Source organism: Phalacrocorax aristotelis, chromosome Z (assembly GCF_949628215.1).
Source record: "Phalacrocorax aristotelis chromosome Z, bGulAri2.1, whole genome shotgun sequence".
NCBI classification, from domain to species: domain Eukaryota; kingdom Metazoa; phylum Chordata; class Aves; order Suliformes; family Phalacrocoracidae; genus Phalacrocorax; species Phalacrocorax aristotelis.
The window spans coordinates 43,183,453-43,255,541 of record NC_134311.1 but is presented as its reverse complement, the minus strand read 5'-3'; positions in this window follow the sequence as shown (position 1 = coordinate 43,255,541).

Here is a 72,089-nt window from a genome sequence, read left to right as displayed (position 1 = left end):
ATTTTATTAAGATTCCTCTAACTTTAATTTACACATGTACTAGTTGTCTTTTCTGTCTTGTCTTCCTTTAAAGCACTTTGCACCTCCTCCATTTGACAGTTCATCCTACATTAAGATAGGTATTTACATTAATTGCATAGTCAGCTGAGGTGGGTTATAGAGAGAGTTTAATGAGCTTAGATTTAGATAAATAACTTCGTTGTGCTTAAATTTAATGTGAATATTACACCCTCTGTAACACTGTGGAACTTTAAACTCAGCCTGTTACTGAAAAGATATGTGTTTGCTCAATGCTGTCAATTCAGCCCCTAAATTATCCCAACTTTTTTTTTCCCCCCAAAGACCCTTTAATCTGTTGTTTTTTTTTTTTTTTTAAACTGCAAGAGGACTGGGTACCTTACCCTAATACTTTTCAGGGTGGAAAGGCCTTCAGAAAGTTAGCACCCTGAAATATTTACGGAAGTGAGGAGAGGAAATGTTCCCATCTTCCAACCACTTTGCCTCCTTTTGCCTTCTGTGAGAAACAAATGTCGGCACTGTCTCGTTGAAACTCCTGATTATGGTCTGAGGTATAAAGGAACCAGAAATATGTCAAAGGCCCCTCCATTACTCTTAAATGAGTGGGTTCTGTCCTTGTCCTAGAAGGACTGTAAGAGAAAAGTGGATTAGTTTACTTAGTGGTTACAGTCTATTATAACACACTATGGATTAGTGGTCAGGGCAAGTGCCATTTTTGAGGATGAAACCCTTCACAATGCAGTTGACATTTACCTTGAATTCACAGAATTTAAAGACAAAAGTGAGAGAGAGAGCAAGACAAAAGCTCCATTAGCTTAACCAACTCATATCCTGCACATGAATTGTGCTTCTTACAAACATATTTTCTAGTATATTGTGCAGCCTGGCTTAAACTGTGCCAAAGTGCTGGAGCTTCCATCACTCCTCTGGTATCCGTTAGTGCTGCTAATTGGCTTACATGAGCTGATACTGTGGAACTAAAAACCTGAAGGGCAAAGTTTAATTTCTGACCTTTAATTTTATTTCTGTAATTCAAACTGACTTCACTGCAGTAAGACTTGGTGAAATTTTTCAGCTTTCATTCAGTCTAACCTGATTCGCACCAACTTCTACCTAGGTATTTTGTAGCAAAAGTCTGTAGGCCTGCAAATATAAACTTCTATTTCTGAAAATTTTTGCAAGTACTTTAAAAATACTGTATTTATTTTTTAACTTTTTTTTTTTAAACTTTATTTTTTAACTTTAAAAATTGATTACCAAAAATATGGAATATTCTATCACTGGAAAAGCAGTCAAAAGAAGAAATAAATGCATGAGGAATGGGAATACATGAGGAATCTTCTTTACACTTCTCCAAAAATCCCTTAAATCTCTCACTGGATTTAGTTTACCAATACTACATTCACACAGAATACATTTCTTTAAGAAAGCATCCAGCATCACTGGAGAAGTGCCTTGAGCTTTCAGCAATGCAAATTATCTTGCATGAAGTTAGAAAATTTTTTGTAATGCAACTTCTTCAGCACCATATTTTGGAATGACACAATAGTTGCAGTCATAAGTTTATCAAGTAAGCAGTGGAAATTTTAATCAGAAAGGGCAGCCAGCTCAGACCTGCCTTGGGATCTGTGGGAAGATCAGGTCAGTTATCTACCAATTAGAGTAAGACTCCGTCTTCCACACCATGGGCAAGTCATCTTCTGTTACCAAATTACTAATCTTTTATTCAAAAGCATACATTAAAGTAAACAGAGCAACCCTCCCAGTAAGTCTATATGGAGCAGTGGAGTTCCATGAAAACATACCAGCTTGAGATGAGTAACTCCCTGAGCACAGTTATGCAATACTAAAAAACCCTGTGCATTCTGATGCATTGCTATACCTTTTTTTCTCATTTAAAACCAAACCAAAACAAAAACAAAAAAAACCCAAACAAAAAACCAACAACAACCAAACCAAACCAAACCCGCTGACAAATCCTTAAAGTAGTCTTGTTATACTGCTAGGGTTAAATGCAAGCATTATTTCTGTAGGTGTGGGTTTTCTTTTTTCCCTCCAAACCCTGCATATTTTAGAGGATTGGAAAACCATTTCTTGTTCTATCCATAACATGAAACTTTCTTATCAGCCTCCTTCACTTATTATTGCTTTGTTTCTTGGATCTCTGTCAGTGGAAATGAGCTGAACCAAAGCCAGACTCTACACAGAGTAAAATATAGCTTTCTTCTGAAGACAGAAATGTTGACCACCCATTTCTTACCTTCTTGCCTAGGGACAATCAGGATCGCTAATGCTGTATTTAAATCATAAGATTTTTGGGCTGTATCCTTCCAAACAGCTAAGACAGTTGTTTGAGGTGTCTGAACAGATGGACTTGTTGGGCCCAACTTGTCTAGGAAATGCCCTTCAGGCAAATGTCTGACATTCTTAGTTATTCTTGTTTGTAGAGTAGACCACTATCATATTTTCCTCTAGTGGTATCAGTGGTAAAAGGAAGTTCACTTGAGAATGTTAGGATGGAAATATTCCCTCCAAAACCAAATGTTTCTATTTTCCTATATCTCAATTAATCAGCTTTTCTGAAGGCAGTCATCTGGGTTTGGATGATACCCACTACTTTGGCTTCTGTCTCCTGACAACCCAGCCCCAGGTAAATCTTTTTCCATCCTAGCAGAAGAGATAACATGTTGATAATTTAAGAGTGTAAAACATGTTTAAGGAAACCTGCTGAGGAAGGCTCCATACACACAGGTCCCATGGGAAAAGTTTCCTGTTCCCATGGGTCAGTGTGTCTAGTACAGCAAGACATCTAGAAACTTCTCATCTGTTAAACAGTTGAATCTGGTACACAGATGCTCAGATTGCACTTACATTCACAAATCTACATAAATGTCCAAAAGGAATTTACCCATTACTCACTAAAAAGAGTCGAATACTTGTTAAGAAGCTGTTTTGAAAGAAATTCTTAGGAAAAAAAAAAACCAAGCACATTTAAAGGAAAATAGCAAAGTGCTCACTGATGCTAGGGCCTGTTTTTGCAAATTCAATCCCTGTTTAGGGCATGAAGGCCTTTGAGTGAATAATTACTTTGGGAGAAGTTGTGCATAGTCAGCTTTGGATTTTAGAATGAAAGTAAGAGGGAATTTGCATGATTTGCTGCACAAATCATTCCCTTTTTCTAATACCCTATTCTGGATGTTCTAGATTTTCAAAACCCTTATTAAAATTTATTGCTGACTGATATTGAAACATTGCTGGAAAATCATTTCGTATTACCCTAATATCAGCTAATTAACATAAATTTGGTAATATTTGTTTATAAGGAAAGACAATATAAACATTTCTAATAAGTTCTACCCTAAAAATATCACAGGCAAATTGGTGGGAATAGTTACTTAGGACTCAAGAAAAGGAGACAATCCAGAAAGTGAAAAGAAACAGAAACTGGGAACATTTTTAAAAAATTATTATGGTGATCATTTTGTGTTAGTACAGTAACAAGCCAATTAGTAAAAGAAGGCACGGACAGCAACAGCATGCCTATCTTTCTGTTTTCTCACCCATCAAAGAGTGTTTCTCATTGCGTATGTGTATGGGCGTGCTCATGTGCATATCTTCATCTTTTGAACTAACCCTGCAGTGATTTAAAATACCACAACTGCAGTAGAGTGTTAACAATGCAGCTAATCCCTCAGCCATATTTCAGATAGTAAATACATGTTGAAAGCACGACTGTGCATGAGGCAGAACCGTGCAATACCATATTAGGAAACAGGTCCCCAGAAGATGGAGAAAAATATTAGTTGAATTCTGTGTACCTTTAGTTCCAGTCAGTGTTAAAAAATACTATTTGCTAAGAACAGAGACTATATATACACTATTCCCACCTGAAATTCAGCATTTATACAGGCACACAGCATCAGGTATGTGCTTCCAAGGTCTGTGGAACTATAAAAACATAGCCTCTCTGTTTATCTGAAAACACCCCCTAAACTTAGAAAGCACTGGAAAAGCTTTGAGCATTGTAGCTTGATCTTGGTCCTAGATCTATTCCTATAATGGACTGGAGTATGACTACTCCTGCTGTATATGTGGATCCAACCATGATACCATGATTCATGATTGAAGGTACGACACTGATATTTATTCACTCAGTTTACCACTTTCTGGCACTTTGGGGTCACAGTAACAATTCATTACTTTCACAGAGAAGAGTGCATCAAAAGAATGAATATGCCAAAGCTGTTTCTAACCTTTGTTAAACTGTCTACTCTTTTACAAACTCCTACAGCATCAACATTATTGAACCAGTTTCTAAGGTCTTTGACAAACAGATGTATACAAACCATGTGTCTCTAGTTCATTGGTGCACAAAGAATTTCTTAGTGACTTGTTTCCCTTTGAGAATTATATTAACAAGCTGCTTCTTCTTACTTGATCCCTGACCTTGTAGCAGATTTGGGCTTCTTGCTTTCCTTTCCCCTTGTGTGGTTTAGTTAGTTACCAGGTTAAAAAGACAGGTGTAGAGGGGTATAGATTTGATTGCCTGTTACAGAGAATGCCAGAAAACTAGCACAGAGTACTAAGAGAAGGTAATACCTCAGCCCCACAAAGCTAGCAATTGATTTCATTATTAGGGAAGCATTTGGATTTTCCAGAGGTTGTAAGCTACATGCTGTTGGACATTTGCACAAAAGTCTCTTTGTCTCTAGGTGATTGACCAGATGTCTAACCCTAAACCAATATTTCATTACAACAAATTATTTTCATTGTCTTAAAGATTTTAAAATTTAAAAAAATGTTTTAAAAAGGTCATATAAAGACATTTCTGACAATGGTGTATCCACACAAGCTAGAAAGAGAGGAAAGAAGTCCCTGACTGCATCTTTGGGATTAATAGACCTTGAGCTGATATCGTGCTCTTGCTTAGACAACGGAGCATCTATTGGTGTGTTTATGTGACAATAATGATTAGAATCTATGAACTCTAGTATAAGTAATGCCAGGCATTGGTCAGTCAGGCTTATACCTCTTAGTAAATGTGCAAGGTACCAATCAATATTAATATATGCTCTCATAACACAAAAGTCATATTTATCCTGGAGCTTAGCCGGTTTTGACCCCACTGACATATTATCATTAATAATTTTTCAGTGGGTGTTTCAGAAATGGTGTAGATAAGTGGCAGCACTATGGGTGAATGTCTGTATTTATATATGCAATTCTCTTTGAATATCATGCTAAATGGGAACTACATGGACACAGAAGAATATAAAGTGTAACCTCAACATGTACCCTCTGTAGTAATTCTTAGTGTAGTAATTCTGCATAGCATATTGCTGTTTAGAAAGACACAAGCTAAGTACAGTTTTATTCTCAGTGAAATACAAATTTAGACTGACTTTCCTCACACATACTGAAGTGTCATCTTTGACATCAATATTCAGCAATCATCACTCTCAATTAAATGCTTAGTTTCTTCCCACCAGGGAGTTATAGCATTGAGTGTCAGTGGTCACCTGGCAGGACTTCAATTAAGGCAAAGTGAAATCCCTTTCCACCAACTTATATTGTGCCTACATGTTCACCTCTCTTCAAGAGATGATTTCTGTGAGAGTGCAAAAAAATTTAGGAGGTGTTGAACAACCATCAACAGTGGGACCTCCATGGGTGTTTGCAGAATGAAGTCTTGTGGTATTAAAAAGAAAATAGGGAGCAAAGTTATTGGCTGTAAGCATCAGAGTGGTTGTGTTTGTTTACCCCAGTAGGGTGTCATACACAGCTGCCCATTGTTCCTGGAGTCATAACAGGAAGAAATAATGAGCAGAGTTAAATGAAATAACATTTTATTCTCCAGCAGGACTTGTGGTCACATTGTGGTCATCCAATATCTATTGCTGATGTGGGTTATGTAAGCATCAAATAGGAAGACTAAGGAATCCTTTTTGTGAAAATGCAGCCCTTTGATTTTAGCTTTCTGATTATCCCAAAGGAAACTTGGTGAAGATGGGAACAGAGTGGGAAAAACAAATGACTCTCTATCATTAGGATGAGCTGGCTGACATATCAGAGAAGACAAAACATCATAGGTAGTAATTCAGATTCAAGTTCTACCTCAGACTTTCTACATTCTTCAAATCAGGCTGCTAACTTGAGGTTCTCTTTCAGCCCTGTCTGTCCTCAGTGGGAAAAGGAAATACAATATAAAGTTAGTCATTACCGTAAGACTCTCCCTATTTCCCTCTCCTATAAAAAGAAATTATTTTTGTGCTATTTCTGACTCATGGGATCTCTGCCTCTGAGGAGAGAACAATGATCCCATAGGGAATTTTTCTGTCCCACAGCTGTGGTCTTAGGCAATATTCACCAGGATGCCAGAGGCAAAACTGCTGCAGTTCTGCTTCTTTTATAGTTCATTTACCAGTGTCTTATTTTACTGTCCCTTTTCATTATTATTACTCCTAAACATTTTTACTCAAGTTGATAATTTGTTATTGCCAACTTAGGATCTGTGCAAAAAGCAGCAGGCAGAGGATAACTCTTCTAATTTTAACATGATATCCAAGATAATACTGAGTTCTGTACCATGCAACAGCAGGTACCAGTAAACAGATATGTTGACTCTTCATCAGAATTGCGTTTAAGAATCTTCACATTTAACAGCATTAAAGTCACCTTCAGGTTAAATGTGACTCAAAATTTATGTTTTGGGACCAGACCAAATAAGAAAAAAGAAAAAAGAAAAAGTTAAAAACACTTTAAAAGTCTGAGAAAAAACTTATTTAAAGCCTTTGCATTTAACATATTGTATCAAGTTGGTATATAAAAACAGTGCTGTAAAATAAAAGTATCAAGTTTAATGGTATTAAAAATACTAATAAACCATCATAATAGGGTGGCATTTAAAATATTTTCAATTTTTTAAAGGTTCTACTTATCATTCTAATTCAAATATTCAGTATTAAGGATCAGGATTGTTGCAGAAATACTTTAAAGTTTTTCTGTTAGTTAAAACTTTGAGAAAGAGGAATTGTCCATTTTACATGAAGTATTACTGCACAAGAGTTAGAAAAAAATCTTTTCTAAAACATACCTAAAACCCAAAGATTTGAAAAATAAAACACTAATGGAGGGCAAATTTTCAGAGATTAAGACAAGGAGTTGTTCAGACAGCCTTCTTCTAACTCTGCTATCCAAACAGAAATATACCACACAGTCTGTGCAAAGAAAGGAAAGAAGGCAATCTTAACAATAAAGACAAACATCCCATGTGTAATTATTTGTCATAAATGTCATAATGTCTCTGAACAATTTCCAGCATTCTTTGGTGTTTTTGAATCTGTGCTGATTAATTTTTGTAACCTTTTTCCTATTTCACATGCAGTATTAATTTATATGAGAGCTAGTGAAAGGACCCGTAATCTTGCACATTTTTTTATCATTCAGAAAAATCACAACTTGATTTTAGGACAGTGAGGTAGAGAAATACACTCCACAAAGCCCTATGGGTTCATGAGGTTCATTCTCCTTATTTTTTTCTCAATTTACCGACCTGAACAGTCAGATCTCAGCTGCCCTTGACCTGAGTGGAAGGTTATACAAAATGACCCCCAGACAACCCTTCCAACTTAACTCTTTGTGGCTATTTGCTTCTGGCAAACAATTAGAAGTATTTGAATTTAGCTTCATCATTCTGGGATGATACAAACCCCCTTACTTCCACAGGCATTTTGCCATCATATTCTCCAAGCCACCACAACTATTAAGCTCTGTGAGGGTACATGAACTTTAGGGCTCTGGGTTTGGAGTTTCCCAGAAAAACAACAAATCTCACAGTCAGATTTGATGTTGCCTTTGGAATTCATTTGCTTTGATAAGTTGCTCAAAGGTCAAAGGCAATTTAAACATTGCACAGGCTCAGGCAGATTGAAACACCAAGATACATATAGGGGATTCAAGAGTGTAATGAAAAGTCAGAAAACTATAAAAAATATAAATTGCTTTAACCCTCAAGAGTCAGAACCCATCTTTAGATAGATTAAACTGATGATTTTTATAGCAGCAGATAGAGTTTACAGTGCTTAATGTCACTACTAGCTCAGTTTGTAACCCTTAAACCTAAACTGGTTCCCCTTAAAGTTGCACTCAAAATAAGTATATCAGGTCTGCAGGTAACCCTCTATATAATAGCAGTATTGGATAGTGACTAAAAGCACAAAACCAGATTCATTACATGGGTCTATCTTCTAGTGGATAAGTATATGCAGCTATTGCTCTAGGCCCTGTGATCAGTTCAACAACATTTTAGTTCTTTAGAATTATTCTTGCCTAAGTCTCTTAGAATCATAGAATCATAGAATTGCTTAGGTTGGAAAAGACCTTTAAGATCATCAAGTCCAACTGTTAACCTAGCACCGTCAAGTCCACCACTAAACCATGTCCCTAACTGCCACATCTACAAGTCTTTTAAATGCCTCCAGGAATGGTGACTCAACCACTTCCCTGGGCAGCTTGTTCCAATGCTTGATAACCATTTTGTTGAAGAAATTTTTCCTAATACTCAATCTAAACCTCCCCTGGTGCAACTTGAGGCCATTTCCTCTTGTCCTGTCACTTGCTACTTGGGAGAGGAGACCGACATACACCTCAATACAACCTCCTTTCAGGTAGTAGTCTACAATGAAAAGGTTTCCCCTGAGCCTCTTTTTCTCCAGATGAAACAATTCCAGTCACTCAGCCACTCCTCATAAGACTTGTGCTCTAGATCCTTCACCAGTTTTGTTGCCCTTCTCTGGATGCACTTTAGGACCTTGATAGCCTTCTTGTACTGAGGGGCCCAAAACTGAACACAGCATTTGAGGTGCAGCCTCACCAGTGCCAATTACATGGGCACTATCACTTCCCTGCTTCTGCTGAACACACTATTTTTGATACAAACCAGGATGCTATTGACTTTCTTGGCCACCTGGGCACACTGCTGGCTCACATTCAGCCATCTCTCAACCAGCACCCCCAGGTCCTTCTCCACTGGGCAGCTTTCTATCCATTCTTCCCCAAACCTCTAGCACTGCATGAGGTTGTTGTGACCCACATGTGAGACTTGGCACTTAGCCGTATTGAATCTTATACATTTGGACTCACCCCATCAATCCAGTCTGTACAGATCCCTCTGTAGAGTCTTCCTACCCTCAAGCAGATCAACACTCCCACACAACTTTGTGTCTTTTGCAAACTTACTTAGGGTGCACTCAATCCCCTTGTTCAGATCACTGATAAAGATATTAAACAGAACTGGCTGCCCCAATACTGAGCTCAGGGTAAAACGACTTCTAACTGGCCACCAACTAGATTCAGCGCTATTCACCAGAACTGTTTGGGCCCAGCCATCCAGCCATGTTTTTACCCAGTGAAGTGTATGCCCCACCAAGCCATGAGCAGCCAGTTTCTCCAGGAGAATGCTGTGGGAAATGGTGTTGAGGGCTTTACTAAAGTCCAGGTAGACAACATCCACAGCTTTTCCCTCGTCCACTAAGCAGGTGACCTTGTCATAGAAGGAGATCAGTTTAGTCAAGCAGGATGTGCCTTTCATGAAACCATGCTGACTGGGCCTGATCCCCTGGTTGTCCTGTACATACCATGTGATAGCACTCAAGATGATCTTCTCCATAATGTTCCCCAGCACCAAGGTCAGGCTGACTGGCCTGTAGTTCCTGGGATCCTCCTTCTGGCCTTCCTTGTGGATGGGTGTCACATTTGTTAACCTCCGGTCAACAAGGACCACCCTGGTTAGCCAGAACTGCTGATAAATTGTCATAACTGGCTTGGTGAGCACTTCTGCCAGCTCCCTTAGTACCCCTGGGTGGATCCCCTCCAGCCCCATAGGTTTGTGTGTGTGTAAGTGGTATAGCAGGTTGCTAACCATTTTTCCTTGGATTATGGGGGCTTCACTCTGCTCTCTGCCCTGTCTTCCAGCACAGGGGGCTGGGTACCCAGAGGACAATTGGTCTGGCTATTAAAAGACTGAGGCAAAGAAGGCATTAAATACCTCAGCATTTTCCTCATCCTTTGTTGGCGTATTTCCCCCTGCATCCAATAAAGGATGGAGATTCTCCTTACCTCTCCTTTTGTTCTCTTTTTTTTCCCTGAGTTCCTGCCAAAGCTCTGTATTCAGCCAGGCTGGTCTTCCTCCCCACGGGGTTGTCATACAGCATATGGGTACAGCCTGCTCCTGTGCCTTTAAGATTTTCTTCTTCAAGAATATCCCACCTTCCTGGCCCACTTTGCCCTTCAGGACTGCCTCCCAAGGGACTCTGTCAATCAGTCTCCTAAACAGGCCAAAGTTTGCCCTCCAGAAGTCCAAGGTAGCAGTTCTGCTGACCCTCTGCCTCTACTTCCCCAGAATTGAAAACTCTGACATTTTGAGATTGCTATGCCCAAGATGGTCTCCAGCCATCACATCACACACAAGTCCTCCTCTGTTCACAAAAAACAGGTCCAGGGGGGTGCCTTCCTTACTTGGCTCCTTCATCAGCCGTGTCAGGAAGTTATCTTCCACACACTCCAGGAATGACCTAGGCTGTTTTCTCTTTGCTGCATTGTATTTCCAGCAGACATCTGGTATAAGTTGAAGTCCCCCATGAGAACAAGGGCTAGCGACTGTGAGCCTTCTCCCATCTGCTTACAGAATATTTCTGCTGCCTCTTCATCCTGGTTGGGTGGCCCATAACAGACTCCAACCATGATCTCTGCCTTGATAGTGAACCCTACTGTCACCATAATTAAGCTGTAGACAATCAAAACACTCCTTAACATACAGAGCTACTCCCCCTCCCCTCCTTCCTTGCCTAGCCCTTCTGAAGAGTTTATAGACATCCATTGAAGGACTCCAGTTGTGTGAGTCATCCCACCATGTTTTCATGATGGCAACTGTCATAGTTTTTCTGCTGCACAATGGCTTCCAGCTCCTCCTGTTTGCTGCCTGTGCTGTGCGCATTGGTGTAGGTGCACTTCAGCTGGGCTATTGATCCTACCACCTTTTGGGGGGAAGAAACCCTAAGACCTATGTGACCATTCTCAGGCACATCCATGGTTCTTTTGAAAGTTACAGGCAAATGATTTGAGATGTGTCTGAAGCTAGTGCTATCCTGCCTCTGAGCTGGCTATATTAGCTAGAATTAACAGGCTAAATCATTAAAAGGAGAAAAACTGAAAAATTAGAATCATTGTCTATTATCTGGTTTAGCTCTGAAGTGCCCAAGATCACTACCATAGGGGCCATAACTGTATTTAATAATTCAAGTGGCCTAACTTCATGAAGAGTCAGCACTCAGGTTGAAGTCAAAATTTAATAGTGGGGATGCTACCGTAATAGACAGATTGTTTATAAAGAATATGAAATTTCTTAAGATTAAGAATAAAATATGCTAAATAGATTTGTATCATTGCTGGTGCTCATCATTCAGCACTTTTAATGAAGCCACTTTAGTCATTTGAACAGAGACTTAAGAGTTTAACTTAAGGTATTTGGTTTTGGGGAAGTTAAAAAAAAAAAAAGACAAAAAAAAGTTTATTCAGGAAGCCATGGGGGAAAAAAGGAAGATCTAGTGAGGTTTTGGGGATTTACAAAGGACTTTCCTGTGGGACCTGTTAATTCAGCAGTGTCTACCAACAGAACTGGAAAGTGCATTCTAATTATATCTTGCAATACAAGTATTATTTCTGCAGGAACATGCAAGAAATTACAAAGTTCTTCTTCAATGAAGGGAAAACATGTTTCCTATATGCTACCTTTTTCTTTTTATTTATAGTGCTAGAGGAAAGGAAATGTTACTAAGTCCAACTAAAGAACCTGTTACAATAATATCTATTTTTAAAGGGTCAATGGTTCAAGAAAAGAAAGATGTAGCCTGAATCTGCATTCAAGGCACATGAAGCACTTTAAAAAAGGGCTGAGATATTTGAGAGATTAAGCCAGATATTGTAGCTTTACAATGCAATTCTCTTTTGGTTTGTAAGCTTTGCCTCCTGAGATTTGCATCTGATTTTGTATCACTGACAGTCAAGACACTGCTTTATTTTTAGGAGGCTAAACTATGAGAACTTTCATTAATTTAGATTTTATATACTGAAGACCTTATAGTCTGGAATTTTAATTTTGTGCAATGCTCAATCTACCTTAAGGAAGAGTTTCTTCATCCAACTACTTTTAGACACTTGGAAGCATGACTACAACAGACTCAGAGGCCCACAATCCTCTATCTTTTTGGAAGTACAGAAAATACTTCCACATTTCCCTTACTGTACTGCACCTCCAGGTAACTTTTCTGAACATGGCAGCATGAAAATACTGAGCCTAATAAATTATTTTCCATCCTTAGCCAGGAAATATCAGAAGCAACTAGGAGTTTCAGTTCATTTTCTCAAACCAGAATCACCAAGACAAATAAGGCAACATTCTGTCATCCACCCAGCCCTGAAAGATTAGTTTCAGCAATGACAAGGCAATAATAACAGGAATATGCACCATTCTGACACAGAAATCAGTGTTCCTAATAGACCATCCTATGAACAATATTCAGGCCCTACTTATTCTACCTTAGATATATATAAATCCAGGAGAAGGGCAGGCAGGAAGGTACGCATAAGTACTGACGTTCACATCGATTAGAAGTCCTTTAGCTTGTGTAAATTTAGACAGACTCAGAAAAATAAAAACAGCTTTTTGCTGAAGTGAAAGATAGTCTAAGATCCCAGATTCTGATTCTGGTGGGTTTTGGTTTTAACCAAAATGCTCTTCTAACTGTAGGTCTCCTCTGACATATAATTATTTCTTGAAAGCAGTACTAGAAAGTTAGCATTGTCTCTGTCTTTCATAAAATTCTAAATTCTTTCACACTTTTGTTATTTAAATAAAAAAAATTGTTCTTATATTGTGTACCTTTGTGTACACTCTTTAAATAGCACAACCTTCCATTTTTTCAGGATGGGAGAATCCTTATTTTACTAATTCAGATGCTATAGAAGAAGATCTGCCAGGTCGGTTGGGAGCGACTGTGTTAGCGCAAATGCATTTTGCATTAACATGTCATCAAAGAGTTCAAGAGAGGAAAGAAGCAATTTATTTTAAGTGTCTGTGAACACCTATGGAAAAACATATGACATCTCTGAATACCAAATGAAATCATTATGATCAGTGATACTCTAATGAATACCAAATGAATCCATAATAAAAGGACCCTAAGCATTATTTTGTTCAATTATGTCACAATACTGTTGGAGTAGACCAACTCTATTCATAGGCTGTAAGCTTTACTCTGACTTTTAACTATATAATTAATGTGCATTTTTTTTCTATAATGTAAGAGAGGTGCAGAAATTACTACGGGTTTGATAAATACTTATACCAGAATGCAACCCCTTCATTCTTATCAAATTTTCACAAGCTTGAGAAATATAATCCTTTAAAACAAAGGAAGAAAGGTAAAATAGCATGAACATACAAATAGCATACAGTTTTTCAGTCAAGAGGTACCAGAAGATTTTCTGTGGGATACAGACACAAAGACTGAAAAGAAAGACCTGTCAAGACATCATGAGTTATATCTATGAAATAAAAAATGTCCTATTATTGCACATCTATGTCACCTTCCAAACTCAAGATCAGTCACTGGCTGGAAATGAAACAGATAAGCTTTATCCTTCTTTAGGTCAGATGAGTGCTCTTCATGTATCCTTTACCTCCTCCACCAAATTCCTTGACAATTTAGAATGAAAATGTCTTTGCTAGATGTGAAAGCTATACATCAAACTCAGATTCACAAATACATTTTTCCATAACCATTTGAGTATTAAGTATACCAAGCTCTGAATAAAATAAGGCAGTGTCTGCCCTGTTATTAAAGAAATCACGTATCTTTCCAGTTGGGCTGTGAGCAGTGTGGCTGGTGGAAAAAATATATTTAAGTGGTTGTTGCTAAACTTAACAGAAGTGTTTTTACTTTCTAGTGGAATTTCCTTGAATTATATTTAATTCTTTCTTAAGCTGATGGAGAGAGTGACTTTATTGTTATCTACGCAAAACTGAGACTTCATGGAGCTGTATATCTGCAACACCTACTGACTTGGTTTATGCTTGAATACTCTGTGATTCTGAAAACCAGACTTCTGAATGTTTAAGGGAAAAACTCTAAAATGCAACTTCTTAGTGCAGTTCAATTGCACAAGAATATTCAGCTGCATTTGAAAAGCAAGCGAGGGAAGGAGGCGAGGGCTTTGAGAATGTTCATATCAGGAGGTTTACTATTGCAGCAAAGCCAGACACAACAGTCATAGTATCATTAGGGACCATCTAGTAGCTTTGTTGCAAAGATCATCCAAAAGAGACTTTGAAGAGAATCACATCATGAAGGATAGGTCTAGTTTATGCTCTGCTATTTATCTTGAAGCTTATCATTGAGCATTTAACTACCCATTTTTCTGATTAGTTTGCCAAACCTTTTCATAAGAAGTGTCCCTTTGAAACAAGTTTTAAGGCAATGACATTAGTCATCTGTTATTTTCCTATCTGTACAACAAAGAAAGCTCAAGTAAGTGAACTAGTTACAATTTCACAAAGATGTTTTCAGCAGTGATACTCTGATAATTATGATAACAAAAAAAAAAAAAAAAGCCATGGACACCATCAGACACTAACCTGTTGATGACACGAGCAATAGGTTTTTCAAGAGAAACCAGGTGTTCAATGACATATTTAGCAAGATATTGAATACTGAGACTGGCTTTCTTAATAGCATTCAGCCGTGCCTTTCACTTCTGATTATCTACATGATTTTTGCTAAGACATTAGTATTTAAAATTAATGCTTGGATTTTAATAGAGTTTGCTTTTAAAATTAAAGAAGATGGGTGGGGGGGGAGAAACAGGGAAAGGCTGAACTGACAGATTCCTCCACGCCTAGTAGCAATTCAACATACTTATGCAGAAAGACACTGATCAGCTACTGATTTCCTCCAGCTTCAACATCAGGCAGCTAGTCACCCTCTACTTCATGCAGTCATTGCGTTCCCATCTATGAGCTCTGCAAGTCACCGGTCAGGCTATAAACAGTCAAATCACATTCCTGTCTTCTCCCCAAGACATAGGCAGCTATGATGAGTTGAAAGCACCTTCTTGCTATTCACAAAGGCTTTAAGGTAACTGCATCAGCAATTCCCTCTTTTAGTTTAGTCAATGACTCTATTCACCAGGTGCATCAAGGAATCACTCCTCCTCTGGGCCAGTGAAAAGTATAGATTAATTATGCAAATCAACCACTCTAGGCAGCAAATGAACAAAACATCCACCCTTTCTATTCCTCCAGTCAATTCTTTTCCATCTACACTTCTTACCTCTGAGTCTTCCCAGTGTGCCTGACTTAATGCACAGCTGGGATTTGGAGACAGATTCCAAGCCTTTTCTCTAGTCATTCACTGCTGTCAAACTATATTAAGAAGCTTTACCTCTTTTAACTACTGTGGTTATTTGTAGCCTTGTTATTTTTTCAACTTTAATTCCATAAATACTCCTAATGCTTGTGTACAATTTCTTTTCAAACCAGTTCCTTACCATGCTACTTCTCTAAATGTTCTATAGTATGGAAGTTCAAGTTTTGGATGTTTTCTACAATTTATGCTTTCATTTCCCTCCAAATAGCCTATAAACCAATTTTTTTTTTTTTTTTCTACAAGGTTTATGTTTAACAAGCTCTAAGTAATTCTACTTTTTTTTCTTTCTGGAGCCAATCAGATTTACATGTTCATTATCACGTTAAATGGCACATGCCATGTGAATTCATTTCACAAAATACAATATTCCTTGAAATTTTAAGTGTCATAGAAAAAAAGTAATATATGGATAAGAACAGATTCTAATGATTTTTTTCCTGTATGGTTTTTAATGTGTCTAAAATTTTCAACACAGTTCCACAACAGAAGATTTTTCCAGAAATCCTATTCCTGGTTTCAGAATTTTGTGTCAGAATGAAAGCTTCTGTTAAAACTAGTGAGATTTCTCCCATTCCATGTTGGAAGGAAATCTATAGTAAATTGAACAAATTTAAGCTGATACACTGGCATGTGCACAAATTTCCTAATTGTGATAATTTAAAGGTCAATGTTGTTGACCTTTTGTATAGTGACTGTTTTAGCAAAAACTTTCAACTTCTCACTTCTGATTGGGTTTCCCAGTTATCTGAAGTCTCACTAGCTACCTACACAATGAATAATGTATTTAAGTGTTCACATGTGGTCAGTGCAAATGTTCTCTGGGTGTTAAAGTCTGGGAAACATATAGTAACTTGAATTCAAGCACAGCAAAAATAAAACCAGGCCTACCCTACAGATGCTATCTTTCATTTCCATGTTTGACTGAAAACCCACTCCTGTTTTAGATATAGATGAGCCTGACAGAGAAATGCCAGTCTGTCACACCACAGAACCACAAAAAATAGGCATCTTGCCATCAAAACTGTCTTCTTTGCCAGGGCATTGTCCAGAATATATGTTTGAAAATACATAATGTTAAATAGGGTTTAAAATGAAAATATGCAGAGAATGTGCTTATGTCTGAAAAATCACCCTAATTCTTTTAACACCGGACTATGAATACACTTAATTCAATGAATCCACTAGTAAACAATACAATTAAGGTATTGCAGTCATTTTGTTGGTGTTAGTTAGGAAGCAATATTGGAAGATTTTGAATCAAGTGACCTCCTTTAACCCTCATCCCCTGCTAAGCTGGGGACAAAGTGAAGAATCGAGGTCATTTTTCAGCCTATGTTAACTAGAATGTCAATTACTCTTTTGCTCTGCCACAAAGCAGTCACAGAGATTTAGTGCACAGGCTCAGATGTAAGCATGTAGAGGGGGACAGCCTCAAGATATATTCAGTCTGCTGATGTCAATGTTTGCCTTTCTAGCCCTGTTGGCGGTCAATATGCTATTCAGGGTTTGGTTCACTTTTCAGACTTTCAATAGTTAATTCAAACACATTTATGTATACTTCTTTTTTAATTGGATTATTTCCTAAATCTTCTTTAGGGAGTTTTGTGCAGTTAAAATATGGTTCTTTACTTTTATCAGAATCACAGAACCACAGAATCATTGAGGCTAGACGCGGACCTCTGGAAGTCATCCTGTCCTACCCTTCCTGCTCAGTGAGGGTCAACTGGAGTAAGTTGTGAAGGACCATATCCAGTCGGCTTTTGAATATCTCCAGGGATGGAGACTCTACAACCTCTCTGGGTAACTTGTTCCAGCATTCAGTCATCCCACAGTGAAAAAGTGTTTTCTGATGTTCAGGTGGATCCTCATGTGTTTTAGTTTTTCCCCCTTGCCTTTTGTCCTTTCACTGGGAACCACAGAAAAGATCCTGGCTCTGACATCTTTACACCTTAACCCTTCAGATATTTGTATACATGCATGAAATTCCTCCGAACTTTCTCTGCTCCCTGCTGAACAGTCCCAGTTCCTTCAGACTTTTCTCACATGAGAGATGTTCCCATCTCTTAAACATCATAATGGTCTTTCTCTGGGGTCCCTCTAGTAGCTGCATATCTTTCTTGTACTGGAAAACCCAGAACAGGACCCAGTACTCCAAATGTGGTCTCACTTCTCCACTAAATTAGTATTGTAAAGGGCATTAATGACATAGACTTTGACTAATCAAGACCCTTCTCCTTCAAGTATTGTATCCTACTTATTGTGTAACCATGGCTAAATCAACACTGTCAAAATTTCTGTTGCAAGATGGATGTATCTATAATGTGTTGTGTTCTGGGAATGGTATGTAACCAGAGTAACATGCTCAATGAAAAGTAGAGTCTGTGATAACAGGCACAGCACTCTTGAAAATAGCTGCAGAGGGAAAATCTGTGGAAACAATCTGGAAGAAAACACCATTAGCAAGAGCCATAGAGCTTTTGGGCCTATAGTCTAATTGTACTCTGAGTTATGGAAAGCACTGTGGGAATGGTTCATAGGCAAAGCTGCCTCTTCTGGGCTCTTTGATTTTAATTAAAATGAGGTTACTTTGATATTTTCCACGCCTTATGCAAGGTGGCCAGGTTGTTTGCACTGTATGGTCTCTAGGAAGATAAAGTAACATGCACATTGGAGCTCATGGCTGACTCCTCTATTCATTAGCTACCATTTTGAGGCCATATGTGGTTCACAATGAAGAGATTTGTTTTCTGAAATCCTTTTCTAGGACATTTTAATAAAGTTGCAGCAATAAAAACAGAACTTAGTTCAGTCTTATCATATTTTATTTGAGGTGGCGGTAACACCAAGATGGAGTTATTGTTGCAGGCTAGAAAAATTTGAGTTGTGAGGTCAAGTCACCATATGAATACCAAAAAAAGTACCTAAAAGCTGAGCTATATGCAAATAAAATTATCTTTTCTAGATTAATTGAATCTTTAAATATTACCAGGACTTGATGAAGGATGTATTCTAGAGTGGCTTGGCCACTACAATCTATTTCCAGCACTGTCCTGTAGAACTCTGATCTCTTACCTCCAATCCCAAGCAGTCTTTGACTTCATTGACAACCACAGCAGCACTTACCATTTTGAGAAAATTCCAAAGAGTCAAAAATATGTTTTGTTTATGTTATTAACTTGCTCCAAAAGATGCCACACAACTTTAAACCCTGCTGCCTAGGTACAAAGTTTATTACTCAGAACTCCACAAAAAATTGAATGCTCTTTTATTGCTTTGTGAAACTTCTTGCTGTAAGCTGGGCTAATGAAAACATACCTTGTTAGTCATGGTGATGAAAGGTAAAGACATGTACCTGTTGAAGGAACTGACATTTCTGACCAGGAACTCTGGGTTTAATAATGGAGTTATATGAAATATGTGACTTGAGGCATAGCAGAGAAAGACATAAAAAGCCTGTTGTGGGTCACTTCCACCTACGTGTGGTCACCAAGAATGAATTACTACAGCTATTTTTATATCTATATGTATTAAGATAATCAGTTAATAGCTTTCATGGGGCTATTTTCACTAAGTATCCACATCATTCTGAAGGAGCAGGTAGTGGTTAAATTAGAATATTTGAAGCGTCTCCCAGGAAATTTAAATTGTTTCTGCTGCCCAGACACAGTCACCCCATTTTACCCCCTCCTTTCAGTGTTTACTGGCTTCAATAAATAGTACATGGCCATTTATGGCCTCTCACAGGCTCTGTTTTAACTTTACAGTTCTTCTCAGATACTTGGTCCAAGTTTATGCTACTGGTTGATCTTAACTCTCTTGAAAGGCTTGATTTTCCTGGGGAAGAAACCTTGGCAGATGAGCTAGAGGAAAGATATTCTCATTACGGTCTAGCTCCCAATCTGGAAAATCAATAATACAAGCAGCTGAGATCCACCACAAAGTATATCCATGGAGTGTGGGCTCCATCTGGGAGACTATATTAAGCCAAGGTAAAGTCCAGTGTATTCAAAACCAAAATTTTGAAAGAAGAACAGAATATAGGTGAAGAAAGATTTTGAAGTCATCTTTTATCAGTTGCAAAAGTAACTTCAAAGTTGTAGTATTACAGTGTACTTTGAAATAGCTGAAATAAGAGAAACAGAAAAAGTCCTATGGAGCCATGATACCTTCAGGGAACTCACTAGTTTTCATTAAAAATGTTATTTTCATGTGATGTTTCCTTTGCATGCTTTAAAATTTTGCCTTTCTTTTGGATATGTAATTTCCCATACACTGTAAACATAACATGTTTGTGTCTATCAGCATTACCATTCTGTGAAATAGCATTGAAATAACGTGTATGCTTTTTAAAATATAAGATAAAAATAAGATTTACTAAGGTTTTATTAGACTTTGCATAAACATTATGAATAGGAATTAGCTTTTATTAAGTTATTTAATATTAATAACCTGTTACCTAGAAAAAATTTAGATGAAATGACTAAGGACTGTATGTGAAAAAAATTTAGGCAGAACTGGATTTAGATGGAATTAGGTTTGCTACATAAAGGTATTACTGGATTAAAAAAATAAACTAATCTTTGAATAGGGACCTTCTTTTTACCCTCTGGATGACATATTTTCTTTTAGTGTTAGCCTTTCACCTAGTATCTCTTTCTTTAGTTTCTGTGTGCTGGAACGATTTACACAGAAGGTACAAGGATACATTCCTTCCCTCTCCTTTCCCCCAGTCCTCGCAAAAGTATCCCAGATACAACTCTTCAGTGAGGTAATCTTAAATAGTTTGAGTCATCTTTATCAGAAGAAAAAAGAAAATTTGGTCTTTCACATTTTATGCAGACATTATGAAGTAGTAGTAAATTAGTATTAAACAGATTTTAAAGAAAAGGAAGACCCCTAGCTAGTGATATGGTAAAGGAAAACAGGAGTTGCTAATTTCTTGAGAAAAAAGACTTGATTGTATCTTCAGAGTAGCTTCCTGGCCTGTGGAGTGGGTTCCTGGGCATACCTCCTGGAGTCAGGAGTCAGAAGCCTGTTGGCCATGGCGAGATGTATGACAATCACCTTCTTGCCTCTTTGTCACCTTCAGGAAGCTGCCTGCTCTGCCTGGACTGTTTCTGCATATCATTGTTTTTGAGAGTGGTTTGGAGCTCACTTTAAGGCACCTAGCTTCCCCCAGGCAAATAAAGATCTGAAAGGGCTTTTAGACTGCAATCTAGGAAACTCGGTGGCCCAGAGTAAAGCATTTGAACTTTTGTTATCCTTATTGCCTTTTTGGACTAATTTTTAAAGCATCTCTTAACAGCAGCATTTTTATTCCTCAATTTAAATAGTAAATAATTATAGTGTTGTCAGCAAATTGCTACTCCCTTAAGTCTTAAAGGAAGTTGGTAGTAAGACTCTGTTTTCAAATTCAGTTCACTTCATTTGTGATTATTGTATGTAATTTTTTTTTTAACAATTTCTTACCATATCCCATAAGGTAATGATTAAAACTTGAAAAGTTTAGAAGAGAAAATAACTGCTCAAGAAAGATACAGCACAGTTTAGCCAAGTGCTTTGAGCTCTGGTTGCTTCCTTCTCCCCCACCCTGTCTTCCCTTGAGTCTTCCTTCCCAAAACCTGTTCTTCCTCAAGAACAACTATTCCTGTCAGACAGTCTTAAAAGACAAGCCTCATCCAAAACAGGGGTGCTTTTTAATCAATAATGTGAATAAAATCTTCATGCATATTGCCAGAACTTTTATTCTGCCTTCAATGTCACAAAAGCACTGGAGAAATTGCTATGCATTGACAAAATTATGAGGGTAAAACTTTCATTGGTTTCCATGGCTGCAGATCTTCAGACAATGGGTCTGATTCTACACATTCTCTGATACTTGAAGATACCCAATAAATTTGGTTATACTGTGCACATATGAGAAATCATTGTCATGCATAAATGTTTACAAGATGGGGATGCCTGAATTTTAAGTGCTGAAGTTCAAAGAAAATATAATTAACACATTCCCATGAGCTGCCTAGCAGTTTCTACAAAGTACTGGGTATCCTCAACTCATTAACTTCAACAGAAGTTGAAGACAAATGACACAAAGTAAAATTAGGGCTCAGAATTGCAGCTAATATACATTTCTTTTTGACAGCAGCAAAAAGGGGGTCTCATATAGACTGATATAGGTCAGGAATTGTGTGAAGCCCAAATATGTTTTTGTGTCTTTACAAGTAACAGTCTCATTGATTCTGAACATCAGTGAAAATATAATTATTTACTAATGGTACATAGTGTGTAAGGATCATTCTAAAGTTAGTCTTCACATACAGAGATAACACAGATCCAAAAGATATTTTTAGAAAACTGATAATTTTCAGATTTAAAAAAAAACAGCCCTTGCATATAGATTTGAGGGAAGGGGAAAAATTTCTAAATGGATATACACACGTGTATATGTGTGTACACATATTTATGTGTGTGTGTGCATTTAATTATATATAGATATATATATCTATATCTATAGATATTCACTCCACATTTACTTCATCTATGATTAAATATATACAAGGCTTCCCATTATAAAGGACTATGCACTTAAATATTAGTAATAGCTTTGTGAATATTAATATGACAAATATTAATTTGTCAATGTCTTAGTTTCCCTGAAATTTACTAGGGTTACCTACGCTGAAATCAGATTCTCAAAGCTTTATCTACTTCAGTTTCAGGTCATTTTCAAAATCAGAATGGGCCTATTTTCTATATCTAATTTGCATGCAAAGAAGATCCTATGGGAACAGCTGAACTCAGAAAAATTCACTTCCAAATTGCAGAAATTATCCTTATTATCATTATTATTGCTGTCATTTACACACCCATCAATGTGTAATCTGGAAATCTTTAAATGGTTGAAAATGTGAGAAACTGACATTAAGCAAATAGGACATTCGAATACTTAATGTTGCAATCCCCATCCGCATGCCCACAAATACAAGTGCACATCACACATGCACACAGACTTTGAAAGTAAGAAAATGAAAAAGAGATTATCATAATATCAAATTCCAGAAATTGTGGTTAGTGAAAATCTAGGAACAAGAGATGTACACAGTGATACTGGCTTTAAAAGAGACCAAACTCAATCTTAAATAGGTATCTGATAGGAGGTACTTCCAAAGTTGAAGAATTCAGTAATGGTACAGCTCTGCTTTTGCCAGCATGCAAAGAGAAAGGACATAAATACTCCTGAGGAATGGAAACAGTACAACTTAAACTAAGCGTAGGCCTCAACTTTTCAACTTAACCTCTATGAATCTGTACTTCGTAGATTGTCACGAGGATTACAAATTGCACAAGAACAAATAGACAGATACTACAAAATGCTGAAATACTGTCACATCTTCAACTCAGAAGCAATCATTTGATTACTGTACCAGTGAGAAATTCCTAATACAATTTGAGTGTAGCTCCATAATAGAAGCATTTTGAAAAAGTCCCACAGAGCTGTAATTAAATATTTAAGATGATGTTGTTTCTATTTATGAGAAAAATTTGGATGATCTTTGGCCATCCAATATCCTCACAATATGGTATTTAAATAGTTACTTACACAATCTTTGTACCTAAGCGTAACAAGAACTATGTTAATATTACCTGCTACTTCTGCTGTTCCTCACTCTCATGTCTGTTGTAGTCATTATTTACCCATTACAGACATATGAAGCAACTTGCTTCTTATCTAGAAAAATATTTTCTAGATTTATAGTGAGTACAAAGACAACATATGAGACATGATAGAGGAGACAAGTAGTGTATGGCACTATGCTAGTAGTGAAGAACAGCACCTCATTAGTTTGCAGGTAGCTTTAATTAAATTGTAAACACAGTGCAGAATAATCTAGAGCCCTCTCAAAGAGGGACTGCTCTGAAAAATAATCAGACAGAATCCAGATGTCTTGGGTTTTTTTTTCTATCTTTCACCAAGTTTTCTTATGCATTTCTCAGTGTATTGTGATACTCTCTATTTTGAGACATCTTCTGTCTCTACCAAAATCATATTCTTATTTTCAGTAAAATCAAGAATGAAAGTGAGTATGCAAACTCACAATGCAGAAAAAGTCATTGGATGGTAAAACTCTTGCCTAGGGATCTTCCCTTTAGCACCATATTCTCCTGCACCAAAATCTATGCAGGAGCCTTCCTTGGGCAGAGGTATCAGCCAGGAATCTTGCATGTAGACTGCCTACCTCACTTTGTAAATTGCCTGAAAATTTATGTCCACTGCAAAATGAAAAGTACTTGTAGATTTGATAGATTTGTCTAGCTAGAAGTGGTAACTCTAGTGAAAAGTCTGTGGTACAACATTTAGATATCTTTAGACTTGATGTTTAGAATTCAGGTATCTTCATTATCCTTGCTAACACAATCTAAAGACACATCTTTATCCTGACTGCTGAGAAGCAGTCTAATGCCAAGCTCATATGCTCGTTCATTCACATTTGCTCGGTGATGTGGCAGCAATATCTGTATCTATATTGACGTCCCACTCTGACTATTCAGACTATGGTGCAACTACATGCAGGGAATGCATTCTCTCTCTCTGCATTATGTTTTTGTCATTAAAGTCAAAACGACACAACCCCTAAATGCAATGGCGCACTTTGACTTTTTTGACTTTGATTTCATAACACAATTTTTTAACTCTTTAACATTAATGACATCTGCAGTCAGACATTTACCAGTAAATTTCAGAGTCCAGTGTATCATCAATGTTTAAAATAATTCTTGCAGGACGTGTTACATTTTATTTTAATTGATGGTTAAGATTTCTGAAACTGACAGTTTAAATAGGACAGCCTGGAGCCTGATTCTGGATCCGGAGACTTGAAAGCTGAATCATACTGAAAAATTCCCACTGTGTTTTGTGTGTTTTGAGGAAGACAGTGAACTTTATTACAAGGCAGGAAATAATTTATTTTTGGCACAGTTTTGGTAAACAGGAGTTGTAATGAAATTCCCTAGCTGTTTTGTATATTCCCCATCCATGACTAATGGTGGCTAAGTTGATTGCTTATGAATCTCTTTTTTGGCCCAAAGGGGTTTGTGCCAGCAGGGAACACTTGAAGGACAAGACATTTCTCCTTTTACTTGCAGCAGCATCCCTGGAGGCCCCGTGTGTTACAGTACCTTGCTCTAGCAGTGAAAGTATTGGAGAAATGCTCCTTCAGCTTTGTAGGCAGAGACCCCCATGGACATAATTTGGACTATAATTAGTAGCTGCGATGTTCAGGCTCCATTACCCAGTACAATTCCTTCCTATAGTTACAGTCTTCTCTGACTTTTAGATTCACTTTAATTCAGTTGTTTTCTATCTTCCACACATTCTTTTTAAGTGAAAACACTTTACTTTTTGCCTGCAAAGCACAAATGCCAGTAAGAAACATTCTTGGATGTAAAAGTTGAAAGAAAGTTGCAATTATGACACTGATTCCAGCTCTGACAAGGTGTTAAATGAGGTCTTTAGAGATAATGTTGACATTCAGGGGCAAATTCAAAACTTATTACATAGAGGTAATTGAGGGCATAATTTTGTCCTTAGGACTATACTCTCCCTGAAGTTCCCAATGATTTAATAGGACTATAGGTGTAAATTGAGCAAGGATAAATTCATACAAATAAAATACATTTTAAAGGGAAATAATGTATTTTTGTCCCCTGTTTAATTTTAAAATAAAGATCTAAATATTTTCTCTTTTGTTCTTTAGTCCTACTTTTTAAACTTACTTGTTTGTTGCTCTTTTTTGTTAAAAAATGCAGTAAATATTTGAATTAAATATGCATCTTCATATATTAATCATGGAAAAAAGTTGACAAATTTAAAAGTGGAAAGGAAAAGATGGGGAAGACTTCTGAGATGCAGCTCTGCGCAATGAAGATTAAATAGAAGTAAAGAGAGAACACATTTTTTTTCTTTAACTGAGGTCAGTATGAAAAGCTACTTCTCAAGCTCTTTTAGAACATTCTACTTTAAGAAATGTTCTATTTTAAGAGGATAATATTGTGCTGCAAGGTCCAGGCTCAATTAAGATGATTTTTTGGCTTTTCTGTGAAATTCTATTTAATCTCTGTGGCACTGTGCTGACCCGTATAGAGAAAGATGGCAAAGCTACCTCTTAGCTTCAACGTCTATTCCTGTAACACAGCCTCAGCAGTCAGTTTCTAACAGCTCCTCTGACAGGAAGACCTCTTACAGAATACTTTATCATTTAATAGCCAAAATAGGAAAGAAGAAAGGATATTCCCTTAGTCCTAACATCACCACAGCAGTTCTGAGTGCTGCCTACACTAATGTCCTCAGTATTGGAAAGGACTTTAAAAGGAAAGTATATCTGGAACACAATTTTAATATCCAAAGGAAATTCTGTAGAACTGTCCTGTTCTAGCTGATATTGTTATCAATGCTTGCATATAAATAATAGCTTTCTGTATCGAATCCAATTTTATGAATATTTTCCATGAAGTTACTGTTGCAGTAGTTCCAGGAAGCTCAGAAGTGGACTGGCTATCTAAAAATATAAACCCTACCTGAGGAAATTTGGGCTAGTTAAGTTATATTGGAAAGGGTGTTCACTCTGAAACTATTCTATAGGACTCAGCAATAGAAGGATCCTCCTGGGCCATCCAGCTCTGTCTCTTGCTATTGCAAGCAGAGTATTCTAAAACTCATTTGTCTGAGATTTTATGGTACAAACTTTCCTCTGTGGTACCAAACAAATTCATAGCCAGCCACCTGCTAGTGCTTGTGCCATCCAAGCCCTGCTGTATTAATCTCCTTTGAGATGGTATCTTTCCATTCACTTTCCTCAAATTTCCAGTGAAGCTATTATTTAATAGTACAAGAACATGTCCATGATCATTATACGGAATATTTTAGATAAGTCTCACTAGCTCCTTGTGCTGTGATGTGAACAGTTTTCATGTCTTCATGGTTACCCAAATCATTCTAAGATCACATTTACATTCTTCACAGCAACATACTGAGGATTCTGATCACAGCTGTTAGCTTTGGCTGATTGGATCCCAATTTATTGTAGAAATATTGGTAGCTAAAAAGCATTCCTTTGCACTTGTTATTACAGATTTTAATTTTGCTTATTCTTTTGGATTCAGTCTTCAAGGTAATCTAAACCTTCTTATGTTCTCTTCTGGCCACCTCCTGTAGACATTGCATAATCTGCAGATTTTCACTTTTTCTTTTTTTTTTCCCCTAATGTCATTGAAGCAAATATTAAAAGGATGTCTCAAGCTTCAACTTTGAGAATCATCACTAAGAAACTTCTTTGAGCAAATATCTGCATTTTCAGCATCATTGCTTAGGTAAGTTCTTTCCAGGTTGTCTACTAAAGTCCATTTTTTTCCATTTCAATAACAAATTTGCTTCTGATGTTATTTAAAATGCTTAACCAAACCTAAGGAGCTTATATCTACTGGTATCAGGTTAATACAGCACAATTTAGTTACATAATTCATATACAAATTTACCTTCCCCCCCTGCAAATCTTTGATGAACTTTCCATCAACATTTGCAAAAAAGTTCAGAAGACCTTTGAGATTGGACTAACGGGCTTCTATCTTTCTGGTTCTTTTCTATCTCTTCTCTTAACCACAGGTATTATGTGGCCTTTTCCCAGTACATTAGTCTGACTGCTTAACTTAATCAAAACAATTTGCTATTTCACTCTTATATGCTACTTACTCAGGATCAGGGATGTAGCTTCAAACTTGCTTACACCTGAATGCATTAAATTCCTTGAGATTTTCTTCTAATTCAGTCACAGTAACTCCCATTTTCAGAAGACCAGGTTCATTTGCCAACCTACCTTTATTTGCTCTTTCCCATTTTGTCATGTTTACTGAAAACCAAGAAAATTTTTAATATATTTTATATAAAACTTTAATATATAAATATATATAATTATATTTTATGTGAAACTGTTTATCTTATGTTTATCTGAGGCATTTTTGAGAATATATATTTAATCTGTACCACATCCTCACCACATAGCACCATTGCCTGAAGAATATTTTGGTTTTGCATTAATATGATTTTTGAAATATATATCAGTTCCACTTTTCACAACTTTTTCCTATAATTCCTGAGTTTTTAGACATGACCTTCTTTTCTGCTCTGTTCCCCTATGACTTTTCTTTGGCTTTTTTCTTTTTAAAAGTTGCACTAATCACTTCAGTTAAGTGATTAGTCTTCTGAAGAGATCTAGACTCCTTTCCTGCACTTTTTTTCTTACTTGGGAGACAAATTTTGCCATTTCAATTTAAATAAATGTTAACCTAACTTTACATTCAAATACTTAATTCATTAGACACATTAGTTCTGATTAGAACTAATGATACTCAGTAGAACAATAGTAATGGTTTGGGGGCCTATTAAAATTACTTTTAATTGATCTGAATAGACATCTGATGTAATTTCCAAATATTTCCAACTTCATAGATGTTTACATGTACCACACAGTCCATCTTTCTGAGCAAAAGATTTATTTCACTCAGCCTCTCAGAGCAGTAGGGCTCACAAGAGCAGCTCATCATGGCTCAGCCCAAAACTATCATCATAACCTTTGGCAGAGACTTTCCATGCATAGCCAGCTGCCACAGCAGGCAGGAGGATTGACACTGTGCATCTAGGTCTCTGTCCAGCTCACGACACTTAGGACACAAGTAAACTCAAGAAGCCACAGCCAGTGCATAGACCCACCCAGCAAACCTACAGCAAACAATCTTACAAATTAATGGGCAAAACCCCAACCCCTCCAACCACTTCCCGCTTAATTTGAAAACACTCCTGACAAATACTGTTTGCTTCTTGATCACTAGATGCAGATCATCAAGGTAATTAAATTTTTAAAAAAAGGAGAAAATGCATTGGAAAAATAAATTAGATAAATAAATAACTGTTGAAAGACATTGTAATACATCCTCTCCCATTTCAACTAAGTCTCCATAATGACAGAGGATTCTTTCCCTGAGATGAAATACTGTGATTATAATTTTATACCCAGAAGCATTGTCTTTAACTTACTCTATGCAATGAAAACTGTCATAATTTATAAAATCAGTTGTAAGACTAATTTTTTTAATCTTCCATAGTATGTAACTTGATTACCTCCTTCAGCAGTGAGTTGCCGTTTGAATTATTCAGATTTTGTATATTAGTTCATTTATTTGTTCTAAGCCTACCAAGCACTACTTTAAAGTTAACAGCTTTGGTTTTTTCCATCATGAAACTGAAAAGAAATAACTTGTTACAAAAGAGGCTACTATACATATGTATATTACTAAATATGAGAAGATTTTTACACCACATCAGAATGTCTGTTTTGGATTGTGCTGGTATGTATGCTTTTACACATTCACAAACAAGGAAATAGAAACTAATGGAAGTGTTTCTGAAAGTAACTCAGCAGTTCCCCAGACCAGATCCTGTTAACATTTCCTGCTTCCAAATGTAATCCCACCTAAATCTTGTAGCAAAACTGAATATTCAAAGTACATCTGAGAACTTCAACTAGCATTGAATTTATGATCATTTATCTCACTCTCCTTAACTGATAGCACTGTAATTAAAAATACTGATTGGCTTTTGTTATCTTTGCTACTTGGAAAATCTTACATGAGGATGGTATTTCTGGAACAAAAGAGACATTATATCATCAAAAAATAACCAGTGAACAGATTAATAGATAAAACATTCAACTTTCACTAATAGAGTAAAAATTGTCAATACTAACCAAAGAACAGATCATAAGTGAGATGGGTGGTGATCTCTGATCAGCAAACCATTAATAATTCTTTTGAAAACAATAAACTATCTCTTGAACAAATCACTCTAACAGGAAATATCATTTTAAGTGACACTAAATTAGAGATAATGATGGTTGAAAATATTACTTGCAATGTTGGACCTGACCGGTCAGGCTATTTATTGACAAGAAAAGAACTTGGCAGCACTCTAAACAACGTCCTTGAGAAAGCAAGAGCACTACAGCATCTTGTAATTTTAAAATGGCGGTTTGAGTCTAACCAAGCCAAAGGTGATACACAGGACAAAAGGAAACATACCCATAACTGCAAGAGTCCATGGCTGTTACGGTAGGTGGCTTGGTAAATGTATGGATAAATTAGGCATCAGTTTGGAAAACATGTAAACTAGGAACCAGAAAATTGTGGAGCACATAAATTAAGTATCTATTTAATTTTCACCTAAAACCTGCATTGAAAAATGTTTTAAGATTTGTGATAGGGGCTTCAAATTTGATAATCTAAATAGTTTCAAAAGATCTAACCTCAAAATCTTTGATTATTTGGGGAATTGTAATTTGTAAATTGTACAGAAGAGTCTAAAAATACTGTTTTGAGGACTGAAGGTAGAACATGACCATTTGGTTATAAGAACACCAAATTCACAATGTACACAAGCAACAGAAATCTTGAAATTATATCACACATGCCAGGATAAGCTACACCAGGAAGCACAACACACATTATTATTATCTCACAGAATGTGAGATAAACCTCTTGCAGTATACTATAGATTTATACTAAAATAAATGTACGTGTTCTGCATAAGTGATGTATAAAAGATAAAGAACTGCACTATCCCTGTGTTTTCACAGTAGTCATCCCTGTACAGGAGGACACCAACCTATACCTGCAGGCAGATGAACTAAATAAATCAACTGTTCTTTTCAAATTATAATCTCCTGGCCAAATTCAGTCCTGTTATGAAGAGTAGAAAGTCATTCACTAAACATAAAGCAATCATAAAGAACTGTAAGGTGAAAAATAGTTCTGAGAAGCTCACAATCTTTTTGGCATCTAGTGGATACAACAAAACCATTACAAAGTAACATGAATGAAGGAAGGAAAGGACATGAACTGCTAGCAAGGAAAATAATTAGCAGGGTAGCAGAAAATAAGCACTATCTCACCAGGTTGAGCGTATTACCAAACCATTCATAAGTTTTAGGGTATCTGTCATATTGGCAAAACTCTAAGGAAATTTGATAGCTGACCAGCTAAGAGGATAAATTTGCTGTTTTCAAAATATAAAATCAAGTAATTATTTGGTTTTGCATGGCCACTGAATACAGATCAGGTGAATATTAATTGAAGTCACATAAAATGCACCAACAAAGAAAAAATGGCAGATTTGGTCTTCTACCTTTGACAATCTTGTTGGTTTTCCCCTGCCCAGTATGACCTTTATAGCTTCCTGAAACTGCCACTGCAGTTTTGCTGCTCAAAGTAAAGGTGGTGTGGTAGGCATAGAGAAAAAAAAGAATCTCTTCATAGACACAGTAATTTTAACTGACAAAAATGAAAATCTGTTAGAGGAAGTTACATCTGGCATGCTTCTGCTAGCTCATAACTAGCCTGCAGTATTACGTATCCTACTAGGGATATGAGAGATGAAATTTACACCTTACAATGCAAAAGAAGCAGTTGCCATTCTACTGAATGGAAACAGCAAAATTTATAGGTGGGAGAACTACATTTTTAAGCTGAATGAAAATTCTATTTCAAGTATTTTTTTCTATTTGAATGAGGGATTTCTCTTTTCAGAGTATTTTTCTTAAACTGATTTCTGTTTGCATTCATGTAAAAAAAAATTCTGTACATGAAATATACTTCAGCTATTGGCACCCAGATACCAAAATGGTGAGTATCCCCATGTCCCTGCCTAAACCTCCAACCTCCTAGGAAAAGATTTAATGCAAAATGAAATGGGAATCTATTCCCACTGAACATTGCTCTTAAGGAAACAGTATTACCCTGGACTTTTTTTGCAACACATGGAAATGTACTTGAGCATAGGTTTGATAACATATCCAAGTGAGACTGTTTTCCTGGTCCCCATTACCACACTAGGTGGCAATTCACTATGTCCTACAGGATCAAAAATTGCAACACAAAGTAAAATCCTTAGAAAGCGGGAGGACTTTATTGACTGGGGAAAAACAGTTTTTCAGGGCCCAGTCACCTTTATCTTGGAATTTTCTCAAGCATGATTAAAAGTACATTCATGACATCAATGACTGGAGAGGCATTTGCGTCAGAATGTCTTGGGAGAATTGGAATGATAAGCTGCTGCAATTCCTAGGAGGGACAAATCAGTACATTTCCTGTTACCTCACATTTGGAAAAAAATCTATCCACTATATACAGCAAAAAAAAAAAGAGGAAGAATAAATGTGCCCAAGCTGCATATTAGTATATCAAATCAGAATATAAATAGTTAAATTTTGTAATATTATAAATATTCAAAATAATAATAATCCTCAGAATAGGGAAATATTTGGCACTTTTCTAAATGAGTTAACCTGGATAATGTTTTTGCACACACAAGTAACTTATAGAGAGAAGTTAAGACTGCAGGGTTTGTACATTTTAGGTTCCAGCAACAATGTTAAAGAGGAAAATAATTACTAGTGGACCTGTACCTTTCACATAGTTTTTTCTTTAATACTCAGAGTTATTGTTAATCAATATCTGTTGGAAACTAGCAAATTAATTAACTTAGCTCATAGCCATCTATGTTGGTATCCACAAACATGAACTCCACCAAGTACCGATATACACAACCAAAAACATATACAACCCTGAAACTTTAACATGCTTCTACCACTATGTATCTCCCCATCTTTGCTACCTAAATGGTAGAAGGGTCATGTAAAAACTAAGTTTGTTCATGCCTCCAGAGTAGTCCCATTAATTGATGTATTAACATTTCAGACTTAAGGTTTAATGTGTCTTTCCCAGGACAGGCTTCTGTCAGCATATCCCAGCTGAATATCCATTCACAGAAAGGGAAGTAAAGGAGAAAAAAAAGCAAATTAAAAGTTCACTCATTTCATGTCAGCCTGTCTCTGCAATCGTTGACCTTAATGGAGAATCATGCCTCCAATTATTTTGATAAATCTACTTTACCTTTATAGAATTATAACCATAGCAACATTATCTCTGCATAACAGGAAAAAATTTCCATTTTCATGCCTATAAGGGTAAAGGATGGTGACAAAATAGTGAGAAGGGCTAGTTTTGCACAGCTTTGATCTTGCACAGTTTAGCAGACATATGGGAATGTAAATAGTAATGCATTATTACCAGAGTTGTATTCAGAATTAAAATCACTGAACTTTTTGAAACTGTGGACTATACTCAGAATAATTACAGTCACAACTGAACTGCACAATAAAGTCTGTGCGAATAGTACTTGTTTTCCTAGCTCCTTTTTCATTGGAATATTTGTTTGTTTTTCTCCTAGACCAATGATATTAGTGCCAGAATTTTGTGAAGAACTGTGTCTGTTCCCTTTTTCATGCAGTACTCGATCAATGAAAAACAACAGTTGACATTTGGGTGTCACTGAAGCCAATGACTTTGGCTTTTAATATAATTCAAATATTATCCAGTATCACTAACAGACCTAACATTAGAATTTTCTACTCTGGAAAACACGGATTAGTGGCATTGGTATTGATGGCCTTCATTTTTTACAGTTGCAAACAATGAATTTTTTTCTTCTGCAGACATTGAAAAAAAATTCCTGGGGAGAACAAGGGTTGGCGGGTGGGCAGGCGGGCAGGCGGGCGGGCGGGCAGGCGGAAGGGAGGAAATTACTTTGATATCATGGAGTTAGCACTGCAAGTCCAAACACCACTGACTGGCTGCCATGTTCCATTCCATTCCAGCATTAATTTTAAAGTGATCATATATTTCATGTCTGGAAGACAGACCTGAAGGGACCTCCTATATAGTAAGCTTCACCAACACTTACCATCTAATCCATCAGTCCTCAAGGCAGTGTGGTATTCTGATCTCCAGTGCATCTATAAAACGTCCCTAATGCCTGGTATTAGGGAATTTAGTAGTGTCCTACAATGTTTCATCTCTTAGCCATTACTGGGTATATGAGTTCTAAGACAAATGCCTAACAATTCTGCCTTCAAGTCCTAACTCCCGTTCTCTACCTATTCTGCATCATCTCCAGACTGTCCTGATGTCCTCCAGTTTTGCTGCAAACTCTTTCCTTCATTTAAATTCATATTTTCCCACAGCTCAACATGTTAAATGTTTGACAAAAATCTACATGAATGGTATTATTTAAAAATCAAGCTAACCTTATCAAAGAATATAGCAGACTAATCTATCATATCCTCTTTTTGGAATATTATAGTATTTTATTACACTGTCCCTATTTTTGTCAACACGAAAACACAGAGAGAAAAACATTTCAAGAAAGAGATGTAGGAAAGATTCTGTTCTACACATCATGCAAGAGGGGTTTCTTGATGAGAAAAATAATGTTCATCAGGTCCAGGGATGTATCATGCATCACGTGACCAGCCACAGCTAAACAGACACTTAAAATCCGTAAGTAATGAAAAGCAGGAAATCATTGCTGGCAGAAAAAAAAAAAAAATCTAAGAAAGAATTTCAGTTAGTCCATCATGCAGAGGGAAGCATGATTTGCAAATTGGTGTTATGGGGGTTGAGAAAAATAAGTGTTCATTCTATAAAATATTTCTTCTAAATTAGTCTCAAATTATAACTTACATCACTTCCTGTTCAAATTTCTCCAAGTGGAGAAATTTTGTCTTCTGTAAAGACCAGTCTTCAATTTCTAAATGTACCTGCTAAGTATTGGATTTCCCTTATTGTTGTTTAGCATGTTTATTACTTTATTAGCTTGGGCTGTTATGCTATTGTGTTAAGGCTGTTCGGTGAAAGAGAGTTCTTGCCCATAGTTTTAATCTAGTGATGACAAAGGACAGCATACAGCTGTAGGAAACAGTCAGAAAGAAAAGGGAGATAGAACATTAACCGATGAGAGGCATGTGGGTTCAAAGAGACCACACACACATACCAACACAGCCCCTATGGAACCATTATCAGTTTGCAACTGTAAGTGTAGCTACACAGTATGCTAAGTCAGAATACCTTCCTACTTTTGATTTTACAGATTGCAAACTGACTTTCTTGCCTTCGAGCACTGTCTATGTATGTACCATATAAGAATGTTTGGTAAATAAAAGTATACTTCTATAAAGACAGAAAGATTTTGGGTAGAAAAGGAGCTTTAAGGTTTGCAATGCAAAGTTCTTCAAGGTATCTATTCCTACAGTATCCAACTTCATAAGTTTAAATCAGAAACCTCTAGCAGGACTCACAATCTTTTTTATATTTTGTAATTTAATAAAAAAGTGGCTCAGGGGGGAAAGATGATTAAAATCAGTATCAAATAAAACAACACAGTGATTAAAATCTCATTTTTGCAGGGTCTTGTCTTTCCTTGTCTTTAGATAACTAGAGTAATAGCTGCCTTTAGCAAAGCGGTAATAACCATTTCAGTACTAGAATTCCCAACAGCAGGAGCTGTGCCTTGACAAACGAATATGGAGATCTGGGCACAACCTTATTCTGATCTTAAAAAGAACATTGTAGGATGGCAAGAACATGGCTGCCAGGCTTCTTTAATTTTTTTTCCCCATGCTATTTTCCCCTCCCAACTTCCTCCCCCCTAAACACTGAAGGCAAATGAATGTAATTGGCCCTAGAAATGTTGAAATGTTAATTTCTGAGCCAGGCCTGTCCCTGGGCTACATCCAGATTTCTGTTGCTGAAACAGAATCCACTGTTTCAGGGTGGAAAACAGGAATAATTCTTGCTTTTACCATTCTCTATTTCTTTTGCTAGTGGAAAAATGTCATATTTCTGGTCTCTTAAATGTTATCTGTGAAGAGAAAACCTACCTGGTATTTACATCCTCAAAGTAATGATTTCTTTTCTACAATTGTATTTTTTATGTCAAATAAATTTGCCAATTTTACCCACTAAATGCTAATAAAATGGGCACATGTCTGAGATGCTAAACGTATGTAATAATGTTTTCATTCCAATTCAACCTGTTTTCTGCCTAAAGAACTTCAGGACATTAATGCACAGTGTGTAGAAGTTTATATCCCTTGGGTGATCAGAGGGATAAGGTATAAATAATTGATTGATGCAGTACAAACATTGAGAAATACATTATATGTTGCAGTAGAATTTCAGACATAGAAGAAAAGGTATGACAACTGTACTATGATGACCTGTGAGGCACTCAGATACTGTAATAATGGGCATTGCATGAGAATCCTAGGCTATACATACTTACTGTCCATCTCCAAAGAAAACAACAACAAAACCAACCCCCAAAACCCACTTGTTTTTCTTTTTTATGGTGAACAAATTGCATGAAAGCTGAATTCTTGAAAAGATTTAAATCGAGGGAATATTTAGGGAATTACAGGCTTTGGACCCTGCCTTACTCCCTGCTGTTTTGTGTTGGGATGAAGAAAAAGGGCAAGGAAAAAAATTGCTGTAGAAGAACAGCTGAAACAGTATACTTCTATTTCTTTCACAGGGTGGCAATACTGACCCTGCTTGAGCCTGCTGTATTCACTTGGAGCCATAAGGAAGGCCAAATTTACCTACCTCGTAACCTCATCCATTTGTCTTAGTTTGTGAAACCGTAATTTCACTGAGTACCTATCCCGCAATAGGCAAAAGACAGAATGGACATAAAAGGTTAGGTGTAATTAAAAAGTGAGAGATATAGAAACAAACACTAAATATAAGCAGACCCCTCTGGTAGGCAGTAAGTGAATTTACAAGAAAAAGAAATGCAGTCATCGTTAGAGACCTGGTATTCCCTAAGAGCTACCAGGCAGTGATATGGAAGATGTTGTCCCTTTTCCTTCTATTTAGAACAGACATTGTCTTTAGAATCTCACTAGTTGTGGCAATAACTTCTGGACACTGCAAGATTTATTTTTAAAATGAGCCTCATCTCAGGGAAGTAAGACCAGACTTGACACTTTGCTGTTGGCTTTGCACTCCAGATACAGCTGGCTGAGTGCACACGGATGGGATCCATACCATACAGTTTTACTGCTGGAGCTGGGACAGGAAGGCAGACAGTTGTAACTCAGTGACAAAGCATATCTTCCCTCTATACTCTTTCAAGATAAAGACAAGAAATTTTTTTCTTTCAACCAGCCATACTTTTGATTAGCAATCTCAAATTATAAAAACAGTCAAGAAAATCATTCCCTATAAGCTGCTGTCACTTCATTTGGGGTGCAAGTGGAGAGTTGCTACATCACTAATATTGAGACCTAGAGTAATCTGTGGATGCCTAAATGAGCATCAATTTTTGGAAAAAAAAATCCTGACAACAGTAGAATCAAGAAGGAATGAAAAGCATGGGATCTTCATGGCAGCGGGAGCAATGGGAAGGGGATCCAGGGAAGTAGAACCTGGTGACAGAGAAGAAACGTATAGTATGGAGTTGCAGGCAGGGAGTTCTGGGAGGGAGAGCGTCCTGAAGTAGACTTCCCTTCATATTACCCACACTCTAATCTACACAAGAGGAGAGGGGCACAGGGACATGTTGGGTTTGTTTCATTTTTTTCAAAGATAACCCCTTTATCTTTGAAATACATCTGTTATACATCTGGAAATGCAGTGCTGTAGAAAATGGATTGCCTTTAAAAGATTTATGTTTAATTCTGCTGTGTGCAATGCCTACAAACAAGACAGACTTCAAACAATAGATTCTCTCACCAATCCTCATTCAGCAGAAACTCTAATATGGCGTTCCAGTTTTGCAAGTATTTGTTATAGGTGAACATGTATAGTAGGGCTGTGTTAGTTGTACCTCCTCTTCGACTATCCTCTAACAGTGCAGTGCTCTGTACATTTAAAAATATGTGGCATGTTTTTGAAAGTTATATTACATGCACAAATAAGAATTTATCATAAGAATATTTTAGCACTGTGAACTGATTTATGATGAAAATGAATTATTATTACAATAAAAAAGATCATTAGAAAATGAGGCACATTCACATGTTAATTAAAAAAAAGAAAATGCAGGTTATGTTATTTAATTTGAGAAAAACTATGTGATCCTACATCAAAGAGGCAGTCCATTGCAAAGCACAGAGTACTGCATAGTTACACAGTATGCCTCAATTGCCCTGGTTATGAGACCCTGCTCTGCCTGCCCCATGGGGAGCCTCCACAGACCCCAGCCCTGAAAGGGACTGACAGCCCCAGGCTGAGCTGAGATGGAGCCCCAGGGCCATTGAGCAGAGTGAGGTAGGAGACCCCAAGGGAGGCTGGTCAGGCACATTGTTTGTGCCCTCAGAGCCCTGGCACTATGTGGCTTTGGACTGCCCACTTCATTTTCTGTCAGCATCTTTCTCCTAGTGCTTGATGGTTCTTCTGGAATCAAGATAGCATCAGCAACAGAGATCATCAGCCTCATCCTTAGCAAGATGGCATTCACTCACAACGGGATGATCTGTGAAGTTTTACATCAACAGCAGAGTTGATCTATTGGTGGTTCATATATTTGAGTGCATATATGCACAATTTTAATATATTACTAAGGTACACTTTGCACCAAATGCAAGCCAACAAACCAACCAGGCACAAGGAACATGCCTGTATCATAGAGTCCATGAGAGAGTGCTAAGACCCTCTCCCCACTTAGACTGTTTGTCCTTGGTTTTGGCTGGGATGAAGTTGATTTTTGACATAGTATCTTGTATGGGGCTATGTTTTTGGGTTTGTGCTAAAAACAGTGGTGATAATGCAGAGATGTTTTAGTTGTTGCTAAGTAGTGCTTACATTAGTCAAGGATTTTTTCAGTTTCCCATGCTCTGTCAGGGACACAAGAATCTGGGAGGGGGCACAGCGAGGACAGCTGACCCCAACTGACCAGAGGGTTATCCCATAACATGTGAAGTCATGCTCAGTATGTAGAGCTGGGGGAAGAAGGAAGGTGGGGGGATGTTCAGAGTGATGGCATTTGTCTTCCCAGGTGGCTGTTATGTGTGATGGAGCCCTGCTTTCTTGGAGACAGCTGAACACCTGCCTATCGATAACTAGAGAATAAATTCCTTGTTTTGCTGTGCTTGTGCACATAGCTTTTGCTTTACTTATTAAACTACCTTTATCTCAACCCACAAGTTTTGTCACTTTTACTCTTCTGATTCTCTCCCCCGTCCCACTGAGCCAGCCAAGCACACACACTGTGTGCTGTGTGGTGCTTGGTTGCTGACTGAGGCTAAGCCACGACACAGTTTTGCATCCATTTTGGGACCAACAATAGAGGTGTGGATGGGAACTAAACACCACATACCTTACTGCAGTTCTTTTCATATCTTTCAGATCAAATGATCATCCCCCTGCCATTTCACTGCTCCTTATTTCTTTTCTGTCCTTTTAGTCCCATCTTTCTCATCCCTGCCACACTCACAGTGAGCTATTACATTTTTTGTACATATATGAACAAAAAAGGTTTTTAATATCAGACATCAGACCACACTTAACCACTCTAGTGACATCAGTAGGAAAATTACATTGCCAGTCAGTATTCTGTTTCAGCTCTGTGAGGCAGCTCAGTCACTGTGCTAAATGTTTATAAAATGCTTTAGTTATGAGATATCAGGCAGTAATGCAAATGCACTCTTGATCTCCCCTGGCATCCAAGTAGCACCCCCATTGTAGACCAGTTCTTTTTTTTTGGATATTGTAATGTCTCTTCTGCACCCTGACATACATTTTTGTAAATCGTATCTGTTAACAAGGATTTTTAGTTTTAATTATTAATATTTTAAGTTACTAGCATAAATAAATCACACAGATTTTTACAAGGCACTTCTTTAAAAGCTTTGGATGGGCCTTTTGATCATGAGATGGTCACTTTTACTGTGTTTTCAATAATAGCTTTCCTTGTCATTACTTCTGACTTTTAATATGTTTGATTTATACAAATTTTGGTGCTGAATTACAGAGTAATATTTTATATTTAAAAAGCTATGATTACCTTTAAATAAAGGCATGAGTCACTAGGATTGAATTCTTCCACTCTGAATAGAAAGAAACTATGTCACAGTTAGCAGATGAAAAAAATCAGTCAAATGTGTAGACAGAGATTTCTGAAGTGTCACCTTACGAGTATTGGTTTCACAACAACTTACCCCACAGGACAAGGTATTAATCAGTATTTGGTTGGTAACACCAGTTAGTGCTTCAGCCCTCCGTGGAAAGTAACTGCAATCCTCAGTGTAAGGTTGTAAGATTTAAGAAGCTGAATTCTGAAAAGCAGTTCACGAAAGATTAATTTCCTTCATTTTCAATTTTTATATTCTAGGAAACATGTTGACATGAGAACTTCTTCTGTTTCTCCTTTTCTCTGTCTCTCCCTCTCTCCTCCCAACCTGTTTTTCCTTTCCTTTCCTTTCCTTTCCTTTCCTTTCCTTTCCTTTCCTTCCTTTCCTTTCCTTTCCTTTCCTTTCCTTTCCTTTCCTTTCCTTTCCTTTCCTTTCCTTTCCTTTCCTTTCCTTTCCTTTCCTTTCCTTTCCTTTCCTTTCCTTTCCTTTCCTTTCCTTTCCTTTCCTTTCCTTTCCTTTCCTTTCCTTTCCTTTCCTTTCCTTTCCTTTCCTTTCCTTTCCTTTCCTTTCCTTTCCTTTCCTTTCCTTTCCTTTTCCTTTCCTTTTCCTTTCCTTTCCTTTCCTTTTCCTTTCCTTTCCTTTCCTTTCCTTTCCTTTCCTTTCCTTTCCTTTCCTTTCCTTTCCTTTCCTTTCCTTTCCTTTCCTTTCCTTTTCCTTTCCTTTCCTTTCCTTTCCTTTCCTTTCCTTTCCTTTCCTTTCCTTTCCTTTCCTTTCCTTTCCTTTCCTTTCCTTTCCTTTCCTTTCCTTTCCTTTCCTTTCCTTTCCTTTCCTTTCCTTTCCTTCCTTTCCTTTCCTTTCCTTTCCTTTCCTTTCCTTTCCTTTCCTTTCCTTTCCTTTCCTTTCCTTTCCTTTCCTTTCTTTCCTTTCCTTTCCTTTCCTTTCCTTTCCTTTCCTTTCCTTTCCTTTCCTTTCCTTTCCTTTTTCCTTTCCTTTCCTTTCCTTTCCTTTCCTTTCCTTTCCTTTCCTTTCCTTTCCTTTCCTTTCCCTTTCCTTTCCTTTCCTTTCCTTTTTTCCTTTCCTTTCCTTTCCTTTCCTTTCCTTTCCTTTCCTTTCCTTTCCTTTTTCCTTTCCTTTCCTTTCCTTTCCTTTCCTTTCCTTTCCTGTAATCAGGACTGCCAGACCCCAGGAAAACCATAGAAAACTATCCCTTTCCTGCCTTGCCTCACACTCATAGTCACAATGTAAGAGCTGATGTATAGGGGATCACAACACTGTGTCAGTGACTTTAGTCCTGAGAATAGATATTATTAAGGAATTCTTTGATGCCAGCTGTACTGTCAGACAGGATTATTACATCCAAAAACAGAGGTATAAAATACAATTAGATGCTCAGTACATTGGAAAGCAATGAAAGTTGGTTACCTATCCTTTGAAAATTGCCCTCAAGCTCTCTAAGAGAAGGATGTTGTCTTTGATTTGTATTTGTAAAGTGAATCGAAATACAGCAGATCAGTAAGGGGCCAGGCAGACTGAGCAGAAAGGTGTGGAAGTCAGAAATGCACCCTCTTTCCTACAAAAAAAGTGCAAACTGTTCCTATCTAAATAAGGCAAGTTTTTTCAAATAAACATGGTATATAAGCTATTTCAAAGGGGTGCAAAAAAGCAAACAAAAATATAATCCGGCCTCTGCCTTTCTGTTGGAGCGGACTAGTAATGGAGGGAAGTGGCACTGGCTGCACAGACCCCTGGGTAGTCCCAGGAGTAGCTGCTTTTTAAAATGACAACCCCTAAAACTGGGAGAGAGAAGGGCGCAAGGACAACAACACACGCATACCTGCACAAACCATCTGGGATGAAACTGGTAGCAGCCACTACAACCTTGGCCCAACCAAATCCCTTTGGGGATACCCTCCTTGAACTTTCTTTCCCAGTACAGAATAAGCAACGGAGTAAGCAATAAGTAACTGGAAAGGAAGATAAGAATAAATGGTCATGTTTCATCTGACACATCCTCATCAGCAGAAATGGCCAGCTCTAGATGGTTGCACCTAATGGGAATTTAATGAATGTTAAAGAGCCACTGGAACAGAGCAGCTCAGCTGAGTTTCCATCTGTGTCTAGAATTTATTCTTCAGCCTTAAATAATCAATATTCTTCATGCTAAGCATGGGTATGGTAATGTCTAAGATTAATAAAACATTTTTGTCATACACAACTCACAGCTGTCACCTCACTCTGATTGTGTTGCCTCTGTGTAAGGATGAGGAAATATTCACACCTTCTGTTTTGCACACATTTAACTATAGCTATAAATTTTAATGGGGGAGTGGAGAGAAAAGAGGTAGTGCATATTTAAGAATTACAATACGGTGCTTATCCTTACAGAAATTATTGTTGCTCACTAGCCATACCTGTAAAATAAAACCTGATAGATAAAAACGCTGCATGGTCCTATATTACAAAGTGGTCACGGAAATCTTTTCCTGACTCCTAGGAGGATGATTAGGATGGTATTCAGCCAAGCTGGGATAGTCTATTTGAATGACACAAAGGAAATGACTCCTAATTTTTGTGGTCTACAAGTGGTTGGTTTTTTTTGTTTTTCACACCTACACAAAACTACACATTTGGTGGTACAGCCTCAATAAACAGCACGTTTCTTATCAATAATTCTTCATGTTCCTAATCCAGCAGTTTACATCTTAATATTTCCATCTGAAATCTGTTCTAGAAAGTGCAGAACACAAAGCAATAAATCTTTTCTTAATTCTTCAATAAGCTTTGCAGGACTAAATCTTCTAGAAATATGACTTGGCCCTCCCTGTAGCACTAAGATCCAATTATGCAGGACTGCTGAGAGATCTAGGTATCAGTCAGCCACTTAAGATCTTGCCACAGCAGAGGGAAGACTTCATCACTGGAAACTCTCAACAGCACTGTAAATTTTCCTGCTAAGGTATAGCTGAAGGCTAGGAAAAGAAAGGAAGTCCAGAATCCCTAATGAGCCATTTTGTAGTTTCATAAAAACTAAAATTTTCTCAGCTTTACAGTATCATGATTAATCCCTTCAGTCCTAACGAAATATGATTTTTACTATTCTAGGAGAGATTCTCATAGCTGTTTCATGGAAATATAGGATTTTGTATTATAACATATATGTTTTTCAATCTACAACTCTTATGAAAATAAAAAGGGGAAAATTATTTTCCTTGGTCTTTCCTCCATTACCTGAAAAAACAAACAAACAAAAAATTATGCCTGAACCATAATTTCACTTTATGTTCCTTTCTCTCATTGGCTCTTCATGCATTTTTATTCTTGCCTTCATAATAAATCAATTTGTTTTTGTGATAATGATCAAGACAAATAGAAGCTAAAATTAGGAAGAAATGTGCGATATCACTGCTAAGAAGCAATAAATGGAAGTACAGTGTGAACCACCAAAAATATGACCACAAGCTTCGCAATGAAATGTTCAGGTCAGGGTTCAAGACATGCCAGTTATGAAGAAATGTCCATCAGGTAAGAACTGCTTCAGTGTAAAAGGGCAGACTTTCCTGGAGAATCTTGAATGGCTGTCTGTTTTAATCCTGGTGCTTTCAACAGAGTACTTTATAGATATATTTCTATATTTCTTTTCTCAATAAGTAAAACTTTCTCAATGGAGAACTTCATGCAGCTATATTTTTATGAGCTTCCAAAGCAGTGGACTATAGTTAAATATGAGTTAAGGGAAAACAGAACAAATGGGAAGACTTTGGAGAAGGCTGCTGTCAAATTTCCCTTAAAATCTAAATGACCCCAAAAAACCCCACTTACATCACTGTAGTAAAAAGATAAATGGAAATAAGTCCTATTTGTCTCATTGGACAGTCTAAAAAAGTGGCAAAAAGCCACAAAATCTGCTTCTAAGAAGCCCTAAATTGAAACAGATGCAATATTAAATACAGCATAGTGGTATTTTACTGGCCTGCATCCTTCTTGGAAATCCTGTACGTCCCAGGACATTCATATTTAACCGTTCCCTATTCTCATTGTACTTGTAATAAGGAAAAGCTTGCAACTACTGTTGTGTTATTTAAAACTGTTGTGTTATTTAAAACTGTTTTATTCCAGCACTTATAGAATATTTTACTTTTCTGTTGATATTCAGATATTTGGAATGCTCCAGATATTCTTTCTTTTTTTATCCATTTTTAACTTCTTCCCCCCCTCCCCCCACCTCCCACGAGTAGGAACAATTTACATTTGGCTGCTCTTGAGCTAAGAGAGAAAAACAAGTATATATTTTATTGAAAGAAGTTGTTCATCCACACTTCTACAAAGGATTTACAAATGTCTAAGGGAGACACTGGTGAATTAGGCACACCGATTAGATTTAGTTTGCACTCATGCAAGTAGCCTTGCTTCATGCAACATGAGGAGGCGGGACAGGTGCTAATCTCTTCTCTCTGGTGACCAATGATAGGACCCCAGGGAATGGCAAGATGTGCCAGGGGTGGGTCAGGTTGGATATTAGGAAAAGGTTCTTCACCCAAAAGGTAGTTGAGCACTGGAAGAGGATCCCCAGGGACGCAGTCACAGCACCAAGCCTGACAATATTCAAGAAGCACTTGGACAACACCCTCAGAGACATGGTGTGCATTTGGGGTTGTCCTGTGCAGGGACAGGAGTTGGAATCAATGATCCTTGTGGGTCCTTTCCAACTCAGGACATTTTATGATTCAATGATTCTGTGATTCTATGATTCTACGCACAAGCCCTTGTGTCAGCCAAATTAAATCCTGTTGGAAATTGCCTGTTTCTTGTGGTCCTTTGACCATTCTTTCATCTTGAAATTGTGCCTTTTGTTGCCCGCACCAAGGCTATCCTAATCAGAAATCCCGCTGTCTTAAACCATCTGTAACACCAGTAACTATTCTGTTGTCCTACAGGCCCACATTTCATGGCTGTGATAGGCTGAAAGGGAGTATTTTGATATAATCATAGCTTAATGAAAGTGCCGGTCAAGGCTTATGCCAATGCATCAACCAAGGCTACAGCCAGACAATCCCTGCAGAAGTGGCTATAGTGATTAGAGATATTACTATCCCCAATTCAATTATTAATGTTGGTTTCATCCCTCCTGCAGTTTGTACCTCTGCCTTTAATGAAAGCCTGGAGGATTGTGTAAGTGCTCCTCTATTAAATCAAGGAAGTAGGATATTTCATTTTAGATAGTGTTCAGTAGTTGTTTAGGCTACACAGGCTGACTTTGCTCTCATGTAGATGAAGAGCTCTCATCAGTTTGACCCCCCGCAGAAAAAGCACATGGGACTTGATCTTATATTGCAAAGTGGTAGGATCTCAAATCACAGCTGTTTCTATAACAATTGTACACATCTTACTCACAAGGGCTCGTATTTCATTGATGAACACTTCAGTCCATGTGAAATGAAATGAGGCATTTCCATCTCCCTCTAAAAATTTCACTGCTATTTTTTTCCCAGCATTTTTCTTCACCTTTCTTTAAGGCTTGCTATCAATCTGGTAATGTAAAACCAAGCATACATGCATGTGGTGTTTGTGTACTCATAGGACCTGTAGATTCTTCTGCACATACAAACCCATGAACACTGTGTTTAAGTCTCTTAAAGTCTACCCAGCAGTGTCTCTGCACCTGGATCACAGGACCTTAACCTTTCTGATAATATTATTATTCATTGTGTGCCTGAAGCTGACAGTGTTGTCAGTAGTGAATAATATACACTTACTGCTAAATCACCACAGTCATGGAGTCTATAATGTAGCTGGGGTTATATGTCACACTGTTTTATTAAACATTTACAGTGGGACTTTGGAAATACCTCTGTTTATGTAGTAGAAAGTAATATTTACTCTTTGTGTTCATGGTTGAAACACTCAGCTTCTCTATGTATTTGTCCACCGGACTGCAAACCTGAATTATTCTCAAAGTACTCCATAAAACAAAAATATCCCTCAGGCACCGTTGCATTTTACAAGGAACACTTTTACTTTGTTACTGGCAGTGAATTGTGTAACTCTTGAATAAATGGTGACAGGTGGGGTTTTTGTTTTGTTTTGTTTTAATTTAGTTTTCTATTTTTGCTGTCGACACGAGAATGCTCTGAGATCGTCCTAAGTTTACCTTATTTCTGATTCTGGACAGGAACACTCACTAAGATTTACTCTGTCTATGGAGATTATACAGGCTCATGTCTGTCAGACATGCTCATCTGAAAGACAATTTAGACAAGAAATTTTGACACTAGGTTTCTGTTCTAAGGCTATAATATTGTAGAGGTACCTAAAAGTGTTTAGCATTCATGAGTATTTGTTTTTAGGAACAGATAATTTTCCATATTCTTCAGTAGATGCTGGGAATGTGCACTGAAGTTGTTTTACTTTGTGCTGTGTTTGAAAGATGAATGAGTATATGACGGAGGAAAAAAGAGGAAAGAATTAGTTGGAGCTGGCTTTTAGGTCTGCTAAGTAAATGCCCACGGGTGACTGTTAACTGTGGCTGTACACCTGTGAGGAATAAAAGCCTTCACATCACTCTTCCATGCAATTAAAATTGTCTTTTATCCAAAGACCAGACTTACAACCTTCTCCCAACACAGCAATGTAAATGCTTTTTTTAGGCTAGCAATAGTCACATATTCAGGATCTAAAGGGTTTCCCTATATTATAGTTTGCTTAATCATGACTCCTAATAAGAATATGTCTCCTGTTACAGGGCACAATAAGAACTGTGTAAGATGATATCTGAAAGTAGAGCATAGGCTTGATATTTCCTGCTGTGGAAAAGCACCATGCTGTACAGCCCTCTGCTTTTCAGCTGTTTAGCCATGCTGGTGGCTTTTCAGTGGCAAACTTTGAGGAATGGTTTTTGGTGGCTCAACAGTTGTTTCATGACAAAAAGGAAGACATCATGGGACAGCAATGCTCTAACAGATGCACTGTAAGACTAAGTTTTGTGATTTCAGTCTTCAAAACTAGGGAAGAGTAAGACACTGTAAGAAAAATTGAAAAAGGCTATGAGAAAAACGTGTGCCTTAACACATAAAAGTCACAGTTAATATTATTACAAATGTTTGGAAATGAAAGAGTTAAATATGGCAAAATATTTTACCCTGATCCCCTAACCTGTGTATTTTATGGAGTGGAATAATTAATGTAGAAAAGTTTCATGACAAACTAGTATTTCAGGAAAGGTAGAAGCATATTTGTGTGTGTTTATGTACGTTTATTAAAATACTAACTCTGAAAAATAATCCTTTTTGAGGCCATTCTAAAGAGAAAAAAAATCAGTCTCAACACAACATTGCATGTTATCTTAAAATGTCACATCATTTTAGCTTGTGACTTAAAAGAACTTCAACATTTTAAACAAAATATTGATCTGAAATGAAAAACAAAACTTTTAAACATAATTTTATACTTTTCTCACTTTAGTTGTTTGACTGATCTCATCTCATTGAAAGTCCCTGTAAGTAATTAAAAATTTATATAAAAAATAAAAACTACCATGTTCACAATTTGTTATTAAATATATTGTACTTACTGACCACTCAAACCACAGGGGTGACTTGTGTAAAAAATAATGCCGTACAATATGTAACAACGAAAAAAATGCTGTGGAGCTTATTTGAGAGTATAATATACACTACATTTCATACTTATCAGAGGTCATTAATACTGAAAAGAATAAGAAGCCTCATATAGATGTGCAACAAAAAGGTATAATTTTTTGTTTACCAGGTCAGAAAATTGTCTTCTCTTAAATTTTAGCTAGTGAACACAGTTTTCTTTTGTGTCTAGTTCCCAGTACCTTTGGAATTTCTCAACAACACCAACCTTCAGATCCTTCAAAGTGGATTCATTTTCCCCAAAAGGATACTTTCCCACAGTGTCTTAACTGATTTCATTAAAGTGTCTCTGATGAGTTACTGAATGAATGTCATGGTGGAGAGGACCTCAAAGGACAGCTCAGTCGCTTCAATGAATCCATTTTGATTGCCATATGAAATGTCAACTAATTTCAAGACTTTGACTTGCAATCACTGATCATCCATGTCAGAAAGCCTTAATTTAGCTTTTAATTCAGCTATTTTACTTAAAATTAGACCAGCCATGTTCCTTTCATTACCAGGAAGAAGCATCTGCCCAAGTGCTTCATTTGTGTTCCTTCTACAGTTTCAGAATTGAAGCACAGAGGTCCAATTAAACACTGTCACCACTGTAGCACAAGAGTAACCAGAATTTAAAGTGCAGGCTACATGTTTCTGAATTCAGTAAACACTGCTCATGTATCTGAAGACATCACAACTCTCCGAAAACAATCTTCATAGTACTGAAGTCTTCAGGAAATGTTCTGCTTAAAAGGTTCCACTCCTTGATCCACCTAGAAAAATGATTTTGAGAAGAATACTGCTTGATCTTTATCATAACATGCTATTGTAACTGCCACTTAGAGCTCTTTTCCTACCAGAAGCAAAGTTATTCCATTCCATTTCAACTGTAGTAGTCCCATTAATGAGGTACTGTCCTGGTTTCATCTGGGGTAGAGTTAAATTTCTTCGTAGTACCTTGTATGGGATTATGTTTTGGATTTTTGCTGGAAACAGTGGTGATAATGTGGAGATGTTTTAGTTGTTGCTAAGTAGCACTTACACTGGTCAAGGACTTTTTCAGCTCCCCGTGCTCTGCTGGGTGCACAAGAAACTGGGAGGGGACACAGCCAGGACAGCTGACCCAAACTGACCAACAAGATATTCCATACCATATGATGTCATGCTCTGTATATAAATCTGGGGGAAGAAGAAGGAAGGGGGGCGGCTTTTGGAGTAATGGTGTTTGTCTTCCCAAGTAACCGTTACGCGTGATGGAGCCCAGCTTTCCTGGAGATGGCTGAATGCCTGCCTGCCCATGGGAAGTAGTGAATTAATTCCTTGGTTTGCTTTGCTTCCACGTGCAGCTTTGTTTTAGCTATTAAACTATCTTTATCTCAAACCATGAGTTGCCTCACTTTTACTCTTCCGATTCTTTACCCTGTCCCACCAGGGGGGAGTGAGCAAGCGGCTGCGTGGTGCTTGGTTGCTGATTGGGGCTAAACCATGACAGGTACTAAACATGCTTTAGTGCTTTTGAATCAGTATGTTCACATTGTGTCTGATCGCCACCATGGCATATTGAGGATTAAGGCACACCGTAAGTACTATTAATGCCTTGCCTTCCAACAGATAGAAAATCTGTTTTCACAATTGTTCTGTGGATTCTTTGAACTCAGAGGTACCTGGTACATTAGTTCATTAACTCATTCCTGTTCTTTACTCTGACATAATCCATATTTCCTAGAACACATAGTTTAACACCCTTCCAGTCAGCTGTATTTTAACCTGCAACAGTGAGGAAGGAGCACGTTTCCATACATTATCTGTGAAGGTATGTGTTGCAAATTACAATATTTCACTGTTATATAAGCATTCTAAATTATGTAGTGATGAAAACAAATTTAAACCTAAAGTATAGATGAATTTTATGGATATTTCCTTTAGGTTTATTGTTTCGTCTTTTATTCACAAATAGAAAAAAAATTGACTGCATTTCTGAGGATCATAGTCTCACCTAGAATAAATCATTAGAGTATTATTTCTTTCAATTTAGCTTGCAATTTACACTACAGGAAGAGCTGGGTACAAATTAAAAAAGAAAAAAACAAACTCAAGATCAACACAGAAAGCACTCAAGAAAAGCAACAAACAAGAAAGATATATTAATCTGTCAGTAAGGCAGTTGTAGTATTTTGTAAGAAGAGCTGGTGTTTTTGTCATTGCATGAAAAATGTCAGTGTTCCCAATTTGTCATATATTCCTCATCACAGCAAATATGAAGTCCTGCATTTTTTTTAATGTACAAATCCCACCTTTCTCTAAATAAGAAAAACAAATAAAATGATGGGAGAAAGCCTTGCAGGCACCATTCTATAAAAAACAATTGGGATGAGAAGAAAGTAAAACAAATCCATCCTTTTGCCAAAAAAGACTTTTTACAAGAAACGAGATTCAGATCCAGTTAATTATCTGCATAATAATGCACAACTGTCTCTAATTCAGACACTAATTAGGATCTTAGCTATGATGAAATACACTGTTGGATCACCTGCTTAATCTTTCTTATCAAAACCTGGACCAAGGGCTCTAATCTCTGTCTCAGACCACAGAGATAAAGCCTAAATAATGAAAACTGCTATGGCCAAAAAAAATGCTATTTTGAGGGTCAACAGATTTTCTTCCCAGATGTGGTCCCAATTATTGTAAGTTGAACAAGGGGTGGATCCTAGAAAAGAAGATTTCCTGCTGTGAGGGTAGACACCTCACTGCTGTTTTTGCTAAAAAGAGAGTAATCCACAACCACAAAATATATTCTATGACAGTCAGCATTCCTAATAATCAAACATCCCTGATTAATAGCAGCTAAAAAGCCAAGGACACCATGATACTTGACTGCACGCTGTGGGTCATGACATGAGAATATCAAATATGTATTTAGATAAACTGTGTCCAAATGACTAACTGTCAAGTTTCCTGGGGACCTTCATGCCCTTGTGAAGACCAAGTCACAAAGTGGCTTTGTTACTTTGGCACTGTGAGGTTTCTTATTCATTGTGTCCTGATTTACATATGAAATACAATTAGTTTAAGTAAGAGGATATTCCTTCCCTCCCTATCACTGGTTTACACATTCCCTAGCCTCTGACAATCATCCTTTTGCTTACCACTGGTAATAAAAGAGGTTTTGCAGGCCAGTTTTGGATTCCAGCTGTACCTTTAAAGCTCAATGTCTTTAAGCATGGTAAGTGTGGGCTTGAGCAGTTGTACTGAGAATCTCTGAAGGTCTGCTTTGGCCACCAAATCCTCTCCAAACTATAATAATGGAGAATGAAGATACTTGAGAGAATTTGGGGTCCACAGTGGCTAAAGTGACTGTCATTGAGAACAAAATGAAAACTTCTTTTGGATTTGCAAATTGTGAAAGTGATGTGGAAATCAAGTTGTCATAGGTACCTCATATTTAAATAGTCCTTTCTCTCAATAGAAATGCATATAAATAGACTTTTCTGATTTTCTAGGCTCTAAGGCTGTAAAATCTATTTGTCTTTGGTAGTTCATAGCAGCTGTGAGTTATTGCATTCTGAAAAGGCCTCTTTAAACTAAATTCTTGGCTGCTTTGTTTTCTGTTCCATCTTTACTTCTTTTTCTACCAATCTTTGTGTACATGCCATTTTAGAATTAAAACATTGTTGAGTAATTTAGTTCTCTGAAGGCACCTATTCTGTCACATACAGAAATTAATTAAAAAAAAAAAAAGGTTTATGAGATGCCCAGGAATTGTTCCGTTATTTCCCTTTAATGGCAGGCATTTTCCGTTCCTCTAAATCACAGGTATTATCTTAGATAATGGCTGTTCCATACTGAATTTTAGAAGTCAGTCCTCCTCTCCCTAAAAACATGGTGCAAATATCTCATGAAAAATCACAAAAATAGCTACATTTTTTATTGTGAAGATCAGTAGTGGTAAAAATTGTACAGGTCATTGATTACCACCCCAAAGATTTTAAGTGTTATTGAAAGGATCTTTTGTCCATGAGACTACAGGCATGCCAAAACAATGATTCTCATTCACTAGATGGTTGTTTTGTGTTACTTACGTTAATTAGTCCACTGTTAACAGAGACCAAGGGAAAACATTTAAAAGAGGCAATATAAAGTTACATAACTTCTGAGAATGTCACTCCTTCATGGATCCACCACTGTGTATTGGTTCCATGTACTGTTTTAAGTGGGATACTCTCAGTGCTTCACTGAAAGGGCATTTTCATGGTAACAGATATCAGGGATCACACTCTGGAGTTGGCATTTTCTTATTCCATATGGATGTGGATACACACAGAAAAACTGTCCAATGATTTAGTTCTGCTTAAGAAATTAAACTTACATTTTAAAATGAATAGTTTTAAATCATCCAGTGACTTGTCAACTCAATTGACTGTACATATGTAGTAGTAATATCTAAATACTGTGAGAATGAGAAAACGGCAAGTGATTTTACTTAATTGTTCTTTAATATAACTTTCACCCTATGACATTAAACATATGCTCTTTCTGAAAATAGTCATTAACCTTTCACATGATGTATAACTAGCTTTATCACTCCAGAAAAAAAAATCCCACTCTGAGTTCTGAAAAGAAGATCCACTGGGAGACACACAAATGGTAAACCACACCGAAGGACACAAAAAGGCCCATAAAACATCAGTAGGGTTATAAAGGTCTATGGATTTTAATTGCTGTGTGCCATTGGGCCTTTACAAAGCAATCAAGCAGGCAATCTCCAAAGACAGCCCTGCCATAATACATTTAACAATAGAGTTCTCACCCCATCAGCAGACTAGGGTTTATGAAGGTCCCAGTAGCAATTAATGACCTTGTACATTGAGAGAAAAAGACAAAATTACTTAAATTGACTGCCCTTTTTGGATACATATCTTAAGTGGTATAAAGAGTAATTTTGAGACAAGGAATACAAAAGTTTTGATGGTAGGCAAAAAACACATTCTTATCAAACTGATATTCCTGTCTATGTAGACTTTTAAAGACAGAGAAATCTGCCTTTCTAATACTATGTAGGGGATGTTCTGAAAAACACAGTGTAATTCTTGTGCATGGTGGATTTTGTTTTGGGTAGCATGTTATAACATTCTAACAACATAACTTCATTCTTCTCAAGAAGCTGGAAAATTCTGTATTTCTGATACTGAGATTGAATTCAAATTGTAAACGTACAATAGTAGCAATAAACAGGGTTACCTGGATAATGTTGTTATTTTGAGCAATAATAAAGGGAACATTTTTTTTAATACACATTTATCATCTTGTTACACATGTTTTCAAACAGGAATGAAATTGTACAAGGCTGCAGATTCAGTGGTGGTGGGCAACATGCAAAATAGTAATCAATGCAGGAAGGTAGCCACTACAGCCTGATAATAAGCAAATCCCATAATTAGAGAGGGATACAAAGGAGATAAATAAAGGAAAGTCAGTCCATGGAAAAAGTATATATAGTAACTTTTACACAGACTTTGATTGAGCATTTAGGAGTTTTTACTCTGTAGCAGAGGAAAAAGTAATGATGTTTTTATTCTGATGTGGGATGAGCATTCTTTTGTGTTTGAGATATTATATCACTCTGTGAATGAGGATCAGCTATTTAATTATTTTTACAATTTAATTTTTTTTTTTATAAAGGAAATAATCCAGACATATATAGCTAACTAAATAATCTACATAATTCCTCTAATTTTATTCTTCATTTTAAAGAACTTACTGTTCTTTATAATAAAGCCCCAGGACATAACCCATGTAAGGATGGCTATAAAATTAATAACTTTCTGGAGTTTCCATCTACAATCTGATTTAAACCTTGTCTCTTGAACTCAGTTTAATCAAGCTTGAATACATAAAAAATCATTCTGCTATTATGGAACTACTGTGATGTTATTTTATGAAGTGGGTGATCCATTTGGTAAATAATATGAATTATGCGCCAAAATGCAATGTTTCATTTTCCAATCAAAGAAGGTATATACAGAAATGTCATATCTGTGCTTTGATGACAAAAAGAACTGCACTTGCAGAGTTAGTATACCCGGTGTCACACTGACACTGGGAAGACTTCATTCTATACTTGCTGCCACATGTTCTGTCCATTTTGGAAAGCAGTGATCTACCTGTCCCTGTATCTGTCTGTTTATAAGCAGATGCAAATATAGGTGAATAGTTGGAACACTAAAAAAAGGTATGAAACAAATCTGAGTCTAAATAGCCTATTTATTCTCCATGCATTCTTTTTACTACTACACATATAGTTTTCATACATCTAATATTTTAGATTAGTAATTTCCACTGATCACCTAATAAAATCTTTTACTGATAGTATTTTTTTATTTTACTTGGTTTACTCTTCCCCTATAATAGAACAATCTAGCTCTATTACTGAATGCATTCTTTTTTAAATTGAAAAATCAAATGGTATCACAGTCTTCAAGACTTATCTTCTGGCTGTAGCTGGTAGGAAAGAAGTGTCTCAGAACAGACTGAGTATGGCTAATGATAAACTTGCTCATTTAAAATCTGTTCAAGAATGTGGGGAAAATACATCTGTCCCTTTCTCACACATACACTCAGTTATAATAAAAACAAGCAGTATATATGCTTGTAGAGTAAAATTTGTGTGCTTTGGGAGTCCAAAATATCACAACCTATAAATGTTTTCTTGAATAAATTCATGTTGCTTTCCACCTTTTCTAACACCCTGGTTACTCAGGACTTCTAATCAAAGTCTGGTGTGGGAAAAAAAAACCCAAAATACAAAAATTAAACCCTGATTGCAATACAGTGAAACAGAAATTGTGGGAAATATGGGGAAGAGTAGATCTTCAGTAAAAAAAGAAAAAGTACCACAACTACCTATTTCTCTCTTAAAAACATACTAAGGTTGGGCTAAGACCAGTTCTAGCCTTGGGCTTAACCTATACATGGAGGAATTTCCCCTGTAGTCACACCATGAAACCTTCACATAGCTGTTGACCTGAGCTGACACTTGGGCTTTCCAAGGGTGAAAATGTGTGCTAATATTTGTGGGTACTGCTGTAGACCACGTTGTCTTTAGTGGAATATCATGGCTATTTTTAGGCAGTGAGTTCAGGGATCTTTCTGCCATTGCACAGAACCAATGCAGAAAAAAAATATAGAACAGCCTGGAAATAATATCTTGTAGAAAAAAAAATTAAAGAAACTCTTTAATTCTTTACAGGACAAGGACAGAGTTCATTAACCTTAGTAATGACTACAATGATTAAATAGGAGATTGGTGCAAGTAATAAAACTGATTAAGTCTTATATCTGTAATTCGGTGATGGAAGACACAGGCAAGACAAGAAGAGTGAATACAGATAAATTTAATATATATAAAACACTAAATTGTTTTTTACTTTCAGGGAGAACAAATAATACTACCTTGTCGTGAAAAACAAGCTGAACAGGGAGTCTCTTACATTTGGTTGACAAAGGTCTTTCAACTGAATGCTAGGCTAAAGAAAACCAAGGGATGGAAAATATTTTGCAAATGGAATTAAAATGTATGCTGGAAAGAAAGGGAAAAATATATGATGATGGCAGTTGGAGAAAATAATAAAAAACTACTTTAAAGGAAACATTCAAAGAGAAAGACTGAATTACGTGGATAAAAATTATTCTTAAGGGCCATCTTAAGGGGCCAAGCTTGAAGTAAAAATACATTACTCTGTTAATTTTTTTTTTGTGTGAAAAATATACAAATTCAAAGTTAAGAAGTCAACTGACACAGAAGATACTTTTAAAACATCTTTTACAGTATTTTTAATAAAAATCCCTCTCCTGGGGGGAAAAAAAAAAGGGAACAAACTGTTACAGCATACTGCCTTCATGGCAGACTCTGATAACAGTTTAATTTAATTGTTAATGTTGGATTTAAGGGAGTATTTGCATCCCTCAACTTTAGATACCAATCTATGCTAGTTAAATTAGCTGGCTAGATTCACAAGCCTGCTTTCTGCGTTGAAGAAAGAGGTTTATCCAGAGAGCCACCCACAGCAGGACACCCATAGCTCAGGTGCTCTCTCTCTGGCCTCTGTCTGTAGGTGGGTTCTGTGTCTCCACTGATTATAGAAAGAAGTTTCTCTGGCTATATATCGGGTGATATGAACATCTGTTTTTGTAAAGGATCTATTCACTTTCTGTAGTTGAAGGTTTACTTCAGTGCTACGGTTTTGAGCCATCTAATTTAGCCATTATTTATTTCGACATCAACTCTGAAAAATGCTTACACATATTTAACATTATTAAAGGTTCTTTAACATTCCCTAGTGAACAAATGGCTGATAATCTGCTGATTACTGAGTTTATGCAGTCTTTATAATCTGTAACCTCTCAGAAATACTGCATATATACCTGAAATTATGGGGTTCTTTAGGTCAGAGCTATAGTTTTCTGAGGAGGATGGATGCTGATTGTGTGTTTATAATATGCATAATAATATATGTATTGCTCCATTACAATAAATGAATGAAAACATTCTCAAACTTGTATAAAAGTATTTTTGGGCCTCTTTTTTTTGAAGAAAAAAAAAAAAGAAAAAAGTGTAATTGATTTTCCTGCTGAGAAAACTCATTATTTTCTGTATGTATGAGCTTTACAAGAGTAAAGCTGTGGTACCTGCTAGACTGTTATGCCTAAGGAATAAAACTATTGACTATGATTTTTAGGGTGCTCTTTCTGGCCTGGAAACATCAAACATTTTGAAAATACAGACTGACATCTTTGACTGTTTCACAATATTCTATAGATTACCGATAAGGAGAGCAGAAGATAAAGCTACCAGCATAAGATGCACAAGACACTTATTCAGTGTCACATTGTGAAGAAAAAGGGAACAGATGAGTGTTTTAGCTGTTTCAAGGAAAAATACATAATAATGGCATGTCCACACAGGCATATGATCATGTTATCATAAGTCTGAGTATTGCAGGGTATCCCAACCAATTGGAGAGTGTTAGAAAATACCAGCTTTCTATTGCAGTAGTATGAGGCTGGAGTGTATGTTTTTATCACACTGCCTTTATTTTCTTGTTTCTTCTCTTCTTCAGTTCTGTATTAATTTATTAATTATTATTATTTACTCTCTAAATTAGCAGATGCTTTTCTACCTTGTTGAAACAGAGTCTTAGACTGGAATTTCTTTGAAACAGGAACAGTGTCTTCCTACCTGCTTAAACTAAAAGCAGCACAAAAAAATAATTTAGAATAGAAACAAACAGTGGCAAGGCATCAACCAAAATACTCCTGTTAATACTTCTGTCACCGCAGAAGAAAATTGTGTGGATGTACCTGAAATGGGAATAATCCTCTGAGAGAGGCAAAGCACAAGGACTACTTGCAGTAAAGAGAAAATGGAACCATTGACCAGTTATGTTTTGGCTGTTGTTTTGGAGGCATGCATTGTATTTGATGATAAATGCTTCATAGAAACACAGAAGAGCTTTAGAGGCAGACAGATAAAGAGGGATCGTGCGAGTCATCAAAACAGACACTGTTTTAAGATGTAAGTTGTGGCCCATGGGAACTCTACTGGCAGACCTGAGTTGGAAATAGGCTGAATATTGTTTGACAGCAAAAATATTCACTAACATTCAAATACTATTTTTTCAATAGTCAACATAATTCAAAAAAACTTACAAACACTTTAAAGAAAATTCAGTCCTAATCAATGATTCTTAAAGAATAGAAGAAAATCTATTTAGTAGATAATACCACTTTACTCCAAACATTAGGGTGATTTCTGTGAACACAGCTTATTTTCTCATCTCTCAGGGGAGGGTAATTGCAGCAGGAGAAAGTTGCTCTAAAATAGATTGGGGAGTTTTTTTCCTTCTGCTGCTTTTAACTTGACATTTTTCTTACCTGATGGAACACTCTTGCTGTAATATGGTTATTGTTTTTTTGGGTTTTGTTTTTGTGATTTTTCTTTTAATTGAGCCCCAGGCATCCAACGTCCTAATATATGTGTGTTTCTGTAATTTGAAAATAAAATAAATAAATAGGCTGGTTGTAGATCTCTGTGTTCCTAAACATATTTATCTGCTTCTCCACATGACATTGTGGTTAAGAGTCATAGTTTTACCTTCATCTGTGTTTCAGAAAAATTGCTTTTGAATACCCATCCAGTGTTTATACACTCACGGCAGTTAAAACCCATGGGTTTCGCACAATTTTTTAGCTTTTTTGATCGTCTTGAATCCACTGCCTCCAGATACTAAACATATTGCCTTTCCTAGTGTCCAATAGTTCTCTTTAGGAGGGGATGTCAGATCATCTCAAGAGATGGCAGAGACAGATGTCTTCCTCTATTCTCATTATTAATTCCATAGGCTCCTGTCTGAGTACTTAGGCTCTAATAAGTGGTATTCTACAGGCTCTTTGTTCTTTAAGCCAGGAGCTTCTGTTTCAGAGTCTGTGTAATGTACTGATTTAAATCCCAATTTACAACTAAAGGCTGTTATTGATGTATTTACTGAATTTTAAAATTGCAATAATAAATTTTTAACTGAAGTATAATTTACTACACTGTATTAAAAATCTTTTGAGGAATGTTGTGTCCCTATTTTAAATATCTCTTTTGTGAACTATATTAAGTTAACAATACAGAACCTATATTGGGGTTTTATGGCATTAGCAATAATAAGTTATACATCTGTTTGATGAAATGAGCTATATTATATTGTTTATTGCTTTAAAATGAAAATTAATTTATTTTCTAACAATTAGAAGAAAAATAGCCCCAGAAGGAAAAAAAGATAAAGTGGGGTAGACAGAGCACATGGGCAGGTGTGAAGAATATATAATGAAGATGGTTTACATGCAAAAGGTGTGTTGAAATTTCCCTAAATGTAGGATTTATATCCTCCTATTTTGGACCTACATATTCAAATTTAGATTAAAAAATTATCATATTTGTACTTCAAAGGCATGTTAATGTTCCATGACATTTTCCTGGTCAAACAGGTAATAACTTGACTAGAGGGAACACATAAAAACAAATGGTTTTGAAATATTTCTTGAGATATTACTGCTCTGTATCAAGATTTTCAGTCAGTAGAAACACCTAAGCTCCTATTTATAGCATATAAGAATTAAAGAAATATCTAAAACTTCAGTATAAAAAATATTATTCCATTTGATCTCCAAACTTTCAGAAATGACCCAAAAGGAGAGACTAGATGACTTTTCATCTTGCATTGACAGATTTCTCAAGTCACCTATCTGTACAAGTGCTCTCACAACATCTCTCAAACACCTTTAACTGTGCAGTTGGAAGAAATCAAGCTAGGGAAAGTTAATGAGGCACATGCTTGATAAAGACGTGGCAAAAAATGGTTAAGCAGGTATTTGTTCAAGTTTTGAGCAAGGTTGCAATGGCAGAAGAGGGAACCAGGTTCTCCAGTGAGTAAACAGTAAGGAATGATAAAAGACTTTAGAGCCGGGAGTAAATCATGCTTGTTGGAGAAGAGAAGCTGAAATAGGGACTTTCAGTGGTAAGGTCACCAGAGAAAGCTTTTCAGTTAGGAGCTTCAGTTCTGGAAACTGTTAACCTCTAATTTATCAGAGCCATCTTTTAAATGCCACATTGCAAAGCCAGCCTTATTCCCTTTTTTTCAACTGAAGGGGACATCTTCTCACATAGATTTTGTTTACCCCTGCTTTCCTTTTTTTTTAATTTTTATGACATCTGTCTGGAAAACCTGGCAGACATTTGTTTTCGCTACATTGGAAATACACGTCAAAGTTGCAGTGTCTTCTATCTCCTTTTTTAAATATGAAGAGATAGTAGAGCTTATGATGACCGGATGGTGGAGAGTAGCAAGGATAAAGACACTGGAACATTTTATGACTCCTGCAATCAAAAGTGACACAGTAACAGCAAATATCCTGCTATTATTAAACCTTTGGGACAAAGATCAATGGTATTTCAAGACACCACGGGTAGGAACTGGATTCTCATTCTCTTTACTCACTCCTTTTCATCATTTAGTTTATCTGATGCCCTAAGCCCAGGACTTCATGCTCAAATTAATAGTAAAATATGGCCCTTGGAATCTTCTGTTCTTCCTTGCATCATGGGTTTGGTTTCTCAGGATAATCTAATCCCAGGTCACAGATCTTGAAAAGGCACTTGCCAGCTAGACAAAAAGGAAGGGAGGCAGAGTACTACTTTTCTTCCTCCATTCTTCTTCTCTGTTGTAGGAAACTGCAGATAAGTAGGGCTGAGCACAGCTTGTAAGGATGATTGACAGCAGAGGTAAAAGTAGAGTAAGGCCAGGAATTGCAGAGCAGGCTTGGGCCAAAGAACCTAGTATGGAGTATATTGCTAGGTCTGAGAGACTTCGATAACAAAGCGGAACCTAATAATTTAGGAATTTATTATGGGTGTATGTCAAATTCTAAACATGGACTGAAGGTGTATGGAGGTAATAAGTGTGCAAAAATCACATAGGAGAAACTATGAAGGATGTCCAAGGAAGCAACCAGGGAAGGACAATACTGGCTATCCACTGTGGGCATGAGGGAACTCAAAAGCAAAATAAAAGATGCTCTTCACAAAAATCTGATTTGCTCAGAAGGCTGTTCTAGGTCATTATTATATTGCAATGAATTTTCACTGGACTGTTAGGACAACAGTTATTTCTTCTGCACCTCATACTGTTCAAATCCAGGGAAAAGGCAGGTAATGAAGGGAAAAGGTTTTCTTGCTGTGAAGTGTTTGTTTTTGAAAACTGGTAGGAAGGGAGAAGAAAGGAAATGCAAAATACTACACTAAAGCCAAGAGACAAGGATCAGACTTGTCTATGTAGCCAAGACTACTGATGACCAGAGGTCTATATTTAAATTTTTCAAACCAGTCAACCTGCAGAATCATTAAAAGCAAATCTCAGATGGAATTTCTTAATCTTTTTTTTTTTTTTAATATAATTAGGCCGTCATGATTTTTTTCAGATTTCTGTAACAGAAGATGTGGTGAATCAAGCCATATATCTTTGAACTGGCAAGTGCATATTTTTGTTCACTATCCTGTATCTCCACTCTAAACTTCAAATAATTTTTCTCTTGCTTTCCACAAAAAACAATCCTTCTCTTGCCAATAAACTTTCTTCATTTTCAAAGCAGAATATTTCAGATGAAAAGTGAATGGAAATGGGTATAAAAATAAAAGACTATATGTAAACTAATAAAATATTATATTAGATTTTAGCCATAAAGAATGTTTGTATTATTTATAAATGTTTTGAAAAATGTGTTCTTGTACTAGCTTGGTATAGATATGTGTATATAAAGAAATTATTGATACATATAGGAGCAGATCTATTAATATAATGTATACAAATTAGTGTATTTGTGATAGCTATATCTGATCCTCTAAAATTTCCCTTTCTATTTTTTTTTGTTTGTTTTCGATGAGGAGCATGGTGGGTAGAAAGAGTAATATAAGAGAGGCAGTAAAGAGAATAAAGAGAAGTCATTATTTTTATGAGAATATGCGCGGGAGATACTTACTACTTGCAAAGGGCCACTGTTAACTTCCATGGATTCACTTCTCAGTACTCACTTCATTTGGAGAGTTCTGTCTAAGACAACAGTCTAGGTGACATGGTTGTCCTGCACAGCCAGTCTATAGTCCCGTCTCATAGGAAATCAACACAGCAGCCCTGTTTACTGAGGAGCAAACATGGGTCTGCCAACTGTTTAATAAAGAATACCATACTGTGCAGATTTTTTATATTTATTTTCTGCTTCTTTGAAGCATCAGGCTTCTTCATTTACCACTTTGGCAACTGCTAACAAATTTCTTTTGCTTCCTAGGATTTAAATTACAAAAGTGAGGTGTTCGTTCAGCCTATATTTTTAATGTATCTACCATGAAAAAACCTATGTACACAAAATGGTGCAGTTCCTCTTTTATTTTTTTTTCCTTTTTCCATTGGTATTTTCATGATTTTCATGATTTCTGCATGGAGAAAGAATGTTCCAAGGAAACATTCCACAACATATAGCTTGTGTGTTTTTTTCTCCTTCTCCAGGTCAAAACAAAAGAAAACAAAATGTTTTACTGAATGCAAAATTATACTGGTCCATTTATTTCACCACCACAAATATGTCAGTACAGATGCAGAGAAGAAACATCTCCCTTTCCCATTGAAAAGTCTTGTTGATGAGCAAACTGCTCCCAATAATGTATTAAACACTCAAGAAGAAGAAGATGTAAGAAATATAATGGAAGTATTAATAATTTTTTTCTATTTTCTTCCAAAAGGTAACTGAAGTAATTTTCATCCATCTCATGTCCTTGATTTCCAGATCAACACTTAGAATGTAGAAACTGCAGTTCTATAGGCATTTGTATTAGGAATAAAACAAACCTTTAAACCAAACATGATGCATCATGTTGACATAACAAATGTGGACATTAATTAAAGAGCAGCAGAATCCAACAGAGATGTTTGCCCTCCATCTGCTTGACCTGAGGTAATAACAATGTTCGTTTAACTAGAGCTGACAGATTTTCTTGTGTTAGTCTTGAATCACTAAAGTTGCCACCCTCAGTATGAATAACCATAACCATATGTGTGACATCATACAAAACAGGCAAGCCACAGTTAATGACTCCTTTAGTTTGCTGTCTTCTCCTTTGCTGTTTTTCTTCTGTGATACTAAGTTTTGACGTGCAGATCAGGTACAGGCTGGGATTCTGAATCCTACATATATAATACAAGCCTTTAAAAAATCACTAGGTCTTCAGATTTTGGGTAGTGCTGCTTCAAAATCTACACACTTGTACACTGTCAGTTAAGAGAAAAATGCCCAATATGGATTGTAAATTCTTCAGCCAATTAATCGATAATACTTATATCCTCATCACCCATTTATTTCTATAAGTAAATAAAAAATAATTCACTAATAAAAACACTTCTGTGGAAGGCAGAGGGATGAACCATGCAAGTCCAGCTCTACCAAGATACTAGAGGCCACTGAGATTCCTGTTCTTAGGAAGTACGAAGACCTGTCCTTCAATGTCCAGTAGGCAAAGTACTTGAATTCAGGTGAAAAACTTTGAGTAAACTTCAACTTTAATAATTCAAGAGCCAAAGAAACCATTAGTATGAAGAACGTTCATTAGAATTTGCTCTGCAAAAATATGTCTCTATTTTCTATTAACATGTTAGGTGCTTCATATTTTTGAATGAAAACTTTGGCCAGTGACTCAAAGATCATTGCAAGAATCTCATGAATTACTGGTCTGCTTGAGAAAAAAGTCTTCTAGTTAGTTTAAATGTAGCTTGTCCCTGTCTCAATGGTTCTTCATCGTCCTGCAATAGTGTAGCCCTAATAAATAAATGAAAAATAGTCACCCAATCTCAGGATGCATGTCGTCAAAAGCAATTCATAACATTTAATGAGAACGCTGTCATTTGAGCAACACGCACATCCTAGTGTGTCACTATCGATTTTTAAGGCTAGATGAATTCCACAGTAGATTTAAGACAAAAATAGAAGACAAACATAATGAAACCAAACCATATAAGAATGATCAAGAGTCATTCCTGTGGCTAATCCTAGTGTGAAAAGCAAAATGCAGTACAATTATCAGCCATGTTACCTTTGCTAGTATGACAAGACCAAGTGGTCTCAAACAAATCACAGATTGGTTACTATCAACACTACAATGAAACAAGACAGACTCAACCATACAGTTTACTTATCAAGCAATCAGAAAGATTGTTTTATCCTTTGCCTCTTTTTGGACGGATGATTAATGTCAGATGATTTTGACTAGAAACAGAGACAACTTGAAGGCTTTTTGCTTTGTCACAGCACAATGTGCAAAACTCCTGACATATGAGGAATTTAGATAGTTTAAAAGTAAAAAGAAAAGGAGGGGAAGAAAACTTTCACCTTTTGTTTTGGGTTTGGGTTTTTTTTGTTCTTGTTGTTTTGCTTTGTTTTGCTTCTTTTTCCCCTTGGAATTATTTCTTCACTACAATAAATAGCTTTCTTTTAAATTATTTAAGTTCCTCAAACTCCTTTGTCAACCCGCATGACAAAAAAGCAGCCTCACAAGTTCAAGATCATAAATCAAAAGATTACAAGCGCGGAGCAAAACTCATGAGAAAGGCTTGAACTCATGGCACCCCTTTCACGAATGCAGATTGGATGTCAACACCCCTGTGACGAGTGCAGATGGATATCATATAAGATTTTTAAAAATATACATTTTTAAACTTCCTCCTCTCCTTTGCCCACCCCAAAGCACCAAGTACCATGTTCAAACAGGAGAAGCACATAGATTCAACCTCAATAGACAAGAACAACAAATTATACTTTTAGGTGGATTGGAATTGTGCTTCCTAGCCCACTGGTGACTCCAAATTGAGCTGCTGTACCATATGAAAGAATTACAGTCTTCATTGTTATATTTAGGCAGGAAATTACTTCAATATTATCTGGTTTGGGTCTTCTAAATGAAAAAAAAAAAGTTATCCCTTTTCATATTAATACAGAAGTTCTGCTTTTTGTTGTATTTTTTGAGTTCTTCGTGTTATCCTTGCACTGAACAGTTCTTTCAGTTGAATGTTTCCATTTTCTCTTCCCTAGTGCTTTGTTTCAAATTTTTATTTTGGAATAGGAGAGAACAAGAAGAAAATATGTAAACTCATTATTTTAGATCTTTCTTTTAATAAACAAACATTATTGTTTAGTGTTATTAAATGTTCCTGAGAACTTGTTCACATTCCAAGCCCTTAATTTATTTATTTTTTAAATAATTTACATTATTAAATCTTTAGAGACCTCGTTGCAAGTGAAAGCCAAATAGTATCCCATATCTGCATGTTTTGGTACAACATTGCATACGAAATTAAAACATTCTTTTTGTTGCTGGAATTGGCTGAGGAACAGACAGCATTTTTCTTGGTCTGGAACTCTGATGTCACTATGAGTTAAAATATTTTCTTCCTCTCCCTTATCACTGCTGCTTCTGCCTATCTCTTTATAAAGATTATACTTATGCTTAGTAAATGAAGAAAGGAATTAGTGATGCTCCTCTCATTTCCTGTCTTCCCACAGATGGTGATAAATTCAAATTCAGACTCCATTAAACCTGAGTAGAGAAACCCAGCAGGTGGCTACACTAATGGAAAATCCTGGCCTTGGAATAATGGGAATTGCAACCGACAGCTCTTCTACACCACAAAAAAGATGATGGATTCCTATTGACAGTGTTGCATTTGAGTCCAGAAGGCTGATCTGATAGTACAGGCTGGGCACAAGGGAAGCAGAAAGCCCCATGGGTATTTTTCTTGGCTATACCACTGTAATTTTTGTCATCTGAACCTTCTATTACAATTCATTGTACAAATCTCATGTAAGTTGGAGGGAGAGGAGAAAAAACCCCAAACCTTCTGTATTCGGCCTACGGGCATACATTTGTTCTTTTTTCTTGGTTTATAGGACAAATAAAGGTTGACACACAACAGCATTTCCAGCACTTCTGTATTTTTAATGCTGAAAGTCTTGGCCCAAGTGCTTTTAGTGTTTCCAGACAAGCTCATCTGAGAGAGTTTGTGTTAAAAAGATGCATAGATTGCCCTGAAGGTGTAATGCCTGATGTTCAGCTATAATTTGTGCAGGAATACTGTATTCTTGGTGCTTTTTTACCCTAGATTTTTTCCCCTTCATTTAAATCCAGGGACTATAACAGCAGCAGTTCTATGAAACTCAATTGGGGAAGTGATTGGAGAGACCTATAGGCTGAATCTTATATTTAAACTACATTTTTGGAATATGAGGAGAATTTTTTCTATCTTATGCGTTGTTTCTCTATGTTATAATGATCCATCAGCAATTTTTATATGCAATATATTCTGGTCTTTATGTTAGTGTGTAATTTTTCCCAAGTTTTTAAACACTGAAGTAGTAAAATGGAAGACCTGCCAAGCAAAGAAAAATTTTAAGTGCCTGCACTTTTGCATTATTAACCACAAGATTGTTTGTGTTACATTTATTTGTTTACAGAATTCAGATTTGTACCAATTTAAAAAAATGCACAATAATAATTTTAAGAGGTCCTAAAATTAATGTCTCTAGTAAGTTTAAGTTATTCTAAAAATTATTTTCCGTATCAGGTCAGTGTAACTTCAAAGTATTCTACTGTAAATCAACATTCTAAACTAAGAATTTCTATCATAGACTGCTTGGTAGATTCTGAATGATGCTTATGAAACATGATTTACATAAAATGTAGTATTAACATATAGAATCTAGAAATGCCACAGCACATTTCAAGTAGTGTCTCTTAAATGGTATTTCCAAAGCCAATTTTTTTTTTCTGCTTTTAACACATTTTTTTGAATTTCACTGACTGTCAACATAAAATAGAAACAGATAAAAAATATTCCATTTTCTTTGCTTTCTTTTTTTTTTTATTTTACTGTCTTGCAATTGTTCTGCTTTCTCTAGTCTCCTCTTGAGAAAAATATATTCTCTTTATATATTTTCTGAGTTGTTTGTCTAGACATTTCACTTATTTCTTCTGAATTCAGTCCCAACTAGTATATTGACTAGGACTAGGACAATATTAAAAACTAAAATGTTCTTTTCATTGCTTACAAAACACTTTCTTATCTAAACTACTAATTTCCCACATATTAACCTCTATTATCCTCCAGATTAATTATTTTTGTTACCAGTCTTTGTTTCAATTTCTCTCAAGTTCATTTCACTGCAAGTATTTTTCAGAATACTAATTTTCATAATAGTCATTTCTAGGTGGAAGTTTTCTTCAGCTCTTTGTTTGCTAGTTCCCACTGTATGAATATTTCTTCCTTGACACTTAGTTACATATACCTTCTCAATGTGAACTTGAGCAACATGGAAAAAATATAAGTAAAATAGGTAACAAAAGCAATTAATATGGTTAATGTAATATATCAAAGTTTCATGCATGACAGAATCATCAACAATTCCTTCTCAGCATACACCATTTTACCCCACATGAAACTCAAACACTTTAGTTAGACTGAAGTATTTCTGGCCTCTGGAAAGTAAATTTGCTGCTTTAAGTGGAGAAGAGACGAAATCATATTTGAACCAATGGCTTCACATCACAGCAAACTGGTAAGCTGATATAAAATTTGTCCTCAGGAAGTTTACCAGTATTTCCTGAAGGTTTTCACAGGTGGTCCTTTTCATGCTAAACCTTCTGGAGATACAAGTCCCAGGCCTAGAAGAGACTTGCTGTCCATCTGCTCCCTCACCCACAATCAGTGAGCTTGTAACTATATTGTAATGATGAAAAAATACGGTGTCTTTGCCATTTTAACATTCTTCTAATATCTAAATATTTCTGTGACTTGGAGACAGAACCTTATTTCAAGGCTGAGTAAATCTAACATCACCAAACTGCCAGTGCATCTTGTCATGCTTTTGCTGAAAGAAAGAAAAATACACCATGGGATATCTTCATCAACAGGAGCATCCCTCCTTTCCTCAACATTCCTGTTTTACATCTTAAATAAAAACATGTATGCGTAATGGAGCTGGGGGTGGGGACACTGCTGCAATCTTTTTCTGTACCTAACATTAGTAGAATATTTAAAAGTTCATTGTTTTATACAAGGTATTCACTGAATGCACAATTGAAAGGAGCAAACAATGCTCTGTGCTTGCAAAGAAACAGTTCGTATATCTCTCAGGATGAAAGTAAGTCTGGGCCTAGAGTACAGGACAGCACTATCTCATTTTTGTAACCCCACAGGGAGCAGATATTCTACATAACTATGAATATATCATGGGTATGTGAGACCTTTTTTATAAATGATGAAAAATGTCTGGCAGTATTGAAGATAAGCCAAAAGCAATGCTTGCATTCTGATATTAATATCTTATCAAAGTAGGAATCATTCATATTCCCATATTAGTGATATATCCTATTATGATGGTTAACTATATCTTGGCTTAGACAAAGTGTTGTCTGGTAAATAGACTTAATACATAAATGTCTGTTGGGAACATGCAACAGCAAAATGGGGACAGATGTTTGTCTCTCTTTGGAGCTCATCAGCACAGTTCAACTGCTTTATCTGTCAGATGGGTTCAACCCCAAGTCCAGATACAGAGAAGCTCAGTATTTTGAGACTAACTAGAGCTAAGTGAATAATTTGTAACAGATAATAGACTCAAGAGAATTTAGCCTTCTGCTCAGAAAATATCTGTAAGTAGATCACGCTTTTGCTGATGTTCATCAAACAAGTGTGCTCAAAGGCTGCCTTTGGAAATATGTTATTATGTGAAGTCATCGAATATGCAGAATTCAAAACAGTTTGGTCTTTCTGTTTTGGTGGATTTTTTGTTCGTTTGTTTGTTTTTGTTTTGTTTTGCCTTTTTTTTTCTGTAAGTCAGAGAAGGCAGGTGGTAAAACTGTGGTCACCAAAATGCAAGAATATTAGCATGTGTATGGGAAAGACCTACTGTGTATGCAGGTATGTGACAATTTCAGGTTTCATTTTTATATGTGGGGCTTTGGAGGAAAGAGCTTCTTATATACAGAGCTACAGTGTGAGGTGAGAGGGCAAGAATACAATCTGACTTTGCTCCTTCTCTCAAATGTATCAGGGAAAAAACTTCTCCCCAGAGGTGCTGGCACATAGCTTCTACTTTCCGAGTCTCTTGGGATCCTTCATAGTGCTGTTTCTCATGTCTCACTCTGCCTTCAGGAAAATTGTGGGTTTAGATGAGGTTTGGTTGTGAAAAAATTCTCAGTTGTCACTTTTTAAAATTTTTATTTCCTAGGAGATGAGAATTAGAAATTGGAAAGATCTTGGGTCATCTGGTTCATTCCCCTGCAAGTGAACGATTGCTCCCTACAGTTAGATTTGTTAAATTATTAATGGCTGGTAATTTGTCTGATTAATTAGAACCTTTTGCTTAAAATAAATTATTCAGATGTATTCATTATCTGACCAGTTTTGCAGGTGGCTATATAATATTCTGAAAATAGCGTGCAGATTATTCTGAAGTATTACCTTAATGTCCCAGGCAGGATCAAAGACATACTGTGCTAGGTCCTGTACAAATGTATACAAAAAAACCATATTCTTTGACATGATATCTTTGTAGTCCAATTAAAGACAAGTGATTAAACCACACGGTAGGAGAGAAGGTAGACAGTGATAACAGTGTAATTTGTGAAACTTCTGAGGATTGCTGCATGTGTGCTCTACTTATTCTGAATTATGGGTATTTTAAAAATTATTTTTCTTTTGTATCACATTTATGTAAACATTACTCCCTTTCTTGCCTAAAGTCTGATCAACTTCTTAAATGTACTACAGTAGATATTTTCAACAGATTTTGATATTCAAATCACATATATACACAATCTTGCAACATTTTTCAGTCCGCTTACCTGAAACCCTTCATGCCAGGTATTTCCACTTGGTGAAGTAATATGCCTTTGGGAAGTGAGTCATCTACTTTAGACCAGGAGGTAAGAAAGTCTTGGTAAAAAATCCTTTGAAACAAATTATTTTTCTGTGCTTAGTACCATATCCTATGCTTTAATTTCTTAAATTTCTGAGGGGCACTTCTTTAAGCCAAATTCAATGTCTACAGGAAACATTTCCTCCTGAGAGGAAGTTGTATGGAGTTTTATTAACACTTGGGTACAAATCTTATTTTGACTTTAGGTTGGGGCTTAAGGCAACTGGTAGGGTGTGTGTCTTTGGATGAACTCTTAAGTTTTTCTGAAGCTCTTCTGCACCACTTGTCTGATTTTTACCATAGATCATTAGCTTCCCACTCCTGATGTCACAGTTCTGTAACAAGCTCCCTAGTGCCTACCTCCACCTAACCTTAAAATAGATCATGCCTTCTGGCAAGGGGCAGGAGCAAGGGTTTTACTGAAAGGCTGTGTTTAAGTACAATGGGTGAAGACCTGCTGCAGTGTCACTGCTGAAGGGGAGGTGAGAATGTCACGAACACGTTGAAGATCAGGGACAGTGAGTTTGATCTAAATAGTCTCCATGTTTTGCTTGAAAGGGCAGCGGATTTGCAGCTTTCACAGAAGACTCCCCTTACTCTTCTGCCATACAGTTTCAGTCATCTTTATTATTGTCTTCCACTTCAGATTACAAATGCAGAACAGACAGAACAACTAGGCTGTTCAGCTGGAGGAGAAAATAGGAAAATATGAAACATTTATTCACATTTGAAAGTAGTGCTAATGGAAATATTGGGAGGGGAGGGGGAAGGCCTTTTGTCTAGCAATAATAATATTTTAAACTTGTTATGCAGAACAGTGTCTTTCTTCAAAAAAACCTCAAACACTTGGCATACACTGCCATAGTTTTTTCACTGAAGTGAATAGAGAAATAGTATGGTTTTATTTTACCTTTCAAAGACCTTTTTAATTGGGTGAGCCACTTATATATCAGGAAGGCAAGTAAACATAGAATACCTAGATATGCAATGAGTCTATGTACAAAATTGTAGATATTCTGTGTTTAGAAGACATATTGGAGACAAATAGTGGTAGGGTATGCATTTCTTACTCCCAGAAACTACCCATTAACCTTCAATGTTCAGAAAAAGCAGAAGCAGCCCTGGAGGATGCCTACTGAATAAAAGGACAACTTGCAGATTTGAAAGAGGAAGCGAAATCTGTGAATATTAATTTCAGATCTGTTTATTGCCTTTGAACTGAACAGCATACTTTGGGTGATAGAGTTTAGACAAGTTAGTAAATTCATGCAATTTTTCTTATTCTTAGGTAATATTTACAGAACTTTAGTGCGCCTTAGTTATGTTAGTTTCATTTCTTCTCATCTGCCTTCTACTATTCCTTCTTTTCATGTATTTTTTTCTTGTCTTCTGCAAAGCAGTGTTATCTTGCTCTCTCATCCTGAGCAATCACAGATTTTACTTTTACTCTTCTCTTGGAAGGCAATAAAGTTTATACATTAGCTCTCCATGACAGATTACAGGAAAATACATTGGGATCCTTGTTTCTCATGCAATATGTTTCATTCTAGAGGTCGACCAGAATTCTAGTTTCTAAGAAACTTACTGCTGTGAGGAAGTACACTGAGACAGAGAAGGTCTAGCCAAAGAGATTTGTGACAGACCCAGGGGAGGTCTTCCAGGTTGGCACTGATATTCTCTGTGGAGCAAATACAGCAAGCAAAGTAGTCAAAGGATTGTGCCCTCCACCTTCTCATTTTTATAAGGAGGTGCAACATTTCTGGATTAACACAAGCTTTTTAAACGTCAAATGCCTGTGCCTAACTCTGCTAAGCCAGTCTAAAAATACACTGTGAAAGAAGATGAAGCAATATGTAGATTGTCATATATTTTTGTCCTCTGTTTCTTTACGGGTTTATTGTCAATAAAGGTTAACAGCTGAAGACCTTGTTGTGAAAACTGCTTCACCTGGAGAAATCTCCAAGACCATATAATGATAATAGATCGAACTAACAGCATAACTTGTACATACTATCAGATTTACTCACATACATACAGTATGTAAGAGAGCTCTTGAACTAAAAGGATCATATATAGCCACTTGTTTGCCTGGTATGCTTTTGTCAGGGTCTCCATTGTTACAGTGTTGAGTTAAGCTAGAATTCTCATTTAAAAAATAGCACTTTCCTAAAGCAGATCATGAACTCTGCCATACTATATGATTGCAGTACTTACAGTGTGTAGCAAAGATAACACTGTACTGTAATTCATATTTCTTTCATAGTCTAAATTTTCAGTCCCTCTGTAGTATTTTAGTTGTGAAAAACAGATCTGGGTTTTCTTAACTTCCAGGGGAGTTAAGCACTACCAGTCAAAATGAGCTGGGCACAAAAACATCAATAGTTGCTTTTAAAAAGTTTACCAAAAAGTTTACCCTAAATGTCTTTGCTTATGTCAAATGCTAAATTTATCACCATCAAGAACTAGGTTGATTGAAAAGCAGGTCTGTTTAAATGAAACAGCTTTTCTTTTTTTGGGTCTTTAATTTTGGTTTTGGTTCGGGTGTTGTTTTTTTTGTTTGTTTGTTTGTTTTTAATTAGACAAGCATATACATATCCTAATTTGCATGTATACAGTTTGGTGTTCACAGAAATTTTATGGAATTATATTTCTGCTTCCTAAAATATCTGTCTTTGGCTTGAACTACTCAAAGTTTTAGAAGAGTTAGTTGCTAAATAAGATTTCACAAATTAAATAAGTTCATGTTTCAAAGTGACATCTTTGATTTTGACACCAGGTGTATTATACTGTATCATCAGGAAAAGGAAAAGGGAATTCTTCAACATGGGCAGGACAATGGATTTGTATTATTCAGATAGTGCTCATTTCTGTGTAAATTTTTTTCCCATCATTTTTACCATTTCTGGAAGAGAACATTTTCTCTAAAGAAAGCATTTCTGATTACTTTCTTCAAGGTTGCTTCCCTTTTTCCTCATGAAAAAGCTTCATGTTTTCTTTGGAATAGAGGTAAGGGGAATTACAGGGTGTTAAAGGATCCTGCCCTCAGAGCCTTTTTCTATATTCTGTGGCGTTTTTTCTCATAAGCTCATTACCCAGGCAGTGGACTATATTGAGGCTTTCCTCCATAGGCGACAAATACTGCCAAGGGTGATGTGTACGCTTATTTTGCCCTAAGGCAGGAGTCAGCCAGGGGTGACGGCTATGGAAAACACCACAAAGACACGTTCACCCTCAGTACAGGCACAAACAGAGACACCTTCCATTCAGCCACTTGTGTTGTGGCCTTCTTTATGTTAGCAGCTCTCTGTGCATAGGCATCGGTAGCTGGGGTAACTATCATTGAATGCCCACCCACTGACCCACCCCAACAATCAAAGAGACCC